At 35.1% G+C, this 64,345-nt stretch overlaps 1 protein-coding gene across 4 annotated transcripts; it reads left to right on the top strand.

The window, feature by feature from the left end:
- The first annotated feature begins 14,753 nt into the window (after nt 1-14,753).
- LOC113073654 (UPF0606 protein KIAA1549L-like) lies at nt 14,754-46,158 on the top strand. 4 transcript variants are annotated; one of them, XM_026246479.1, is made up of 22 exons: nt 14,754-15,099; nt 16,514-17,104; nt 18,023-18,138; nt 20,593-20,815; nt 21,046-21,179; nt 21,284-21,452; nt 22,615-22,674; nt 23,102-23,253; nt 23,713-23,884; nt 27,391-27,551; nt 29,144-29,179; nt 32,495-32,682; nt 37,086-37,228; nt 38,009-38,133; nt 38,365-38,603; nt 39,348-39,477; nt 40,599-40,970; nt 41,110-41,207; nt 42,679-42,818; nt 42,927-43,084; nt 43,295-43,369; nt 44,307-46,158. In XM_026246479.1, the coding sequence occupies exons 2-21, from the start codon at nt 16,576-16,578 to the stop codon at nt 43,322-43,324; spliced, it is 3,375 nt and encodes a 1,124-aa protein (XP_026102264.1). In that variant the 5' UTR covers nt 14,754-15,099; nt 16,514-16,575; the 3' UTR covers nt 43,325-43,369; nt 44,307-46,158. The 4 variants fall into 4 exon arrangements, with proteins under 4 accessions (XP_026102264.1, XP_026102261.1, XP_026102262.1 ...); XM_026246476.1 differs by having other exon boundaries at nt 14,995-15,099; nt 37,089-37,228; XM_026246477.1 differs by having other exon boundaries at nt 14,995-15,099; nt 42,927-43,078.
- The last annotated feature ends 18,187 nt before the right edge of the window (nt 46,159-64,345 follow it).

The following is a 64,345-nucleotide window of genomic DNA, read 5'->3' as shown; positions in this document are numbered from 1 at the left end:
CATGTTCTGTTCAAATGACTGAGAAAACAAAAGGAGAGCTCTTTACATTGTTAATGCTGCCATTAAATGATTTGCAACATAAAAGACTTTAGGTATAAAAAAAAATGACATTGCCGTGAAATATTGATATGCTTTAAGACAAGATTGGCACAATATTATTGTGTATTAACTAGGCCTGTCAATCCATTATCAGATTAATTACATGACATAATTATTTTAAAGGTCAACCTATTTTTCAGAAATATATTGTATGTGTATTTATATATACTTAATAAATATACACAGATAAATATACACATGCATATATAATGTAAACAAATCGCGATTAATCTTTTGACAGCACTAATTAATAATAATGAAAATAATATTTTAAATAATTATTATTAATAATATAAACCACTATAATAAGCAAATAATATAAATAATATTAATTGAAATAATGTAAAACATAAATAAATAATAATTCATATTCTAAACACACAGCATTTTTCGATGGCTAAGGCTGTAAATATCGACAGAATTATGGAAAGTGTAATTGAAGCTGTTTGGGATTTAATTAATTGTAGATGTTTAATACAATGAATAATAATGAATAAAAAATGTTAACAACAGTTAAAGAAATACTGAAAATAATAATCATATTCTTTTTATTAATATAGATTTTTAGTAATTAATAAATAATATAATAATAATTCATTTTTGAAAACACCTCCAACCAGACTGTTGAAGGAATATCGATAGAGTGCTGCCTTTCCATTATTTCTCAGTGTCTTCTTAAATTTTCAGTGTGTCCACACAGATGTCAAATAGTCAGTGAGTGGTATCAGTGAAGGTGAAAAACCTTAATAAAGAGCATGATTTTATTACTCTAAGCCTTTTGGCTTGTGCTTTAACCATCCATTTTGGTTGTCTTTGCACACTCCATAGAATTACATTAGAGCCGGAATAAGCTTTGTTAGCACCAGGATTCTTTCCAGAGGGTCAGCGTCTGCCAGGAAAAAGATGCTGCACACCACAACTAAGTGTTGAAACGCTAAAATATCGCATTTTCACAGCTAGACGTGTGACGCCTCAAACTGAAGCTCAATTACAGTTTCCAGCAGGACAGAAGTCGGTCTTTTAATACGTGTTTCTCTCAGTTTAATTACTGCCCACTAGAGTCCTGAACCAGTTCATTATCTGCTGATGTCAGCTATGACCAAAGCAGCGGATCTGCTTCTCTGACTGACCGTCTTCACAGCCTGACATGTTCTCATTTCCGACGATTCCATGCTTCATTAGCGAAACAGTCCGTGTGAAAGTTGATTATGTCGAGTCTGATGCGCTCGCTCTGTTTCCATATATATAAAATGTTATTTTTTTCCTGCTTCTTTCTTATTTGGCTAAATTCTTTCTATTGTGCTAAAATCCATACCCCTAATCGTATCGACGTTCCTCTGTCGTTGTAACAAATATATGGTGATTATGCTCTTCTATAACAATATATACTCAAAGGTGCATGCCTGGGACAATTGCTATAATAACAGTCGCAGTTATGAGTTCAGTAGCGACGACAGTGACTGTGTGATGATGGATGATCAGCACAGATCTTTGACAAGCCGTTAGCAATCAGCCCATCTCTAGAGACGAATGACTTCAATCAGGTTACCCACCACCTCTTCCGTTTTATGATTCAACCTGTGGATTCAGGATGTTTGGAGCAAAAATGGTTTCCTTGGCAGTTTATTAGGTAATTCTTCATAATATGAAAAATGGAGTATCCCAGATCGCTTGATAATGCGGTCTGTACTTACATTTTTTTGTTAGTGTGACTCAGACTGAAGTGTAGGCCTAGACTAGCGTAGATAGTCTAGTATACTTTAGTTTGAATTCTCATTGATGATAGCTTGGTACAGTATAAACTACTGTAGGTATGAATAATGGGATCTGACAGTATTTATTCCATTACTTTGATATGATTTGCATTTGCTTTGCCAGTTTTTTGGGGTTATTTGTTTGTAACAGTGTAATATAAAGGTATAATATGATATTGTGACATTTGGAATTGGATTTGGAATGTTGCAAGCCAGATTCAAACTTGCAATATTTGATCTGACGTACAGTATATTGTATGACGTTATTATTTTCTGTTGGATGATATATGGGTTCCATATTATCTGATAGCATTTTAGTGCCACTAAATGGCGTCAAAAATAAATAATACTGAAAATGAATAAATGTGGGTTTTACCAGAATCATTGTGAGATTGAAGTATTTTGAGAATGGATTCAAAAGTCTCAAAATATTACTTGATTCTCAAAACATTATGATTTTATCTTGTCTTGTTACTGTCCATTATAATGCTATGCTGCTTAACCCTTTAACTATCACACCGTTCCGTATATGGGATGCCTACATTAACTTCACTATATTACAATGAAATCGAATCTAATCTTGACAAACTATATATCGTTGGAAAGGTCTAAGATTCCCAAATATATATTTTACCAATGTTTTTGTAAAAAAAATTTGTAGGAAAAGTAATAGATTAATTTATAACAAGAGTGCACCCTCAAAATCTAAATTATAACAAGAGTTTTGACCTTTGTTTAAAAAAAAAAAAAGACATTTTTTCGTTGCCTTTTTCTCTATCACATTTTAGAAATCATCAGAAATTATTTATCAACTAAAAAACCTAAAATCTCAAAATTCATCCTTTAAAACCCATTTTAAAATCAGACATTGCATTACCATGTAAATGCTACATCAAAATCATGTTACAAAATGTTTTCAGTCATGAATTTATAAAAATGAAAGTGTGGAACGTGCACTATAAAGTCTATGTTCAAAACTGTGAGTGACAGTTATTAAATTCACTTGTTTTCCATTTAAACAAAATGGTAGAATTTAATTTATAACATATATTTGCAGTAATCATTTTAGTGTTTTATTTTATATTTACTTTAATATCGTTTGGCATGCATAACATGAAAAATAATTATCGGCAAGAAAAATATTGATCCCTAATGTTTTGTATTAATGATAGCTTCCTGCTTTATTACAGCTCTCTTGTTTGTCACTTGCCTATGAGGCCATCTGCTATAACACAAGCCAGTCATTTTCAGGTCACGTGCATCGAGCTAATACTTAGATCCAGCCATCTGATGCCAACCATCTCCCTAAAAGTGTTCCTTTGCCAGGAGCGATGACAAACAAATATGTTTTATTTAATCTGTTTTGTTAATGAATGAACAGATTATGATGTCCGTTATCCATGCCATAAACCAAAGAGTTATCGTTTCGCTCCCTTTTACTCCATCACTTTTATCAGTTTTGCTTAGATCAAGGGATTGATGCTGGACCCCTGCCAATTAATACACAATTCGGAGAGTCAGTAATGAAATTGTGTGCCAGCTCACACCTGAAAATCTCCTCAGGCTTATGAAACAAGGTTTATGGTGGGGAGGGGCTAATCTGGTTTGTGGGCAAGAAAAAGGGGCATTATGGGGTCAGTAGATGCATAAACTGACACATCTCATGTTTATGGTGCTTTTTGTATAGCAGCACATGGTGGTAATAGAATTATTGTTTTGTAGCTTTTATAGCGCACTGATTTTTTTTTTTTTTTAGTACTTCAAAGCTCCAGACAGGCTCAGCTGTTCACGTTTCGGTGTCTGATGTCTGTCTGTCTTTTGGGCCTGATCAAAAGCTGCGTCCTCGTTTTACTCTGCTGTTCATTCACACGGAACTCATAACTGTGGCCCCGTTTGACTCTAGAGGTGTTTGAAAGCTTGTCAAATGTCGTTCCAGAAAACATATGGGAAAACCGGAGCAAACATCCGAACTAATTAGGCATGTGCATTCGCATAATTCTCTCTATGCTTGTCGAATCGCTTGCATAATTACATCAGACGGCCACTCAGTGGTTCTTGTTGATAGAATCGCCACATTCTATTTCATTCCTACCCTTAGATATATTTAATTGCTAAACTGTTGCCTTCGCAGCTTGAAAGAAGAAAGCAAGTCCTGCGTTTTATGTTCACACCTGAAATTTCACACATGACAGTGCTCATTAGATGAGTAAAAGGAGAAGGGCGCTTTATGCATAATGGGCTCTGTCCTTGTCGGACCTCCGACGTCATCGGCTTTACCCTAATAAAAATCCCTTGGGGGAAAATGATGCCATGTAAAAGGAATGGGATTATCTATTTTTGCCTTCAGAGAAGGCTGATGTTATGTGGCCATGTCATGTTTATTATGTTAAAGCCATAATATTCAGTGGAATTTGTGTGCAGAATGTATATTTCGAGGACTCTCACTTGCTCTGCTCCGTTCCCTCGGGGTCAGATTGGCTTGAACATAAGAGATGGTCTGGAAAACTGGGAAAGAGACTGAGGGGCCAATTCACTAAACAGCTGCGCTACTTTTCTGTGCTGCATTACAGCACTAAAACCTGCGTCTATATTCACTTAGCAGCCACAGTGTAGTTTAACTAGGTGCTAAATGCACTGAAATAACACTTTGTTGTGAGTGTTTATATTAAAGTATTCGTTCTCTCCAGAATTAAAATTCAAGATGTTCGTGTCTTTCTTTCTTCAGTCAAAAAAAAAAATACATAGGTTTTTGAAGAAAACATTCCAGGATTTTTCTCCATACAGTGGACTTCAATAGGGATCAGCAGGTTGAAGGTCCACATTGCAACTTCAACGCAACTTCATTGGCCTCTACACGATTCCAGCCGAGAAATAAGAGGCTTATCTAGCAAAAAGATTGGTCATTTAAAAAAAACAAAAAAACAATTATATACTTTTTAACCACAAATGCTCATCTTGCACTGGCTCTGCGCTGCGACCCTAGTGTTTACAAAGTCAACATGCAAAGAAAGACAAATGCCCTTTAACAAAAAAAAAAAAGGGAAAAGGACAACATCGCACAGTTGTGAAGTTGGAGGAGAAAATGAAATGGAGTTTTTTGCCTTACCCTACCTTTACCCTACCTTTACACAGTACACAGACTAAGAACCAATCACGCGTGACCTTTCCAACGTGATTACGTAAAGCGTGAAGTTGTAGACACTAGTAGAGCATGACGAGCATTTTTTTTTTTTTTTTAAATGAGTGATCGTTTCACTAGACTCTTTTTTTTAATTTTGTAGATGAAAATAATATGATTGATAAGAGAAATAGTTTATTTTCCATGTTTTAGTGTACTGTTACGGAAATAGCATATTCACAACGTGACTTACACTTTCTAACTAGCACATAACTTTAATAGTTCAAGTTCATCTGTATTTTGTGGAGAGGAGAAGTTATAATTATATTACTTCAAAAACAGTTAGAAATGAAAATTACGTAGAAATTTCTTTGGTTTATTAAACAACATAAATTGCATGGTTTCATACTTAAATTTAAAAGTGCATTTTGAAACTACTTCTTTTTTTTATTTTTTACAACATAAGTTGCTACATAAAGATTAAAACGGATGATTGTTTTTTTACTGGATAGTTCACCCTAAAATGAAAATCCTGTCTTCATTTACTGAAGTTTATTTCTTCTGTTATAAAGAAGATATTTTGAGAGAAAATTTTTTTCATAGTCACTGGGGACCATCGCCTGTTTGGTTACTCATTTTTTACAAAATATCTTCTTTTGCGTACAACGGATAAAAGAAACTCAAATAACTTGGAATAACTTGAGGGTGAGTAAATGATGACAGAATTTTCACTTTTGGGTAAATTAACCCTTTAAGCAAATAAACTCACGTATTGTAGTAGTAGTAGTGGTTATTTATAGTAACTTATTTAACAATTAGCATTAAAAAAAAACACTGGCTCTAAAATAACAAACCATGTGCGAAATAATGCTTTTGGTAGCTGCTACTTATTCTTAGCTAAAGCAAGACACTCATTCAGTTTTAATGGGGTTTGCAATAACCTCCCTTGCTCTTGAGACTCTGGAGTCAAGTGCATCAAAGGTGTCCTGCACGAGCTCCTGAATATTCCAACACATTCCAGAAGGGAATATAGAATCTTTTCCACTATGTGTAAAATTTTTATATCACTTCCAGTCAATGCCAGAGCTGAAACTAACCAATTCTGACAGTTGTGTAATGCAGTGAGAGGCTGGGAAAAGTAAAACAAACATGGAAAAGCATCAGTTAAGCCTGCAGGTTTGCGCAGGAGGCTGAAGAGACGCATGCCGTTACGAGGATTGATGGGAAAGTAGCGTGAGGGCTCGCAGTATTTCACTTTTGCTGTGCTGGCATGTCGGCGCTAATTTCATCTCGAGTCAAAATAAATCAGTCATTGTATGCGTATTGTTTAGGTTTATGTTGTTCTTGCAATCCATTATATGTTTAAATTTTTAAATAGTAGATGATGGAATATTTCCGACTACATTATCAGTCTTTTTCAACCCTCCAGCGGAGAATATGATTAGTGTAAGTCAGTACCCCCCCCCCCCCCTCACAGACTCGACGGGGAATAGATGACCTACCCAGAGCTCTGCAAGGAAGTCACATGACCAGCTTCATCCAATCAGCAGCTGCTCGGTGATGCTTACACAGATGTGTGAGATGGGGTTTGCCTCATCAGTTAGAGAGGCTGGAAGGGTACGGGCTGTTATTTTAATCAGATCTGTGTTTGTATCTTCATCAATAATTCATGTCATCATCCTTTCAGCTAAACAGAGCCACAGCTTTTATGATAACAGCAGCTCAATAGCTCACTTTTCAGGATTGTGATGTAAACGGGGGAGAAACCGGTGACATTATTTTAAGCACATTTCCTGCCCAGTTTACATTCTCATTACTGTGCCAGAAAAAAACAAACTATGATATATGGTTACATTTATGCTGGTTTAAGTTTAAAAATCATTCTATTTCAGTCATTTTTACTGTAATATAGCGGTGGAATGCGAATGTAGGTAATGTCACATTTCAATTGGTAGTTTTTATTAGGGATGCACAGATCATGATTTTTCATGGCCAATTCCAATACCGATTTTTTTACAAGCAAACTAGCTGATTCCTGCTGATTTTTTTTTAATCAACAAACAAGAAAAAAAGGAAAGTATGCATAAACAAGATGTTTATTTGGTAAAACTACATAAAACTGGCCTTTACAAGTGAGACTAATTAAGTAAAAAATAAATAACTATTGGCTCAAGTTAATTAAAAAAATACAGATGTGAATCATTACCCTAAATTTTTTTAATTGGATGTATGTAACACTTTTTTCAGTGTGCTACAGCAGGTGATTTTAAATCAAATTAAGTCTATGTAATTTTAAGGTCAAATTAAAAAATAATCATCCTATACAGAACCGACGTTTACTTCTGTCTTTTCAAATGTGTATGAAAGTTCTTTTTGTCACAGGTATAGTACGCTTGCGCAACTTCAGTAAATGCAGGAAAGGGGCTCTTATTTTTGTACAAGTACACCAACGGCTGTTTGCTTCCTGCTATCTGTGACTTAGATGTGTTGCTCTGCACTTCCAGGGCTGTACGGATGCCCGTGTCCTGCGCACAGATTTCGAAATACTTCCAGACACAAATGACATGATAGCGAATGATTACAGTAGGCGCGTCCGATGTTAAATGTCGTACAGTGATCATTCTGTGCAGCGCTGCTTCAAGTTGAATGAACCTAATGTAGTCATTGCACGAGGCTGCACATCCGTTAAAATCGGCCGGAAAAAAGACCATAAACCTAATTTATTTGTTTATTAGATGGATAATATTAATTTATTTGTGGCCACATAACTTAAAAATAAATAATTGAGGATTGATGGTGGGAATGGATGGAAGGTTCCTGCTCAAATGAAAGAGGATTTAATCTGGATTATTTGATTGCCATCTAATTTCTTTCTAATAGAATATACTGATGAGTATATAATATTATCTCTGTTTTGGCCTTCTTGCTACTTTTTCAACATGACTGCGGAAAAAAGACAGGATATGATGGCGAAATCATGAAAGAAGATACTGTCAATCATAAAATATCACGAGACAAACTCAATCTTCAACAGCTTTAATTTAGTGCCTTTGATTTACTGTTATAGATTTTGGAAAATATTCAGATATTTTTTTGCACATGGATTTGAAATGACATAGGGCAAATAATTTATGTTTTTAATGTAATGTTTTTTTTTGGTTGGAGGGCGGTGGTTAACTACTGTATGCATATAAATGGAAAAAATGATTAGTGTTATTTAGTGATGTTTAACATGGACCTTGATGCAGTGTTCGGCCATGTCAGGTTGCTTTCAGATGCAGGGCCAGATGCTTAGCCATTGAATTATTCAAAGATGGGCTGTGCTCTGCAGCACTTACCCATCCCTGTGTTCTCAGCAGGTGTGCCGCTGTATATCTACTCTAAAAACACATATAGCCATCAGCAGAAGGATAAACTTTAATACAGCTCAAATCTCAAATCTGCTTGCCACTGCTGTTACCTCGGCTCCCGCCAAGAGCACACTGTTCCCTGTCTCTCAGATTTATCCCCTGCCTCATCTAAAAACAGTGATGGTGTTGGTGTGTGTGGGATGTGCGTGTCCGCCATGCCCCTAATTTCCATGCTCACAGCATTTTAAAATACACTGAAGGATGTGGGTTGTTGCTTAGTTTAAGAAAGGCCCTAAGGTGATGTATTTGCACCAGCTGTTCATATATTATGATGCATCTTTTGCCTTTGCTTTAAGAAAAAAGGAAGCCAGAACTGGCATTTTATGCTTGAAAAGGATAGTTCAAATGAAAACGAAAAGTTGTGTCATTGTTACTGAACCTCAAACCCGTTGTCAGGTGTCTAAAACAAGAACTTTCAGGAATAGAATCTGAATGTAAACAAAAACACCCAAAGCAAATGTGCTGTGTTGTCTTAATTTAGTCTGGCCTTATCCAGCCCTGCCCTGCTGAGAGCAGTTTGTTGAAATGGGAGTCAATTGTTTCTTTTTTTATTTTCTTGCTGGCAGCTCTTCGTGATTTAGTCCCCACAAGCCATTCTCATTATAGCCAGATTTTAAGGTACAGTATGTGCTATGCCCTGTACACAATTCATTTACATTAACATTTATGAATTTAACAGACGCTTTTATCCAAAGCGACTTACAGTGCATTCAGGCTATTTCTTTTTCTTTTTTTTTGTACAAATATTTGGTATTTACCATTATTTACCAATTACTTTGTGGCATAATTGGTGTTTTGAACATTGTGATTAATAAACATGGTGCTAAAAAATTAGAACATACTGTATGTTCATCTCGACTGAAAAAGTACCATGGTACCCTAATGGTACCACAGTGTTTTTAAGCATATACCCTGGTATCCTTTGACGTATCTTGGAAGGCTATCATTCAGTACCATGGTTTTACCACATGACACCATCATTGGCAATCCATGGTATATACACGTTGAAAGTTGAAAAACAGAAACCAGGTGTTTTTGAAGAATAAGAGAAAACCTTGCTTGCAAATTTGGTGCATCTTTCTCCACTTAAATGTTTAATGTGAAAATGAAATGTCTGATGTCTGGCACTAAAAGGTCAATGTTGTATCGCATTTGAAAATAATGTACAGTACCACTCACATTAAACCCTACTCTAAACCTAACCAATAGTGAGTACAAAGGCAAAAGTATAATAAAGTATTTGCTGTAACAATCATGCAATAATAATAACAGTAATGGCTAAGTATTTCCACGACTGAAACGTTATTACATTATCTGCGGTCAGTGTGTAATAATTTTGATATGCAATGCTCAAAGTGCTTTCTCTCCTGAGGGTTGATGGGTGTCCGTTTAGATGACATCCCACTCCATGTCAAAGCATTTAATCTGCATCATTGCACAAAGACGCCCTAATCTGCTTTGCTGTGAAATGTCATGATGTTGAAAATATGAAATATACTACAGGTTTAGTGAAACGTGATTTTAACAAAATCCTCTTTGCAAGTTATATTTATTTTTTAGTACTATCAAGTGACTGTTTAGATTTATGGTGTCTGTCATCATTTACTCAATCATCATTACTCAAACAATGTCATCATTGCTTTCATGCAATAACAGTGATTGGGGACTGGAGATTTCAGGCTTAAAAAAGACACAAACGTATAAAAGTATTATAATAACATTAGAAATGTAGTCAGTGTGATTCATGTGTCATATTCCAAGTATTCTGAGGCCATAGAAAGATTTTGAACAGACCTCAAGAACCCTATCTGTCTGATTTGTTAACGAATCAATCATCAGTTTTGTGAATTGGTTGAAACGGTTCATTGAAAATATCTGACTTAAAATAACAATTAATTTACAAACTAGACATCACTGATTTGTTCACAAATTGGACATTGTTATCACTTTTCAGTGAAAATCAACTTATCTGACAGTCTGTTTTTTCACAGAAACTTCACAAGACTTAGAATATAGTACTTGAGTCATACAGTATGTTTGCTTTTATGATATTTTGTGGTTCTTTTTTTGTCATTTCTGAGCATGACAGCCTTAGTTATCATTCCTTTGGTTGTTTTGGAAAACAAATGGCCAGGATGTTCGAAAAAAGCATCTGTTATATTCATATTGGCTTGAAATGACATTTTTGCATTAAATATCCCTTTAAATATTTACTTTGTGATAAACAGATGTAATGCTGTTGCCTTCGCGATGCAACAACAAGATGCAACAAAAGCAGATGGGAACTATGAATAGAGTACGGACGCGGATCTGTCCTGCTGGAATGGCGTGGCTCCATGCTTCGGTTCCCCATATACTCCCTCATGGCCTTCAATGGCTTTGGCCTGTTACCCATCAGCCCCCTCACCACCTGTCCTCATAATGGAGAAGGTCCATGTCTTTCTAGCTCACTGATCTCCAGTTACATTAAAGCAGAACAACGGCTTGGACAACATGGCCTTCATTTTTAACACTTGACGTCACTGAATAGAAAGCTCCCATATATAGAACAATATGCAGTGGCAGTGGGACCCGTTTGAGACCAGGCCACACACTTGGGGACTGTGATGGATGAAGCCATCTTGGCATGTATCGTCCTGTCTTCCAATCAACTCGCTCTGTTCTGCCTGGCACTAGAGTTTGATTGGATCACATGACACATTATGGGGTACTTAAATCTTTTCAAGCCGGCAACAAGCGTACTTAAGTGTCTAGAGCTTTCAGAGTTCATTGCTATCCCGTTCACAGGAAGTGCAGTCATTAGGACGATGGGTTGGATGTACAGCCAGAGCCCCCTTCACACGACATCTCATTTTCTCTCTTGCTGCCTGTTAATCAGGACCATCCCATATGTTCTAACTGTCAGAGCAGGTGGCTATCTGTTGGAGAATAGGAATTCAACGTGACCGCTTACAGTATCTGCATACACACACACACATTCTGCAGAAAATCAGAGTTAATTAGTATGTCTTGTTTTCTTAGTATAAGATCATATTAACACCCAGTCAAAAGTTCTCGATTTTGCTTTTGCAATATAGTGTGGAATCTAACCATCCATCCATCTTTATTATAGACATTTTGCGTAATTATGGGTAGATCACCAGATTACATTTAAATATTAGATATAATACTGATAGTATAGAAAAGTATAGTAGATATATCTATCTGTCTATCTATCTATCTATCTATCTATCTATCTATCTATCTATCTATCTATCTATCTATCTATCCATCCATCCATCCATCCATCCATCTAATAATTCTACACTATCCATCCATCCAAATAATTCTACACTATCCATCCTTCTAAATAAGTCTACACTATCCATCCATCCAAATAATTCTACACTATCTATCCATCTAAATAATTATACACTATCCATCCATATAAATAATACTACACTTTCTATCTATCCATCCATCTAAATAATTCTACACTATCAATCCATCTAAATCTACACTATCCATCCATCCAAATAATTCTTCACTATCTATACATCCATCTAAATAATTCTACACTATCCATCCATCGAAATAATTCTACACTATCCATCCATCGAAATAATTCTACACTATCCATCTATCCATCTAAATAATTCTACGCTATCATCCATATAAATAATTCTACACTTTCTATCTATCCATCCATCTAAATAATTTTACACTATCCATCCATATAAATAATTCTACACTATCCATCCATCTAAATAATTCTACACTATCCATCCATCGAAATAATTCTACACTATCCATCCATCCATCTAAATAATTCTACGCTATCATCCATATAAATAATTCTACACTTTCTATCTATCATCCATCTAAATAATTTTACACTATCCATCCATATAAATAATTCTACACTATCCATCCATCTAAATAATTCTACACTATCCATCCATCAAAATAATTCTACACTATCCATCCATCCATCTAAATAATTCTACGCTATCATCCATATAAATAATTCTACACTTTCTATCTATCCATCCATCTAAATAATTTTACACTATCCATCCATATAAATAATTCTACACTATCCATCCATCTAAATAATTCTACGCTATCCACCAATCCATCTAAATAAATCTACGCCATCTATCCATCTATTCATCTAAATAATTCTACACCATCCATCCATCTAAATAATTCTACATTATCTGTCTATCCATCCATCTATATAATTCTACGCTATCTATCCATCAATCCATCTAAATAATTCTATGCTATCTATTCGTCTAAATAATTCTACACCATCCATCCATCTAAATAATTCTACACCATCCATCTAAATAATTCTACACCATCCATCCATCTAAATAATTCTACACCATCTATCCATCTAAATAATTCTACACTATCTATCCAACCATCCATCTATCCATCGAAATAATTCTACACTATCCATACATCCCAGGTTAAAAAAGTACTTTTCCATAATGTACTTAAAGTGCTCTATTTTCACACACTAATTTTGTACTTAATATACTAAAATATAAAAACTAATATACTTCTCAAAATAAACTTCAGATTAACTAAGTTTACTCAACTGTGATATTTTGGGACATCGTGAATAGAAACTAAAATGCACTTTTAACATGGTATCTCTGTATTAAAAAAAATGTTTTTAGTGACCACTTGTAGTACACTTTTACCCATCTTTCATACACTAGCGCACTCAAGTATACTACAAGTGGTGATTAAATACATTTGTGTATATATATATATATATATATATATATATATATATATATATATATATATATATACACACACAATCTCTGTTGCAATATTATGTTGAAGTTGTTTGTGACTAATCTCATATAGGGTGTTTGGGTGAGTTAATTAATCTGTTACTGAAGCACTGAAGCTTTAGGCTGCTCACTAGGAGCACAGTAAGAGAGTGAGAAAGAGACCAAGAGAGCTCGCAGCACCCAAGAAACCCTGCATATTTCTAATCTGGTCCTCCGGCTAAAGGATTTATGATTAATGTCCTCAAGTCACTATATTGTATGACTCCGGCCACGTTATGTTCCCCAAGATAAAAATAAAGTAAAGAGCTGTAAAGGTCGATTAATCATGTTATTAATCCTCTCAAATTGACTCGCCAACAGTTGTGGATGGCAATCGAGAGAAGGGCTGCTGTGATTTTCTTTTCTGAAATGTTAAGTGAGCTAAATAATTAAAAGCTACCCAAGAGAGTAATGTTAATGTAGAGGGACTCTACATTAAGTGTATTCTAAAAAACTTAACTTGCCTTCACTATACATGCACTGAATTTAAACATTATACTGTAAAACTTGTTTCCATGGATTATATTTCAAATTAAGTAGTTTCCTTTATAGCATAAAACTAAATCAGTTTTGTTTTACATTTACAATTTCTGTTTTATAATTATAACTACTGAAAATACATTTCTTATAAATGTACATCTCAGAAAACAAGTAAGGAACATCAGTTTACGAGTTTACAAAAAATAGCCTGATTAAATATTAAATAAGAGATCAGTTCATCCAAAATGGCTGTTAGCAAAATTTTGATTGCTATACAGTATGTTATATACATTTTTAGATGTTTTTTTTTTACACAAGATGCATGTATCTTTTATAGAGATAATAATACTTGTTTTGTATTTTAAATATTCTTAAATTAAGTTAAAATTAATTTTATTACCTCATTGACAAAGTTTTTTTTTTTTTACATACTATAACAAAATTTTGTGAGATTTGTGTTTTAAATAAGAAAATTACCAGAATTTTAAATACATTTTCTGAGAACAAGTTTTAATTTCTCACTTAATTGTATAGGTTTTCAGTAAATGTATCTTGTATTAAACATTTACATTGTAAAAAAAGAAAAGGACAAAAGTGTTGATTAAGAAAATTTATGTTATTCTTAATATAAGTGTTTTTAGCTTTTAATTCATCAAGATGCTAACGACAAACTCGATTAAAATGGTGAATCGAGTTTTTGGTGCAAAAAAAGTGTTTCAGAATTGGTCACTTAAAATATTCCATGACACGAGAAGAAAGCTTCTTAGAAGAAAGCTTATGCAGGCAGCGAGGCAGCCTGCTAGGTTTGTTTCCCCATCATGTTTCTCTGTCTCAAATACCTTGAGAGCAATTTAATACAGCGCATTATCATTAATGCTGATTAAATAACAGTGCGTGTCATTAGGTTTGCAAGCTTAATGCAGCTGCCTCTAATGCCGTCAAGTATGAAAACATACATATTTTTTTTTTATTTCCTCTAGTGCATTTCCTCCTATAAGACAAAGAGGATAAATGTTTATGATTTTGCACCATAACATCTCCTTTTTCATTACCAGACGAAGCAAGACTAGAGGCATCAGGACAACCCCTCAGTCCTTCCCAGGTCCCAACCGGAGCGCCAAACATCACAGTCCCTTCGTCGCTGCTGGAGAACGAAGACTTCGCCTCGCAGTTCCACTCCCCACCAGCGAGGGCAGAAAGCACAAGGGAGCAGCCTGTGTTTGCCTCGGTGCAGACCCTGCAGGTTGCAGAGACACAGCCTCAGGCGCTGGTGCATTCTCTGCCCTCCCCACCCGGCAACAGTGACAATCGCACCAATCAAAAGTCCCCCGGGGAGCTGGCCGTCAGAGTGCCAAATCCACCATCCCCGGCACATAAAATCAACAGTGTCTTGACCACTAGCTCAGGTACTGCTCGATTGTGAGCTTCTGAATCGATGCTGTGTACAGAAATCAAGACGTGGTGTATTTAAAGGAGTCTCTTTTCAGGGACTTTGCTGATTTGATGTTGTCGTCATCCTTTCTTCACCATTCGTTCATCACCTTCATCATCATTTTCAAGGTCATTGTGTTTGTTGTTATCGTAATCAACACCATCACCATTTTTTACAATAATATTGCATTCACATCACATTTTATTTGCGCAACGTGGCATATTTCTGAGTGAAAATTTAAAAATTGTAGGACTTCATCAGGATTTCAAAAAGAAATTCATACTTTTATTCAGCAAGGATGATTAAATAGTTTAAAAACATCACAGTAAAAATATTCTTTATTCTTTTTTAACATATTCTAAATATGTCAAAAAAGGTTTCTATTTATTTTATTTAAAGAATCCCAAACAAAAAATATATGTCACTGTTTCCACAAAGTTATGAAGCAGCACAGCTGTTTTCAACACTGATAATAATGATAAAAAATGAATAAAATGAATAAAAAATGTCTCTTGAGCAGCAAATCAGCATATTCAAATGATTTCTGAAGGATCATGTGACACTGAAGACTGTAGTAATGGCTGCTGAAAAATCAGCTTTTTATCACAGAGATAAATTATATATTTAAAATATATTAAAATAGAAAATGCGTGTCTTTAAATTGTAATAATATTTCACAGTTTCACACCTTTTTACCATATTTTTGATCAAATAAAGACAAACATGGTCAGGATTACTAGCCTTTATGGTCCCTTTTTGAACAGTGGTGTTATTTTAGTATCATTGAAATACTATTGTAGTTTTTATTAATACTTTGAATAAGTTTTTCTTTTTATATTTGTAAAAATATATATTTTCTGTTTTTATTTTAGCTTGTGTTTAAATTTTTAGTAATTTTGACGTGCTTTGGCAATTTAAGTAGTTCTTTTTTTATTTCTGTATAGTTAAATTTTTATCGCAGTTTAATTATTTTAGTATGTCAAGTTTAAATATTTAAATTAAACTAAATGAGACATGCTGCCTTAGCAACCAGCTAAAATGAATTCGTTTTTATTATTATTATTATTATTATTATCCTGATTAAGTCAACTCTGATTTCATGTTGACATTAAAACTGAAGTATGTAATTTTTGCACATTAACTCTCACTGAATTTGTTCATCTGATCAATGGATAATTTACAGTTATCTTCATTTATATTCGGTTTGATGACACTAGTGGTGCAAAAATTACACACTTCGACAAGTCATGCTACTGCATAATCCCCAAGAGCTACATCCGTCCCACATGTGCTATGTGTCATTCTTCACCATCAGCGAGCATTCATGTGTGCCCTCGATCTCACTTCCTGTTCCTGAGGTGACTCACTCAAACGTTCTCTGCTTTCAGACGACACTCTTAGTGAATTCCCCAGGAACCCTGATCTTCCCACCGCCCCAGGATCCTCTTTCATGATTGTGGCAGAGATAGATGACAATGTGACAACTTCGGTCTCAATTTCCGCTTTTAACGGCACCGCTCCTGAAAGAGCTGAAAACGCTTCATCCGACGCTTCAGTGCTCAGCAACTCCCACACTGTGACCAGCGACAGTCTGCAGCTCACCACAGTGACCACCACGACTGTCACGCCCTTGACTGTGACATCAACGGCTGTGACTCCGCCCACTGCCGTTGTTGTGGCGAAAGAGGTCACGACCACCGTGCCGACCACGACAGCCAGCCAGACCACAATAACTGAGACAGAACCACCGACGGCAGCCACCACTACCACTACGACAACAACTACCACCACCACCACAAAAGTAGCACCAACAACCACAAAAACACCCTCAACCACTTTAGCAACCACGACAACGACAACCCCTCGTCAAACCACCGCTATATCTACCTCTGGAAGTACCACGACTAAACCAAGCAGCCCTCCAACTGACAGTTCACCTTTGACCTGTAATGTGACCGAAAGATTATGGTTGAAAACAGGTGAGTTTTCTGCGCTGTTTTAACGTTTATTCGCTAAGGAAATTAGGCAGTTATTTTAGTTAATTTATTTACAATTGCACCACTATGAACGCAAATTGCATTCCATTACAGCAAATTTATGAAGTTGTTGAGCTGAATTGTTCATAGATTGCGTTGAAATAATGTTGTCGAACCGATAGTATTAACAAAATGTAATATCTGGACCTAAACAGTGTTTGTGGGGAAAATATTTTTTAGATTATAAGCAAAACCCAATCAGGACATCTATTTTTCCAAGTTACCCCAATTTTGCTTTGCGTGTAAATGTTTTTGAGGTTGGTTGCGTTTGTTTGCTTAGCCTAAAATATTTCAGTCTTTTCAATTAGATTTTAATTGTAATTTAAAAAATAATGATGTATAAACATTAATTCATACATACATTAAAATTAAATAACAAAGCAACATTTCAATTATGCTGAGCTCATATAGTACACACACACACACACACACACACACACACACACATATATATATATATATATATATATATATATATATATATATATATATATATATATATATATATATATATTTGTTAACATCTATGAAATGATAAATACACGTTCAAGTAACAAGTCTATTTTGACATTTAAATTATGCTCAGCTCATTACAACAGAGCCATAAGACAAAACCAATGTACAGTACAAATGCACATATCTACTTAATCTTGTGAAAGGCTTTATTATGCAAATAATATTACATTATGCAGTCATTTTACTCCACCTTTCCTACATTCTGCAGTGACGGCATATGCACTGTAGTGAAGCCAACATATGTTTACTGTAAACCGACATGTTTATAGGCCTGGCTGTCCCTCTTGGGATCTGAGATGCTTAGAAAATCATGACTTTCATATGTGTTGTATTTTTTTCACCCAGTGTTATCCATTCAGATGCGACGAAATCGCCTAGAGGCTGGAATGAGACAGGACCTGTCTAAAGGTATCACGCAGGCACTACAGCGAGCGTTCAACGACAGCAACATCCGTGTTCAGGTTGGTGGGTTTGCATGTGTTTTGAGCCAAAAGCCACTACGCAGTTATAAAACTTCAAAGGTTTGGGGTCAGTAAGATTTTTCAATGTTTTTGAAAGAATTCAGAAGGATTAAATGCATAATTTAAAAATAATTAGCATACTAGTATGCACAGTGTACAGACTATACACTGCAGCAATAATAAAAATGGTTGTATGCTTATGCAAACCCTTCTCTCTCTTCCATTGCATTAAATAAGAAATGCTAAATAAATAATGAAAAGAACTAATCGGAATAGTTGGTTGCCATTGGAAACAGTAAAATAGGACTTAAACAGTAGAATCAAGATAAGCACAGTGCTTTGACCACAGTCCTCTGGGACCTTATCACTGTTGCATCATGGGAATTGTAGTTTAGCAGAGGACAGTGTGGTGGGAGGCTGCGTGGGAGGTGTTTCCTGTTTATATTCAGTGTGCAGCTCATTGAATGTGATTGTGTAGAACATCTCCCTGTTTTCAAGCGCTGAGAACGGACCCTCTTATGAAAAACTTAGTTTAAAACCTAAGGAGCATTCGCATGTCTGTCCGTCAGAAAGGCACGTCTAAAAATAACGCAGCGCTGGAACCTCATATGCTGCAAATAAAAAATCAATATCATGGTAAGAGCAGAGGCAGTGTACTGAGGGGAGCACAGTTGTCTAAATAGAGAGTTAAAGGAACAGTTCGCCAAAATTGTTTAATTCTTTCATCATTTAATCACATCATATCAGTCCAAACATGTATGACTTTCTTCATTTTAAGTTGTTAGTCATACAAGTCATATGGGTTTAAGCCTAAGTAAATGATGACTGAATTTTATTTTTTGGGTGTACTGTCTCTTTAATTGTGAATGACTACTGAAAAGGTTGTTATTAGCATTTGAAGAGCGACCGTCTGTGTCTATTAAGCTCTGTACCGAACGACTCAATCTGTTTCTATATTCGTCCATTTCGCTCACTGTGTAATTTTTTTTCCCTCCAATTTCTCCTCCTTCTCGTCAACTGTCCATCAGATCAGAGGTTCTGTATCATTACAGACCCTGGAGGTGATCAGCAGGAGACCACACGATCACTATCTACACATGAACACAGAGAGAGAGAGAGAGAGAGAGAGTTTGTGTTGGAGTAAAAAGAGAGAGATGGTCAGTCAGCTTGGCTCAATATGATGAAATTTATTCATGTGGGATTTGTATTAGCATTTGCCTCAAGCGCTTAACAATAAACAAAGCCAGTAAGAGCATTTGTGCAAATATAGCTCTATAAATAAAAACAGCATATGATTTCAGTAAGGCATATTTGAACATCTAAAAACTCATTAAAATATTGATAATCTGTAGACTTTTTAATTTTAATTTATCCAGGCATCATGGGAGATTTTTGTGTTTTTTCCACTGTGTGTCATTTCCTTCACGTCTCAGTTGCTGTATTGTGTTTCATAGCATTCTGTGATGGAAATGATATTTTTTGAGTAAAATGACTGATTTCTTTGTCTTGCTAAGACTAATTTAGCTAGCATTAAGTGTGTCCTTAATACACACAATTCAATAATATTTGTTAAAATGACAGTTTGACTTGAAAGGGCACAATAGAAATAATATTTATTCTTTTTTTTAATCATTTTGGAAAATGGGATTATTCACTCAAAGTAAATATCAAAATTAATTATGTCATTTGTTTAAATTACTGTAGTTTAAAATGTAATAATTAGTTATTTTTTATGACGGATTTTCATATTTTAAGTCTTTGTGAGAACAAAACAAAATATACAAATTGAAATTATCACCAATTTATTTAATATTTATTAAAATTTATAATTTTAATTATCAATAAAATTATGAATACATTATTAATAATTCATTTATTTAATTAATTTGTCATTTTTTATTTGTTTACATATTATACATGTAATTTCTGTTTTATATTTTTGAATAAAGTCTCTTATGCTCACCCCGCCTGCATATATTTGATCAATAATACAATATAAACTGACTTTTTTTAAAATATTATTACAATTATTATTGCATATTATAACTATTATTTTTCTTATAAATTTTTAAATGTAATTTATTCCTGTAATGGAAAAGCCACCATTACTTCATCACAATCCTTCAGAAATCATTCTAATATGCCTAGTATTTTTGTGGAAACTGTAAAAGGATTGATTTACACTAGAAATCTTTTGCAACATTATAAATGGCTTGATTTTAGATTGATTAAATGTATTCATGCTGAATATTCTTGCTGAATTTTTTAAAGAAATCTTGCTGACCCCAGACTTTTGAATGGTAGTGTTCTAGTTAAAATATAATCGGTCACACCACAGGACCATTTAAAAAGAACTAGCCAAAGAGCTGATTAAGATTGGTGAAAACATAGATTGTGTCAGATGTCCATTACCATATATCCACGTCACTTCACATGATCTGTGTTCTTTTTTAGTTGGAAAGAGATATCTGCATGCCTTCTAATGTGACTGTGGGCTACTACGTCTTGAGAGGGAAGTCTGTGTTGGTGGCCTCTGTTGTGATGGACACATTAGTTTCCTATGGCTTTGACAAGCTATTGAATGACATCAGAGAGTATGTTCCCGTGGTGTTGGCCATCCCTTATCCTGTGACCCCGTGGTTGCCCAGCCTGGGCATCCACCTGCAACTCAAAACGGGTATGATTCTTTTCCAACTGAATTTTTTTTGTGTGGAAAATCTGACTGGAAGTGATCTATCTGACAAGTTTTATGCTTGAGCACCTTTGTTGACCCTTTTTTGCATTACATACCCAACCACTCTTAAGCCCACAGCCATTTATTGTTAATGAAACGCATTTTACACAGTTGAAACTTGGTAACTTGGGATCTGTTTTTGTTTAACAGTTTATTGTTTTTCCTACATATAGTTCTCAGGTTTGTTGGGCCAATGGACAACATCAAGTCTTGCGGCTTCATCCAAATGATGGAGCAACGCTTGGAAAATGTGTTTGCTGAGGCGCAGGAGAAAGTGGAGGACTCTTATGGGACTCTTTCTGTTGAGGTAGTTTTTCAATTGAACTTGAAAACAAAGTTTGATAAATCTTCAGAGGTCTGATAACACCGTTCTTCTGATGACTCGTCTTTTGGATTTGTGTTTTCGAACAGATTCTGAACACGTATCAAACTGGGAATTCGTTGGCAGTCACTCTGGTGTATGTGGTGTGGAACGGTAGCACTCCGTTGAACGGTACTGTGTCCAGCGGTCTCCTTAACCAGCTCACTGCCGAGCTGGTGGGCTACTTTCTCTTCTTCCCCCCTCTGATCATCGCTGAGCGTAAGTTTCAGCTTGTGTTTACCGCTTGATGTTACATTAATTTTCTGCACAGCTGGTGTTTACATGTTAGTGCACATTGAAATGGTAGTTCATGTTTATTTCTGTTTGACTCCATGAGTTTGTTTTCCTTGAGGCAGAGATCTTCAGTTTTGGTTGATCCAAAAGACATTTTACAAGGACGCATAACATTGTCCTTTTTTGGATGAGTAGTTTGGGAAGTTAACTTGTTCTGCTGTTTAACTTGCTATACTACATTTAAAATTATTTTAAAGGGGTAGTTCACCCAAAAATTCTGGCATTAATTACTCACCCTCATGTCATTCCAAACCAGTAAGGACTCTGTTCATCTGTGGAACACAAATTAAGATATTCTTGATGAAATCCGAGAGCCTTCTGACCCTCCATAGACGGCAAGGGTACTACTACGGTCAAGGCCCAAAAAATAGTCCATTTAATGACAGAATTTTCATTTTTGGGTGAATTATCCCTTTAAACAGCAACTTTCTCCTGTTTTTTAATGATTAATAATATAATTATATAATAATAATTATTTGATATCAGTACTGTGATGATAAAAATCTTGCCTTAAAAGTCCATATGTGCTCCAAATGAAATCATGTAGGTGTACATGAAATATCATGGAGATTCACATTAATATATTAATATTAATTATAATTATAATAAATACAATTATTAATATAATAATTTATATAGTTAATATTTTGTATTCAGTTTTGTTGTAATATATAATAATCAATTATTAATTTGTAATATATAATAAAAAATATCATATAAAAACAATATATTATATAAGTAATGCAATATATTTTTATTGCATTAAAACAAATATTTATGTATTTAATGGATATCATGTTCATATTCAATATTCACTTTTTTATTTAAGGTTTTTTATTATTTAAGTAAAATATAATTTTAACAAATGAAATGTAGAAATAAAATGCCTGTGTGCCATGGATAAGAATTTTTGATCAGAAATATTGATCAGCTTATTTTATGCACAAGTCTGTTAACAATAACTAAGGATAACAATAAAAATTCACATTTATCCACACTAATCTATGAGTAACTGATGACAGACTTCAGTTTTTCCCAGAATGGTCTTCTAATAAGCATCTGTCGGTCTTTCTTTCTCTTTTCACAGCTCTAGAGTACCACAACCTTAACACTTCAGTAGCAACCCGAGATTACTGGGTAATCACAGGTAATTACCTCAGTTCAGCTGCTAACCAGCACCCAGACAGCTATTTGCCAGCATGTGTTACGTGATTAAATCTAGCTAATGGTTTATCCCGCTTCTTTTAAACACAGAGTCTTCTTTCTTGTGGAGAGCTATTGATGTATTATTTAGCTTCCTTCATCAACTGATTTGAGATCACATCGGATCATAATATCGAGTGTGAAATAGCTTTTTCTAGCTTTAAGTTCTTGGACTCAATGTTCTCTCCGTTGCCTTAGCTAGCTCTACCTCCCCCTTCTTTCCCTCGTTCATCCTTTTTTATCCCTGTCAGGAGAATGAATCATTTTATATCAATTCTATAGTAATTGCAGTTTTTTAGTTTTTTAGAAAGGTATGTTCTCCTTGTCACCTTGCTTCATCCCTCTCTGTCGTTCTCTCTCTCTCTCCGCAGTAATTCAGGACGTTGATAGCTCTTCTCTTGAGGGGAGTTATCAGAGCTTTGCTAGTCTAATGGAGCAGCGGCTGGCGGAGCTCTTTCTGGTTGCCAGTCGACGCGGCCTCCGCTTCAGGAGAGCCACGACTGTGGGCGATTACACCGTCCAGGTGTGCCATCAGTTTGTTCTTTGCTCGTTTTTCTTGTCCTGAGAAAATGGACTACATATTTTGATGACTCATCCTGGACTACACAGATTTTTTTGTCCAGTCAAATGCTCTAGAATGAGAAAGCCCCGCCCTCAATAGAATGTGCAACAAATTAGCAAGTGGTAAAATGTGTTCATGGCTGCATCATACTGTAGAAAAAAGAGCATATTTATTATTTAAAACAGTGGATGGGGACTATGTTACTCACTTTGAATGCAAAGAAGTTAGCCAATCATAAAATAGGTCATTTGCATATAAACATCTGTTTTGGCGCAAGAAAATTCTACATGGAATTCAAGTGAAGAAATGTGACAAATGTGTAGAGTATGGCCCATTTAAAACTGAAAATTGAAGGTTTTGAGTTTTTAAAGTTTATGGTGAAAATATCAAACATGAACTTGAGGTGTTTTCCTCGTACAGATGGTCAGCATTCGGCGTCTGTCTGGTCCTAAGAACCCAGCTGAAATGACCTACTACATACAAGTAGATGGCTCTCCCATAACTGGCACTGCTGCAGCTAAGACCCTCAACACGGTGGACTCTCAGACCATGGCTCTCACTCTGGGCTACTTCGTCCAAGTTCAAGCAGAGCGTATGTATATAATTCACTCTTCTAGCCCTGTTTCTTTACGAACCATCATTTAGTTTCTTTTATATGCAGGAAAACTTATAGTTCTGTGAGTGTTTACTATATATCTTATTTAGAACTACTGTTAATGTTTATGGTGTCAAAAGTGCTTTATAATTTATGTTTGCAGTGTTTGCTAATGCTCATTCCTACGGTTCATGTTTTGACCCCTAATCAGAACTATTAAATTCGATTTGCAAGTCAGTCACACACTTTTTATGCTACTGACACCAGTCATATCTCTCAATGTATGACTCAGATTAGAATAATTTTTGCGAAAACATACAGCTTTAATCAGCTGGATATGAAAGCATGTTTCCACTATAGAAAAAAAAATAAAATGGTAATTGAAACTTTTATCTCACGATTCTGTAGGGCTGGTTTGAATACCATTTTTTGATCTTCGAAGCTTCGGTAGTAATCAACACTGAATATTCAAAGCTTCGGAGCGAGGGGGCTGAACACATTCTTCCTCTCTAATAAAGGCAGGAATATCTGTGTGTCTGTTTGCATTAATATTATGTCAGGGACCGTTCATCCAAACACATGGAAGGTGTGTTGCTGCGGACCCAAGGAGTGCATTGTTGCGTTTTGGTGAAATATGGTAACGTGACACGTTACGAATTAATCAACTTTTTATAAACTACAAAACCGCGTGGGCCGGATTTTGCGCGACTCATGCAGGCAAGGCTTGCTCCGAGAATAAACACTGCACTAGTGATATGAAACACAGGTCTGTTACGAACAATACTTTTAATATTGACAAATTATTATTAGGCTGGGCTACTGTCCGTTTTTTATTTTTTATGGCTGCTGTATTCACAAGTATTTTCCAAGCAAATTAAGTGCACATTTTTATCATGTGTAAAATTACTGATTAAAATGAGGATAAAAGCAGCTCGTTTTTTATACCAACAATATTCTATAGGGGTACTACTTATAGAAATCAGGTGATTATTCAAACTCGATGTGCTGTTGTGGTAAGCCAGTTTCAAATTGCATATCTGGCAGCTGCCTTTGTCTTGTCTTCATTCAGTTTAAAGTGCTCCCACACAGCTGAGGTCTTTGGCATTTTTGTCTTCTCTTCCAGATAAACTGAAACATGATGTTCACTCATGGGCGATTCATAAGCCGCTTTTCCACAATCGGGCCAAACCCGTTCCATTCCGTGCCAATCCAGGCCAGTCAGCACGGATACTGTTTCACTTTCCACTGTGGTGCTTATAACGGAGCTCTTTGGAATGCAATACAAATGCGTCAGTCAGTGTAATATAAACAGCGATATGGATGATGATCAGATATTTCTGTTTTTGGGACTCCTTTTTAACTGATATTTACAGTACTTCGTTCAATAACAGGAAAAAAGACAATACTTGACGTGAGAAAATAAAAAGAAGGCAACGACGTGTATAATATCAATAAGCAAAAATGTTTCCTCCATAGACCAAACTGTCTCAGGCCTATATATATAAAATTATTATTTATTTTTTTTAAAGTAGCATAGCACTCTTAACAGCTCAACTTAGCAGGGTTGTCTAACCAGACAGAGAACGGTTTGTAATCGTGCTGCGCCGTATCAGGCTCACGTGGAAATACAACTTTAACCGTACCTGACAGTCCTTACAACCGTTCGGCCCAATAGTAAAAAACAATCCCAGCTATATTCAAGCGCGAATGAGTACTGTTTCAAGGGAAATGGCTGGTTTTAAAAAAAGGGGGGTATTTGAATCTCAAAATGTTAAATCGAATGTCAACACACCGAACGAATATTCGAGTAATCGAGTAATCAGCCTTACAATTCTGACTTTTTCACACAGTTCTGAGTTTGACCAACAGTTTGGACTTTTTCTCACACTTATGAGAAAAAAAGTCAGATTTGCGTCATATAAACTCAGAACTGCAAGTTTATGTCTGACTATTCTCACTTTTTCTTGCAATTCCTAGTTTATATCTCTAATTCTCTTTTTTTTTCCTCACAATTCCACGTTTATATATTGCAATTCTGACTTTTTCCTCTGAATTCTCAATGTACATCTCACAATTCATTTTTTTTCTCCACAGAATAAAAAACATAAAACGGGTAACTGTGACTTTTTATCATGAAAAAAGTTATAATTTTTTTTATTATATTTACTTTTTATTTTTGTTATTCTGTGGCGGAAACAAGTTTCCATATCTGGACCATAAAAATAAACAGAAAAGAATTCTAGACTTAAACCCAAATTATACTTTATATTTTAATGCACGCAAAGTACGCAAGTTATTGCAGGGTCACAAAAAATTATCACAATAATTTTTTTCAAATAAGTCAATTTCGATAATTGTCACAATAAATGTCAGATCTTTATTTATTTAAAGTTTGCAGTGAGCTCGGACTGCACTCGTTTAAACTTTGATCCAAGTGATTAATGGTCTGTGTGGCAACGTTAGCTCTGTTAGTTCCACTTTTGGTGCATAAACATTATCGAAAAATTATTTCTAACTCTTCATATTGTTTTAAAATTATATCGCGATAATTATTGCTATTGATGTATTGCCCAGTCCTAATATAAGTATAGTGCGCATGTATCCTAGTTTACACGTAAAAATTTAACTATACAACAACAAATTACTGAAAAGGAAGGGAATTAAGAGATACCCACAACTCTAATTTAAACAAATACAGTGACAATTTTATCGGTCATAACTTCTGGAAAAAACAGTGCAGACACTGAACAAGGATGGAATTTTTTGGAGTGCACGTGTTGACCACCTATATTTGGGCATGTTATTGAATAAAATATACAGCACTACGTTCGGCTGCACGCATTCTCTAAATGCTCATGTCAAAATTTGGACGCCATTTTTGGAGACCAAAATCTCAGGCTTGTCAAGTAAGTATCTAGCTAGCAACCTTGCCTTGCCATTAGCCTAGCATCAAATTCTGCGCAGATTGCTTTTATAGTAGAAAATCTGAAAATCTTTATTAATGCAAGAATAGAAAACTGAAATATTTTATCAGTGAAACTTTGTGGAACTGAACCGAAAATTCTACTTTGACTTAATAATGAATCAAAGAAAGTGAGCATGATAATGCTGGCTTATTTTTCCAAATGAGGTCTATAGCTATCTCACACCACGCTAGAGAAACCGCAGGGGATTTGGGTGTAGAGAGTTAACACAAGTTTACTGAGCTCTCAACTGGGGCGTCGAGCCCAGTTTGTCTGCCGGAGACGAGCAAAGCCCCAGTTTTGTATGAATAATACACAATCAGACCCAGCAGTGGGGGTTTAATCTCCCAGATAAGAGCTACAGCCGAAAGACAGATACAGCTCATTAGGAGCTAACCACAGACAGTAGGAGACAGAGGGGAGTTGGATTACTGTAAGAGAGTGTGTTGAAGACACAAGTGGCGGAAATCATGTGCTGACATTTTGAATTAGTCTATTGATTTCCAATCTATGTTTGTGATTGTGTTTGTGTGTAAACAGCGGTGGTGAAGAGTCTTCCTAGTAACCTCTGGATACTGGCAGTCCTGATTCCTGTATCGCTGGTGATGGTTGTGGTGTTTATTGCGGTCGCTATCATATGCAGGAGAAACCGAACCGTATTCAAGACCGGCGCGTTTCGGAATTTTCATCCCCGCACCAAGGTAGGCTCTTCCAAACAACGGCTTTTCAAATAAACACATCACTGCCTTGTCCAAACAGAGACCGCTATGTCAGCATCATATTAATAAATCCATTTAACATAACTTTATAAGAAAGTCCAGTGGCAATTGGTCTCATTCACTAATAACTGGAATAGAGATATACCAATATTAATATTCTGACTGACAAAGATAAAATGATAGTTATTTACATATATTATTTCCTCTGAAAAAAAAATAGAAATAAAAAAAGCTTAGAACCATATAAATAAAACATGTTTGAATTATTTTAATATAATTTTATATATTAATTTAATAAACAATTTAGAAGAATTTTCATGATTTTTAAAAATTATTATTTTAGTTTCCAATAATTTCTAGTTAGATTTCATTATTTGAATTCATATCAATTAATAATTATAACCTGAAATATTTATTATTTCATGTTATAATTATTATTTAACATTAATTATATTTATTAAATCTTTGTTTGTGTGTATATATATATATATATATTTTTTTTTTTTTTACGGTGTAATGGTATGTGTATTCTTACCGGACCATTTCGGTACAGGGCTTTCGGTACGGTGCACGTGTGTACCGAATGACTGAATGCAATATTTTGTGTGCGGAACATAGGTACTTTTTCGTATTTCCACACGAACATATTAAGTGGCGGAAGTCTCCGCGTTCAGCGCAAATCACGCCCTGCAGCTGATTCTATAGTTTTCAAAAGGCATCACGCAAGTGTGAACATCACTACAATTAGGGGGAAAAAACGATCGTAATTCAAATGCAGCTTCCGTTGGCATTTAAACAGACCTTTGCTCTTAATTCCGATCGGGCCAACGCTATAACGAAATCTGAGCAGGTCTAAAAATTGAAACTGTTGTTGCTGCACTTTACACTTTGGAAAAGTTATATATATATATATAAATATGATATATAAATATGAGCAGGCCTACAAGCTGGGATTGGTAATGCTGCACTGTAATCATAGTTATTTATTTATATTTTTCATTATATTTTATTATGTGATATTGGTTTGAGACTGAGAGTATTTTATTGAGTGTTGAACTTATTACATTAATAAATGCAAAATTAATGTTATATAAATCCATGTTTACAAATATAAAATTATAACTGTATTGTATTGAAATTAATAACTCTAATAAGAACCGTAAGTTGTTATAAACAATAAAATTCATGAGAACAAAAAGAAAATGTTACCATACAAAATTTCTGTTTGATTCATATGTGGATTTGTTTTTTTCTTCTTTGCATTATTAATGAATCAGGATTATTTTAAAAGAGGGAATGAGACCCATTGTTGTGTCATACTGGTGATGTTATCTCATTTTAACTAACAAAATATCCTGCTTTCCTTTTATACTATCTACAAAATCATTTTATTACTTTATTTTACATCTGAATATGTTGCTGGACATAGGCTTTTGGAATGGTGGCTTGTTCCTAAAACATTCAGTGTTGTCACGACACATGAGATGTGCTGTTTAAACCTTGGAATGACACATTTCACTTTAACGCCACCAAAATATCCCTCCAATTGTGTCTTCACTACTTTTCCTGTCCAGACCTCATATCGAAGAGATGGGAGTTATCACCACCAGGTATTTCTGGCTTGTGCATGGTGCTTGGCTGCATGTTTGTGGTCCACAAATCCTTCTTGTTGACTGTGCTTGTGGGAAATCTGTCCTCAGGGGGAAGGGGAAACAGAAGGTTATATATCCTCCATGTAATCGATGAGCTGTTCAGTAAGATCTAGTGCACTGAGAATATCTTTGATCTGCACAGCACAAATATCTCCCTTCTTGTCCCTCCATCTAAGATTGCAGGACGTTGACTAATAATAGATTGGGAATGATTTTTAAGTATTGTCATATTATTACTGCAATTATGATTTCTTTGTCATGATTATGAGGCTTTCTAATAAATCCAGACCAAATGCAGGTTAAGAAATTAGGCCACCCCAAGCTGAGCGATATGCCAAGGTTACATATATGCATAATTAGGTGAAGTTTAAATAGATTGCAAGGACTTTTAATCTAAAACGGGATACCCAACAGGAAGGAGCTATAGGATATTCTATATGTGCTCATGTGTAGAGGGCAGTTTTCATAGCAAATCATAAGAGTTTCAGTCCATTAAGAAATTGGATGCCCTAAATTGATCAAAACTGACAGTACAGTCATTTACAGCTACAAATATTAACTGTACTTTCTATTTCTCAAAGAATCCTGATTGATTGTATAAGAATTTCCACTAAAAATATTAAACTGCACGTCTGTTTTCAACATTGATGATAAGAAACATTTACTGATCCGCAAATCAGCATATGAGAATGATTTCTAAACGATCGTGTGACATTGAAGACTGGAGTAATTTAATAATTGATAACTGGAGTAACCACAGGAACACATTTAATTTCAAATTATATAAAAATAGAAAACAGCAACTTAATATTTTAGTCATTTTCACAATTTCACTTTTTTACTTTATTAATGAAATCAGCCTTGGTGAGCAAAAGAGACTTTCTTTGTTGTGTAGAACTCAGATATTTAGCAGAATGTCTAAGCTACTCTTTCTGTATAATAAAAGTGAATGGTGACCAAAGCTATCAAGCAAACTATTCAATGAATAACAGCTTGAATTCAGTCTGTGCCTCACGCAAAGTTATCAAATGGCTTCATAAGACTTGATATGTGAGGCACAGTTTATATAAACTGCTTTTATTATGTTTTTATAGGGCTTTTTGTCTTTTAGGAGCTCAACCACCATCCAGTTTAATTGTATGCAAAAGAGCAGCTTTGACATTCTGCTAAACTTCTGTTTTTGTGGTCCACTGAAGAAAGTAAGTTCAATCGTTATGGAACATGAGGGTACGGCCTTTTTTGAGTGAGCAATCCCTGGAGTAAAACTGTATTGTTTTTAGTAATGAAGTAAAACAATATGCAAATCAGTTGTAATTATGATAATCGTCTCTTTGATCGTACACCCTCTTAGCCATGTTCTCTGATCTGAAAACATTCCCTACTCCGTCCAATTAAGACGTCCTTTCAGGAACATGATTTTGCCCATGCATGGTAATTTGCGGATCAGTGTATAAAGCGATCCAGTTTCACACAAGAGCTTCTTCCCATGTTAGCATAAGGGTGTTGCAGGAGGTGTGTGAACGTTCACTGGATGATTGGAATAAGAATAAAGTCATATAAGGATTTCAGATGCTGACATTGATGATTCGTCAGGCTCAGACGTGATCAATTCTGTGTGCGCTTGCATGCTTTTTGCTTCAACCTGTCAATGTGTTTGAACAGTCCTTATGTGTTCCCCCAGCTTGTTTGCACAGTTCACATCCAGTGCAAGACATACAACCTTGATTCTATGCTTAAATCAAATTGAACTTGGATTAAACTAAGATTTATATAAGGGGTTTGTGGACTGTCATGACCCACGTCAGCCAGTGAAAGACTCTGGCTTCTCTCAAATACAATCGGAGGGAGAGCGAGTGAATTATAGTTCATCTGAGCATGTGAATTATATTTGAGTGGGATTTGACCTTATTCAAGGTCAGCGTCAGCGTCAGGAAGATAATACTAAAATGAAAATGCTGCTTTTCACAGAAGTTTATACTTTTACTGTTTTTTTTTTTGGTGTAACATTTTTGCTAGTAATGCTTGATAAATCAGTACCTACCGATATTAAAATGTATTGAAATTGTATTTATTAAAATTATTTAATTTATATATATATATGTGTGTGTGTGTGTGTGTGTCTGAAATAAAAATTTAAGTAAATAAATGCATTATTTCATTTGTAAACTTGTTAAAAAAATTATATATATATATATATATATATATATATATATATATATAATTATCAAAAAATTGTATATGTGTGTGTGTGTGTGTGTGTGTGTGTGTTTGTGTGTGTGTGAAAATTTAAGTAACAAAAAATAAGTCATAAATGTATGGTTTCATTTTTAAATCTTTAAACATTTTTGTATATATAATTTGTAAATATATAATTGTATATATAAAAAATGTAAACTTTTATTCATCAATTACTTTGCTTTTAAATATACTTATATATATATATATATATATATATATATATATATATATATATATATATATATATATATATATATATATATATATATAAAATACATGTTAATATATTAAATAGTTTAATTATTCCATATTAAGTTGTGTGTGTGTGTGTGTGTGTGTGTGTATATATATATATATATATATTTTTTTTTTTTTTTTTAAGTGAATAAATGTTAATTAAATTAATTTAGCATTTAGAATGAGTGATTAATTTTTATTTTTTATTTTCTTCAAAATTGTAAAGATTTTTAATATTGTTTATGTATCATTTATCAGCCATAACATGAAAATAATTATCAGCTTGTTGCACTGGCCTGAGTTTTTATATTATACTTTCATCATAATTATTTTTGCGATTCTGCTTGATGACACAAGGTGTAGAAATTATACACCTCCCTAATAGATTTTGTAAATGTGACAACAGCATGTGCAAAGCGCAAAGCGCAACCTATCATGAATTATTAATCGAATTAATCACACATTTTCCCCATTTACATGATAACAGCGATGCCCTGTGACACTTTTTTAAGATCCAACAGGCACCCTGCCTCCGTGCGCCCAGTTCTGCTGGAGATTGATCCATAATTCATTAAAACGAGAGCTTTATAGCTCTTCCATTTTAAATATCCCATGGCAACTTGATGCATCATATGCGGGCTCCATGAAATATAGTTAGACTCAAAGCACCTTCAGCCTATGAATAAATTAGGATGGCCGGCATTCCTTTGCTGATTGAAATAAAATGCCTGATGCTGCACTGTGTAACGCTTACTTTCTTCGTCCCCATTCAATCCCGGCGCATCATTTCCTGTCCAGCCTGTGCAGGGTTTCGACTACGCCAAGCAGCACATGGGCCGGCCAGGTGAGGAGGCTCTCACTGTCACCAAGGAAACACTTGTCCTGTCCCTCCCGGTACGGGATGCTCCTCTTACACAAGACAGGGTGGCGGCGTTACAAGATGGCACGGTCTCAAAAAGACCCCAGTCGACAGAGATGCATCTCAGGTGAGTGCTTTTATTACAGAACAAAGGAAGTATGTGCATATTATAGGCGTACCAAATGGAATAAGCTAGTATGATAGTATATCGCTCAACTCTCTATAGAACACTAAAGCCTGAATATCATACATTTTTAATGGCCATCCAACCCGATATGACCACACAGTTCTATTTCAGTTGCATTTCTTATCTTCTTCCACTGAAAAATCACGTACACCTCAAGTATGACGTATAATTACCACTGAGCGGATTGAGCTCTTGACTCTAAGATGCAGCAGGGAAAATGAGAACAGAGTACTCTGTGTGACATATTTTTTGAATCAAAATCAAGAAATACAGACACTGTATCATTTTGGTCATGATTTCGCCGTCTGATTAATTTATTTATTTTTTTGCATATTTGCATACATCTGTAATGACCTTTTCCGTTATTTAATGCTCAAAGTCAAACTTTAAAAATGCTAATCATTTACAGGTAATAATAATGTAAATCTTTAGGGAGTCTTCAGCAAATCTGATTTTTTTTTTTATTTTTTTTTTTCAAAAGTAGTCTCTATGCACACCAAAGCTGAATTTATTTGCTCTAATATACCGTGAAAACAGTAATATTGTTAAATATTATTTACAATTTAAAATACGTTTTTGATTTCACTATATAAAAAAATAGAATTTACTCTGATGGCAAAGTTGAATTTTCAGCATCATTGCACATAATCCTTCATAAATCATTCTAATATTCTGATTTGGAATTTTTTGGTGAATATAAAGTTATAAACAAAAGCATTTATGTAAACGGAAATCTTTTTTAACATTATAAATGTCTTTACTGTCAGTTTTGATCAAGTTAATGTATCCTTGCTGAATAAAAGTATGAATTTCTTTTAAAATAATTGTACAGACCTTTTTGAATGGCAATATAGAATTTATGTAGAATTTAAAACTATTTATTTTTTAATGTATTTATTTTTATATATTTGGACAAAATATTGTAGATTTTTAATTGATGCATCCTTGAAATGTATAATAATTGCCTTGATGTTATGATCAAAATGACCTGAAAAATTAGCAGTTGGCAAATGCATATTTTTACCCCATTATATATATATATATATATATATATATATATATATATATATATAATATATATATATATATATATATATATACAGACAAGTATCAAAGTATCACTGAAAATTTGCATAATGACGTGCTTGGGTTTCGGGTCATATTTAAATTTTGCATGTCAAAAAAATGGTGTTACGTAACCATTTTTATGTAATGTTTATTTGGGACCAAAGTCATAACTCATATGTATACATTATATATTCATACTATCAAGTGTCTCATCGGGGTTGTATCAAACAAGCAAAACAAAGTGTTCATTCGATTTAGAGCACCAGATTCTTTAGATTAATTTGTTAGTGTTTTATTCTTTGTTCCCATTGCTTCAGAGAAATTTCTCTGTGAAACCTCCCAAGGTCCTTTTCTGATCCTGCGTAAAAATGCAAATGAAAGATGGTAGGAAATTTATCAGTGTTCAGCATGACGCTCTCGTCACAAAAGCAGCCTTTCAAGGTCATTAAAACTCACCACCCCACATTTACTGGTTTCTTAACCGCTCTCTGCGGGCTGTGGGATCGTAAATATGCCTTTGCGTCGTACGTGGGACAATGCCACATAGCATAAAGCACTGATCCTTGAAATGGTTGCAGTGTGGCTTCGCGTTCCTCTCCCTCTCATTGTTTCTCCTTCTTTCGCTCTTTCTCTATTAACATCCGCGCTTATTAGTTGGAATACAAATGTATTCTGCCGTTTGTTATCTCTCCTGAGTGGCTCGATTAAAAGGAAATGATCCTGCAGAGAGCAGAGCTGGGGAAATAATTATTTGGAAAAGCAAATGCGGTAAATACACGAGCATTTAAACCTGGCAGAGACAGTCTGAAATGCATGCAGAGAAGCTAAGTACACTCACAGCTACAGAATCATGTATGATTCAGTGTGCCCATAGGCAGCTTGGGCAATGTTCGACCTAGAAGATGTGTGCGTGTGTTGGTGCGGCCGTGGCAGTTGCGAGTCCAGCGGGGCTGGGTGTTATGTGCATGGCAGATTGTTGGCACACATGCCTGAGAGATTAGCAGATTTAATGTAATATTCATATTTTGTTGACTGTGGCTGATTACCTTCTTCTTAGAGAGAGAATGGGTTATGACTGAAGCTTTTATTTTGATGTGAAAATGAAATAGTCCTTGTTTCTGTAATTATAGGTAATTGCTTTTATGGTTCCTTGAGCTTTATGGATGTTATAATCTACAATTAAAGTATAAAATCAATATAGTACCACATTTTGAGCTCACTTTATTTCTGTTTTTCTGAGTAAAACAGATTTACTGTGAATTTCATACATGAATACTGTACATATATGAATATACATTTATTATGTTATTGTGAACAACTCTCTCTCTCTATATATATATATATATATAGAGAGAGAGAGAGAGAGAGAGAGAGAGAGCTTTATCTAAGCTTTTGGAGAAATTTAAATATTTTCTGGGAAATAAAAATATTCTTTCTCCTTTTCAGTGTGGATTTAGAAAGCAGCATTGTACTGTCACTGCTGCTTGGAAAGTGATTAGTGACATAATTGATGCCTTAGATTGCAAAAAAAAATTGTTCAGCTCTTTTTCTTGACTTATCAAAGGTTTTTGCACAGTTGATCATGGCATATTTCTAAATAGACTCTCCATTGTTGGTATCTCTGGAAATGCCATTACATGGTTTGCCAGCTATCTTTCAGGGTGAACACAGTGTGTGCTTTTAAAAGACTGTACTTCATCTATTTTGTCACTTTCCAAAGGTATCCCTCAGGGGTCTGTTCTGGGACCTATTTTATTTTCCTTGTCTGTAAATAATTTATGCAATAACATTCCAAATCTGAAGTTCCATCTGTATGCAGATGACACTGCTATTTACTGGAGTCTTCCATCAGCTTCACAAGCACTTCACTATTTACAGTCAGTGTTTGATATTGTTCAGTTCCGTCCATGTCAGCTTAAGCTGGTTTTAAACACAGATAAAACTAGTTTAATGATTTTCTTTTTCAAATTCTAAAGTTGTACCAAGTAATCGTCCTGACATTTTATCCTTCCAGGGAACAAAAACAATTTGTAAGTTATAAGTACCTGGGCATCCTATTTGACAGTTAACTTTTAAGCTACATATTGATAAATACATTTCAAAACTTAAGCTCAAATTGCAGTTTTATTACCAACATAGATCTATATTTTCTTTTATAGCAAGGAAATATTTGGTATCTGCTACCTTGTTAGCACGTTTGGATTATTGTGATCTGGTGTATATGTATGCCCCAGGATATTATCTAAAAAAAACTTGATCTATTGATCTGTTTAGTTTCTTGTGCACACCAAAGGCAAATTTAGTTATTCCCACGAGTAGATTACAAAGTCAATGTAAAGATGTTTCGCACCATTGCATTTGCCATAAAGGCACAATATTCTCCTCAATCCCTTCTTCCATGCAAGGTGAAAAATTTCAACTCAAGCAGAAATTTCTCATGACACATTGTTGCACAAGCCAATCAGAAAAAATCTTATTGACATGTCCAGGTTGTATCAGAGAAAATTGTTATTGATTTTACTGTATTTTTTTATTTGCGCGAATGAAATAAAAAAAAAAAAAAAACATCCTGTGAGTAATCTAGAGTGAGTAATGGTGTGTGCTTCACATTTTTTTTCAACATCACTGAATAAAAACAAAAAATATATATATAAAAAAAAAAAAATCTAATACAACTAGACGTGTCAATAAGCTTTTCTCTGATTGACTTGTGAGACAACAAGGCAAGCAAAGTTTCCATTAGAGTTGAAATGTTTTTTCTTGCGTGGAAGACACGATTGAGGTCAATATCATGGAAAACGCATCACCTGGTGCAAATTCGCATCTTTGCGAATATTTGTGAGTAGATGTAATCTATTTACGCAAATAATTAGATTTGCTTTTGGTGTACACACCATTAAATGTCATAAACAAACGGTCTGTAGATTTCCTTTGTCCTACCAAGTCAGTGTTAATGTGATATGCTTGCCAACAATCTTTCCAGCAGTGATGTGTTAGAACTCTCGCTGGCACATGATGTGCATTCTGATATGTGGTCCACGGCTCATTGTGGCTGTTGTTTCAAAGCAGGATTCGTCCTGTTGTTGAACATTTGTTTAAATGGCACAAAACATGATGAGTGGATGCTCACCCTATGGTGATGTCTGCTAAATGACACCACTGCAATTTAATCCAGGTTAACAGAGGCCAGAGGGCCCTGCAAGGCAACTGTTAACCCTGCATCATACTGCATGCAGCAAACTAACCATTGCCTCTGTTGCCATGGCTACCCGCAGCAGGTTGCCAAGCGAGAACGGCTCTGTTTCGAGCAATGAATCTGGGAAGCTGAACACGGGCAGAAGCTCCACTGCTCGGAGATCAACGGCACAGAAAGCACCTAAAGAAGAGCAGCACACGAGAAATGGTGAGAAAGACAGAGGTAAAAGGAACAACACAGTTCACATTCCTCAAGATTCATAACCCATCTATGAAGCCCATTATTTACAATCAGGAACGCTGGATCTAGTTAATCGATTTTTTACTTAAATACATCTTAAAATTTCTGAAATCAGTATTTTTGTCTTGTTTTACAATGTGTGTGTGTATGTGTGTGTGTGTGTATATATATATATATATATATATATATATATATATATATATATACATATATATATATATATACATGCATATATATATATATATATATATATATATATATATATATATATATATTTGAAACACTAGAATAATAAAATGTGACCCTGGACCACAAAACCAGTCATTATATTATTATTAATATAATATATTAGATTATATTATAATACAATTTTTATTATTATTATTATTGAAAGCTGAATAATATTAACAATAAGCTTTCCATTTATGTATGGTTTGTTAGGATAGGACAATATTTGGCCGAGGTACAACTATTTGAGAATCTGGAATCTGAGAACATTTTTGAAAATCACCTTTAAAGCTGTACAAATGAAGTTCTTAACAATACATAATATTACCAATCAAAAATAAAGTTTTTAGATATGTATGGTAGGAAATGTACAAAATATCTTCATGGAACATGATCTTTGTTGATGATTGCTCGGTATAATGTGTGCTAGTATCAGACTCTGTTTTGAATATTTACAGCTGCTTTCTTTGCTGATCCCCTTTTTACCCTCCTGCTGTAATTTTGTGACTGGATGTGTCTCCTGTGTGTTTGCAGACCATTATGACTCTCTAACTGGCTCTCTACGCCTCATCACTATCAAGCCTATGGCTGCCCCACTCAACTATTCCTATCCTGACTCCTCCAATCACAGCCAAGACTCTGTCATCCTGAATGGAGAGGTGAGCTCGCTGTCACTGTGGAGATGGGCCACCTCATTAAGAGGCTTTTATTGGTGATTTATTTTTACCTGTTTTGAGTCCTTGTCAGTTTACAGGGCAAACCCACAGAGAATCTGTTCCACACATTTTCCCTCTAGATCAGCAAAAAAGGATTCTATTTAGACTCACTTACGGTCAGCCGAGCAGCACAAAGTTGGGAGTTAATAAATAACATCAGATTTTCACCTGCAGGTCAACATGGGGCTGAAGCAGAAGTCGGACATCGAGCATTACCGGAATAAGCTGAGGTTAAAAGCTAAAAGGAAAGGTTACAGTGACGGGCCGGTCACTAGCAGCAGCGGCAGCGGGAGCAGCCACATGTACAGCCATCGAGACCGGCTGAGGCGAGAGAACGCTTCCCTGGACCTGGAAGAACTGAGGGGGCTGAAGGAGGACAGGAAACCCTCCACTTACGTAAAGTACCGCAGGAGGTGGGCGGAGATTAAACCCATGCTCTTAGTCATCCCAAAATATTTTGAGGAAATGAAGCCAGTATCTTACAAGATACTGAATAAAGATAGAAAATGAAAAGTGGAATCAGTTATGAATTTATGAATAACTTATTAATTAATATATATTTATGTTTGTGAAGGAAGTTTCTTATGTCTAGAAAGGCTGCATTTGTTTGATCAAAAATATAGTAAAAATACCAAAACTGTGAACTTTCAATTAATTTACAGTTTACAATAACTTATTTCTATTTGAAAATATTTGTAAAAAAAATTCTGGATTTTTGAGAAACAGAAAGTTCAAAAAATATATTTTAATTAAATAGTACACTTTTATAACATTATATATGTTTTTACTGTAAGTTTTGATCAATTTAATACAGCACATCATTGCAGACTAAAAAATGTAATTTCTTTAAACGAATCAGACCAACTCACATATACATATATGTTTTTCCTCAATGTTTGTGTCTTTGCATAATTCGTTTTATTGAATTGTGTGGTAAAATAACAGTTCATGAAAATAAACAACACCATTCATTCTTAGTAAACACTCCCTATGGCATGAATAAAGAGCTCTTTAATATGCTCTTCTCCAGTGTTTCGAAATCAATATTTCATTGTGCATTAGACTAAAAATAAACCACAATGTAAAATTAACAATGACTATAATAACCATGTTGATTCGTAAGACGATACTGAACTTTTTACCCATTCTCTCAACAGTGACTCTCACAGGGAACCTGCATACTGGAGCAGGCAGTCTCTGAACACCCCGAGTCCAGTAGAGACAGAGATGGACATGCTGGTCATGAGGGAGAGATCTAGGAGAGGCATCCGCAACAGCGGCTACGATGTAAGCGCTGCTAGCCTCTTGCATCATGGGACCCCAAATCCCTGATATAAAGTCTTGTGCTGTAGTCTTTCCACACGCCGCATGACATTCACAGATCAGGGAGCCGGCAGAGATTCATTTTGCTTAAGTAATGACTCTCAGCTCAAGTTTTCTTTGAGACTTAAATGAAGGCGATTACCTTTAGCTTTAACTTTAAACCCAGTTTATGACGGTAAAGAGCTTGAGATGATGGTAGCCGGTGCTCTAACCCTGAATTTTACCTACGTCATCATGAAACAGAGCAGAATATTATTGAATGTAACATAAAAAAAAAACATATCAGAAATCATAAATAAGGCAACTGAATAATTGATTAATCAATAGAAAATCATTATAAACCAATAATAAAAAATCTTTTTAGCATGTAGATAGATTAAGAACCGTATCTTGTAATGAGAAATTCAAAATATAATTTTCATTGTTTTTAGTTTTATCACTATAATTCCTGTAGTTGTAATTAATAAAACATTTAGCTTTTATTTGCAATTTATCTAATTTTTTCAGAAAAAAATATGTTAAACATTTGTAACAGATAGCAAATACTTTATTGACATTTTAATATTATTTATTTATAAATGTATTTATATTTTTTCAATTAGTATATTGATTTATTTTATATATATATATATATATATATATATATATATAGAGAGAGAGAGAGAGAGAGAGAGAGAGAACATTTTCTCAATTGTAACATTATTGATGATCAGATTGCCAAAAGGGGTAGGTAAGATAGAAATACATTTTCAATTGATGTTTAAGGGTACAGACATTAGAGGGAAACTAAAAAATTACATTTTTCTATATTAGTAATTAATATAATATTTAATTGCATAGATTTAGATTGGAAATGTGATACTGGGTAATAGCCGTGATTGTGCTAAGCTTTTAAAAGTGTATTTGCAATGCAGTTGACCTAGAAAAGTATCCAGAAGTCTGAGTCTTGTGATTGGGATTTAAAATCTGGAAATGAATGGAAAGTTTCAGCACCTTAAAACATCTCAACCTGAACTGTTTAAGCAAAAAATGAGTAGATTATTAACTAGTTGTTTGATGACGTCTCGTCACTGATCCCACCTCAGGGTGAGCCCGAGCCATTTGAAGAGACAGATGTGGACCGCCTTCTGAGTTCCTTGGGTTTTGGTGGTGGTCACCAGGTCAAAGGCCACTCCGACTCGTCCACCCTGAGCTCGCAGCCCTCGATCGATGAAGTGAGGCAGCAGATGCACCTCCTCTTGGACAACGCTTTCGGTTTGGCCTCTGCTGAGCCAGCCCCGAGCAACCACCACCACCACCATCACCACCACCCTCACAGTCCGTACAACCCCAGCCACGGTAGCCCCTACCTGGATGGAGTTACCAGCGCACCTGGGACTATGAACCACCCCAGTGGAGCTCTACAGCGCGGCTCCTCCTTTGGGCCGGATATGCACCAGTGTAGCCTCCCCAAACCAGTGAGCGCCAGTCTTCAATGCCACTCATGTTTGCAGTTCATTTGATTGTTTATATTTTGGGCATATAGGGTGATATGTTGCTATATGTCACCATATGAGTATTTAGAAAGTTCACTGGTGATTGTGCTTGGCTCTGCAGGGGTTCAGGTTTACACAGCTGCCTGATATGGGTTTGGGTTCCCCACCACCCCTCATCCCTCCAAGAGGTGGAGCCCCACCTGGAACTTCACTAAGATGGTGAGAGAAACCTCAAAATACACATGTATACTCATATTTGGGTCTTGTGTTATATTTTATTATATAATATTATATTATATTGATACCATTGTTTAAATTCATGCTACAAAGTCAAGCATAAAATTCATTAAAAAAAAAAAAACTAAATTTAAATATAAAAAAAAACATTCTGTGTTTTGTCATATTATGTTGATAGCATTAAGCACATGCTACAAAATCAAGCAAAAAATATATTTAAATATATATAACTAAACTTAAATATGTGTGTTTTAATTTTTTTATATTATTGTTATATTATATTCATATATTGATAGCATTTTTTAAGTGCATGGTACAAAATCAAGCATAACATTTATAAAAAACTACTAAAATATTAAATTTTTGTTTTATATTTAAAATTTTATAGCACTTGCACACACTGCTGCAAAATAATGTTTTGTACTATATTATATATCTTAAATTGATATCATTTTCACACTTTTTTTATTTTTAATTATATATATATATATATATATATATATATATATATACATTTAAAGTCTTTTTTTTTTTTTTTTTTAGTGTGGTTTTGTATCATATCTACCTAAAAGGTACATAATATATGTATATTCTTTTATGGCAGGCCAAATGTGTCAGTGATCATTTGCAGAAAAAAAAATGATAGATCAAATTTAGAAAAGAACTAATCAATCAGGAAATGAGCATTTAGGATGTAGATAAATTAAGAATCAACGATCCTCAATTTGAACAAATTAAAAATGCATTCATTAGTCCTTTTGAAACGAGAAATTTACAGAATTATTTTTATTATTTTCTATTTTTATTCAGCAATATTTTTAAATGAGTAATTAGTAAAATATTTTGTTTGCTTGTTTATCTGAAAAAAAAAAAAAAAAAAAAAATATATATATATATATATATATATATATATATATATATATATATATATATATATATATATATATATATAAATCAAATAGCAAATACTTATCCACATGAGAATAATGATGATATATTGATTGACTTTTTATTTTTATTATTATATCCATTTACTTGTTTATATAATTTTTGCTTTATTAGTTTGTCTGATGATCACTGACTGTCACTTTGCTCTTTAGAGTTAGATTTGGTAGAAATACATTTCCAGCTAATGTTTATGAACATCTTAGGCTACTGTCCCAAAGACAAGGTTTTTTTTCACATTTTCCCCCCCTGCTGACAGTGTCACAGCACATAGCATTACAGCATCACATTGCCAGCGTTATTGAGACGAGCATGTATATTGAAATAAGCTTCTTTCCTCTGAGATGCTGTGGCTGGCATGCATTAAAGGTGCTTGGCATGGTTGCCAGTGCTGCTGACTGCATTGAGATGTTTTGTTTTTTAATGCGGTTCTGAGGCGATGCCGGCCAGCGTTGCCCCCTGGTGGTTTGATCACATTATAACAAGCCTGCTTCATCTCTTCTTGTAGCTCCACACCAGACACCAGTCTGAAGCCTCATGTCTCTGAGGCCTCAGAGATGAGTCAGCACAATGGCACCCCCTACCTGCCAATCAACCGAGCTCCTTTCCCTGCTGTCACTGTCGACGAGTCTATGACCAGCTACTCAGGTCAGTGTGTTTTAGTAAACGGTGTTATAAAACAACATTTTGAATCAATTTGAAGATTTTTGGTTTCCAAAGATGCCGGAAAACATTTGTATCTTCCGATGTTTACAGGAAACCCAATGACAGCAGTATATGCCATATCTGCCAACCGGCCCGGCTACTCGGACTACTTCGTCCTGTCCCCCCCGTCCTCCTACCGAAGCCCGTCTTGGATGTCCTACCCTCCAGAGCCAGAGGACCTTCCACATCAGTGGAATGACACGGTAAAGGCAAGCTCTGTTTCTGTATACAGTTCCTCCGGCGTGACTAACCGTACCCGATGACTCCTAACACATCTCTGGTATTGTGACCTCATTACATTCACATCTTGTTACCGACCTCAAAGAATCAACAACCAACCTTTATTCATCTGGATTGTCTCTGTGGTGTTATCTTAAAAGTAAATGTCATTTTCTTCCTTTTGAAAATATGTCTTACAGAACCAGTGTCATCTGGAGACCATCTGCTGAATTGGAGACCTTTCTGATGTTGAGCAGACACAGACATTTACCAGGGTACTTTGGAGTTTTAAATTAGTAGCCATTTACACAGCCACATGAGCGGATTATAAATAAAAAAAATATTTCAATTTTTTTGAAAAATTAAAAAAAAAAAAAATGTATTTTTTATATATATATATATATATATACATTTTTCAAAAGTAGTCTAGACAGCATTTTTTAAGTCACTAATTACGTTCAAAATATAATAATTTAAAATAAATAATTTTCAGCAGCCATTGCTCTAGTCTCCAGTGTCTGGATCTTTTAGAAATTATTAAACTATGCTAATTTGGTGCTCAGTTAAAGGACTATTGTTGGTGCTCAATTAATAATGGTTCTTATTATTATAAAAACTGCTGGAAACTATTTTTGCTGCTTCATAGTTTTGTGTAATCCCTGATACAGGATTTTTTTACAAATAGAAATTTTTAAAAACCCTCATTCATTTGAACAACATATAATCACTTTTAATTTTTTTTTATTTTCTTTTAATTTAATTGTTAATTTAATGCTTCCTTGCCCGAATAAAAGTGTTTTTTTCTTTTTAATCTTACCTGAATTTTAAATAGGGAGTGCATTACAGTTTCCACAGATGTATTAAGCAGCTAAAAAACGTTTTCAATATTGATAATTATAATAAATGTTTATTGAGCACCAACTCAGGATATTAGAATGACACTGAAGACTGGAGTAATGATGCTGAAAAATCAGCTTAATAATTTTTTTTCTTATTTAATCATTTTATTATTAATTCTTAATTATGAAATACATTTATATTTATTTTGACCTTTTTAAAAATTATATAATCAAATACTTGTCCATACAATGTTGTTGTTATTGTTTTGTTTTTACCCTCATATTGTTTCAAACCTGTATTTTGGAATAGGTTTGGGATGACATGAGGATGCACTGTTCCTTTAAGAAGCTGCTATGTGCTTGTAACTTTCAGGGTTTGAACCATCAAAAAGAATCGGCACCTACTCTGAAATTTCGGATCCAGCGGCCCCAACCGACCACGACGCTCAGCCGAACGGCCAACCAGACCCACAAACCACAAACTCACCTGCCAGCCTAAGCGAGATGCAGCACCCGTTATTAATCAACGTCTACAGTGAGGGTAAATCACCACAACTACCAACAGGTCGCCTCACTGGCCAAAACTGTGTTTTCTTAAAGCTTTTTCAAACTAAGAAGTGTTGTATCTAATGCAGGTGGTTTTATGTGTGTTTTAAACACCCAAGTTACTAATAACAAAAAACAAAAAAAAACAAAATCCATCTTGGGCTTTCATCGACGCCTGTCTGTGTCTTTTGCTCTCATTCATGCATTTTTTTAAAGAAACGGATATTATTGCAGGCGATTCTTTTCGTGCACTCCATACAGCTTACGTAAAAAAAAAAACTACGATGACGATGAATGATATTAAAGAAATCAAACATTTGGAGGGATGCGACATCCTGTACTGTATTTACTGTAGTCACAATGCAAAAAAAAAATATTATAATAATAGTATAAGCTTTTTCTTTTTTTCAAAAAAAAAAAATGCCAGTTTATGCTGTAATTAAGTGTTTCACGATGCACAACTGTTCATGAAAGGCATGAAATGTTTAGGTATGATGTGGGAAGAGAGCCATAAAGGTTTAGTGGACAGAGAGATTGATAAATGATGAATAGATGAAGGGATTCATATTTTTACTATCCTTTTTGTAACTACTGAAAGAGTAACTATAACTACGTATTTTATTGCCTTATAAAAGGTACCAAAACATATATATAAATATATATCAAATATGCAGCATACACCAAAATTGACTTGAAATTTGATTTAGAATATATTGATAATATAAAATCTAATTAAAACTCTAACATACTATCTTAATAAGACATGAATTTGCTATAACTAAGCAAGTACAGTGTTACAGAAGTAAGATTGGCATGTGCTCTTTTAAGAGAATGAGTCTAATGCATGTAGTCTGGACATATGATTCATAAGGGCTTTGTATGTCATGTAAGTCCCATATTTTCTTTGGGCAGTTATAGGATGGAAATCTATTGTAAAAAGGTTAATCACAGCAGAAGTATCCCATTGAATAGACGCTACCTTTCCATGTACTTTACAAACCTCTCGTTGTTTTGGTTGAGGCCCATTTCAGAATGAATCAAGGGACATAATCGGATTTTGAAGCTGACATAATGTGTTGTGTAAATTATTAAAAATGCCACTACTGTTTGATTTGTGTTTAAATAAACGTTGTCCTTTCCGTTTCACTTCAGTGGTACAGGGGATGTGCAAATATCTATCATGTAATTGTCCTTTTTAAAGCATTTTCTTTTCATATTTTTATATTAATTGAGTCACCCTTTTCGGCCAACAATGGAGGACATTATGCTAAAAACTGTAAGATATTGTGCTTCAAATGTAAAAAAAAAAAAAGAACAAAGAACAAAAAAAATGCCTCGTTGTGAACCTATGTGAGAAAATTGTGTAATATTCACTATGTGTACATCATCATAACAAATAAGATGTTGACTTCTTTTCCTACTTATACAACACTAAACAACTCCATATTTGCCAGATGTACTGTATATTTTCCTTCGTTACTGTAAAGAGAAAAAAAATATTCGATTTAACCGTGCTACTTGTTATTTTCTTTTCTTCCTGATTGTTTCATTTAGCATAACATGTAAGATAACCATCATTATTATAATGGTTTAACGCTTTGAAGGACTCATTTTTTGTGAGTTACACACTGAATCAACTCTAATAAAAACTAAGAAACATTTGATCATTTAAAAAAAAATGGTAAAATGGCTTAATATCGTGTGTAGAGTGTTATTTTTTTTGCCTGTATGACCTTGCTAGCCTAGCTTTGCTTAGCGTTTCATATCCTGTCCACTAGAGGACGCACTTCCACTTAATTTTAGTTCTCCACTGCAACCAAAGCTTCCTCACAGCTACACAATTATTCCTGGCATTGATGGAGCGGCTTTTATTCACTTTGTAAAATCCATTATGTTCCCTAACTCTCGTTTAAGCACATTTCGAGCAGTATTTCCAGCTTTGGATATTAAGGTGCCGTCCCTTGTTTCTATCCTCTTCCCTTGAGGGGATCCGTTCACTCACATCTCCACCTGCCAAAGTGTCTCATTCATCGGCCGGACTGGTGGACTGTCCGGGAGGGCAGGCTGTCAGACCGGCTGAGGTGAGTTTCTCTAATGACAAAAGAGGCCTGTCCACTTCGATCTCATCTGTGGCCCTTTATCTGTGACAGCAAAGCCATCCAGAGCCACATGAGTCACATCAATCACTGCAGGGACGAGGCTCGTCTCTATCACGTCTGGCAGAATTTAAACCGCTAATCACTGTTCTCTTTATATTGCAGGTAAAGCTGTATAGAGTAAATGCATTTTTGGTCATAATTTACTCCAAACGGCTTAGATTATGACTATAGGCTGGCAGTCATTTTGTTTAAAGGTGACCAAAGAACACAAAACAACTCAACAAAACTACTAATTAGAAGCTATTGTGGACAATTGAATAAAACATTGTCAATTCTGCAAGTGTAAAAAAATATTAACATTAATTATAGACTATGTTGTCTTCCATTTCAAAGTGATTAAGATATATATATGAATGTGTGTGTTTGTGTGTGTGTGTATTCATAAATTAAACTATTATTTATTTTTAGAAACTATTTTGAAAATAGTGATTATGATGTGTACACTTACATAACACTTTTTATTTGATGGTTACACCACATGAAATTTGAGTCATTATTTGTAAATACTCCTTGAAAATGGTATAAATATAATATTTTCCGAAACTTTATTAAACCAACATAAATTTACATATAAAATATTTGTCTTTACTCATGTTTATTTGTAATATATTTTGATAAAATGTTTCAAAATATATTGATATAATCCCTATATATATATATATATATATATATATATATATAAAAGCATTTTTGTATATTTTTGAATTTATATTTTAAACATTTGAATCGTGTATATTATTTTTTAAATTATTTATATATATTTGCCCACCATACATTTCAGTCGAAGAAAATACATTCCCTTCACATTTGCAAAAAAAAAAAAAAAGTTTGTTGTCTGTAACATGTAAACACATTTTATTAAAAATAAATAATGAATAAAACCTAAATGTAGACTACTGTATGATTGGAGTTTTTTTTTTTTTTTTTTTGCCCCAAAAATATATTTTGGTATATGACAATTAATTTTCCATTTCAAAATGCTATATTTAATTAAGCTTAACCATTAAGATTATATATTTAGCATATATTTAACAATAAAATATTGTTTTGCATTATGGGTATTATGGACAGACTTGTATGTCATTGCCCATTAAGCAGTTTACTGTGATTGTCACTTTGTCTTTTTCTCACTGATTTTTTGGCTCGTCAGAGATGTTTGGCCTTAGAGCCAGAGCAGCAGCTTTACCTTAGGCTTGGGCTACTTGCACTGTTGTGAAGGATGTAAATAAGCGTTTGGAGCCCTTTCAAGCTCTGCTGGCTCAGCTCGTGTGGACTGCCTAGGAGGCCTGGTGTAATAAGAGATGTTTAATCGCCTCTTTCAGTAATTAATGTGCAATCACTGAAAGGCAAACAAATGGGAATTGCACAGCACTCAGCAAATGATCAGAGTGGAGGGTATCAGCCACTCGGAGGATTTACATTTCCACCGAGAGAGAGAGAAAACACAGCTTAAGTGAACTAAATATGGTTAAAGCTAAAGTGATTCTCATTTAAGAAAGCCATAAAGTAACAATGTGAATGCAAGCATGCATTTTTAACAAGTTTGGGAAAGTAAAAAAATGATAAAAATGTGGGTCCCCGAGGCATCACAGGGCTCTTGGATTACAGAGAGAATGTTGGTAGGCCAAGCACTGATATTATTAAACGAAGATGTTTACATTTTAAATACGCCAGGAGGATATTTGCATATTTATCTCAAGCGGCTTAATTTTGCACTGTCCGTGTATTTCCTGCATCGCAGCTCTTTACACTGGTTAAATCATAACAGCAAATATTCATTTTGTGTTATGGTCCCTGTGGTTTATTACAGCTCTTTTGAATATTTAATAAGCATAGCACTATTTTGGATGCATGTCATCTATTCACTTTAGAATCTAGAATTTGCTAAAGTCAAAGACTTATTCATCTAAAATTTTAACTCCTATGAGCCACTATGGGATATGCAAATGTAAATATTCAAGATTTAAATTAATTTTGGATTTTTCATATAGAGTATGACTTGAACTGAGTAAGGTAACCTTAAAAGAACATTGCCACATTCCAAATGAAGAACTTTAAAACTGATCATTATATATTTACATAATATATAATGTGTGTGTGTGTTTAACAAACTGAAGGACTCATGGAAGATGTGGTACAATCCAGCAGTGATACTAATGCTGCACAGCTCTGGTGAAAGTGGCAGCGGCGTGTGATAAGGAGCTTACTGGATGACTGCCTGAGTAATTAATAGTTGGAGGGGTGAATGTTTCAGCTGCCCCACGCCGGCTCTTTGTAGACTAAGAACAATGACCCTCACCACCCAAACGCCTTCTCAGTAAGACTGCTGCAGCACCCTCAAAGTCCTTTGTATCCTTTGCAACACTGAACTGTGTGCTTGACAACCATCCTATAAATATACTGAATGCAGCATTGTTACCATTAGCCACAGACCAAAGATGAGCAAACTTATTATAAATTTATTTATTTAATAACTGTTTTAGTGTTTAATATTTATTAAAATAAAAGCCCCTCTTGAACACATCAGCCAAGCAGAAAAACTTATCGGTCAGTGCCGATATTTGAAAAATGCCAAATATCGGCAACATATCGGCCTTGGCGATATATCGGTCGACCATTAGTCAGGATACTTCGAGTTATAGTTCATTAATTACTTACCCTCATGCAATTCCAAACCCCTTAGACCCCTTTGTTCATCTTCGGAACACAAATTAAGATATTTCTGATGAAATCCAAGAGCTTTCTGAACCTGACTGTAACACAACTGACACATTCAAGGCCCAGAAAGGTAGTAAGGACATCATTAAAATAGTCCATGTGATATCAATGGTTCAACCTTTATTTTATAAAGCTACATGAATAGTTTTTGTGTGCAAAGATAATAAAGATAAAGACTTTGTTCAACCTTTTTTTCCGTGTCTGTCTCCGCCTCCGTTCACTAGAGTCTTCAAGAACGACTTCACGAGTGCAGTTCCATTTGTTGCCAGTAGTGCTGCACAAATTAAACACTTCTTGTTTCAGGTAAGCACACATTTCGTTGACGTTCAAAATACACTTCCTCAAAAATAAGTATTCAACGAAGTAAAAGGTATGTCAAGAACCATAAATATTATGTGCTATTTAAGTGTTACAAGCAGTGGCGGCTCCAGACAATTTTGATTGGGGGGGCAATGGGGGGTCCTGGTCTTTTCAAGGGGGGTCTCATGAAAACCAACAAAAAATACAGTGGACATGGCTAATAACTGCATATTTCTGCTACTAAACAACAAAAACACCTTTGCACTGTAAACAAATGACAGGCTACATTTGTTATTCATATCCTTCACACTGCACTTTCATGTCAGGTATATTATGCATTTTTATTGACATTGATATTTTTACATTTATTTCCAGATAGATATTATTGAGTTTACAGGCTAAAGTGGTCTTGCTGTTGTAAACACTGTTGCTATTGTAGAAAAAATATTTGCATCACATTTAAAATATAATTATATTTTAATTCATTTCTGAATTGTTTTTATTTTTATAATGATAATTCAGAGAATGAGAAAATCTGAATAAGCCTTACCAGTGTTGTGATAATTATTTTTACGTGTTAAGTACTGTAATATAATAAAAGTTTATTCAAATAACATAAAAAAGACCAGACCCCTCGATGCCTGTGAAACTTTTCTCCCTCAAACAGCACGCTAACGTTACTCTACACTACAGGCTACACACAGCAATATAAACAACGTATCTGCATGTTCTCACATCACATCGTTCTTGTAAAATAATAATAAGTAAATAAACACCAAAATCACTTCGCTGAGAATGAAACACCACTTACCAGCTGCCACGGTGTTGAATATATCCTCTAGCAATTAAAAAATGCGCGTGCAGCATGAGGAATCTTCCCGGTTGGATGAGGTCGTAGTCAGGTGAACGGTCATCATGTTGGTCATTTTATTTACGGCTAAATTATTATTAATAAATTGTACTAATATTATGATTGGGCGGCGTGGGCAGGCATTCACAAAAGTTTGTTATTACAAAAAAAATTTGAGGACATTTTGCTTTGACAAAAGGGCACTTAAGGGGCAAAGGAGCAGGTGCTCAAGTGAACCGGTTCTTTCGGACAATTCGATCAAATAAACCAGCTGAAAAAAAAATGGTTCACCGGTTCTTTTGCGCTCGATGTAATGCCGTCATTGGCGATGATTGCCCTTCATTCAAGCCTTTGGTTTACCCGCGCTTATAACATTAGCAAAGAATCAGTTCAGAATCAATCACCAAAAGAATCAGTTCGGTTCAGATGCGCTCTGTGTCAGTCTGCTTCGCGCTGAATCACGCATGCGCAGTTATCATTAGCTCATCGGTTCTCGAATCCCGACAGAAACGGTTCTCGGTTCAGTGTATGAATAAATGTCGAAATAATTATTATTTATTATTGTTCTGCGTAGTTTGAAGAGAAATTTTTTTGGATCTTTATCCCGAATATGTATATTTTTTAATCAGGAAGAGGCTGGGGGGTCAAATGGGGGGTCAAGGCATTTTTTGGCAGGGTCTTGAGACCCCCCAAGACCCCCCCTGGCGCCGCCGGTGGTTACAAGTGAGGTAAACACTGCTCTCGATAGACGCCGTTTCTTTCACGTGGGTGGTTTGGGTGAGTCAATTTCTAGCACTTGGCTCGACTAGAAATATCAAGATGTCAGCTGAGTCGATGAACATTCTGATGCAATGGTTAAGAAAAGAACTTGGGTTTTAAGCAGAATGTTTATGAGTCAAACTTAATGGAGCAATATTTGGGCTCTGAACGCCGAGGATGCTGAGTAAGTGCTTGGTTGAGTCAGGGTGCGAAATTTTCTCATTAGTTGGACAGAAATGGAACAAATCTTGAATTAATGAACTTGTTGGTCTTCTGCAATATCTGTCTGAACTCCATTCGGCATCTCCATCGCAATCATCACGTTTTTACACGAGCGATACGAGCGCTAAGCTCATATAGATGCCTTGTTTGGCCAGAAGCAATTCCATTTGGACCCTCTCCGAGGGCTCATTATCAAAGTCTCATCTACTAATAAGAAAGCAAGGCTATAATTATAGCTCAATATACCTGGCAGAGCTACGGCTCTGATTAAATTGTTGAAGGGCAAAATGAGAGCATGAAAGAGGGAATGAGGTAGAGGCATTGAGGGAGGCAAAGAGATGATAAAAAGGTTTTCAAATGATGAAATTGTGCATAGACTGTTCTCTAAGTTGAATTTTCTTATTCTGATTGACAACCGTTTCATGAATTAGGAATCGTTTTGTGTCCTGCGGGGAGCAATGTTTACTTTGCATTTGATAAGATGTGTATTTTTGTTTGCTCTTAGAGGACGGTTATCATAGCCGATTTGGACTAGTTCGTGCCTTTCTCTGGGATCAACTAAATCACTCAATCTTAGAAATGCAGTTTTATCCGCGGCGGAACATTCGATTATTTGCGCCTCCGCTTTCTGTAATTTACATAAATATTTGCTCGTGTGCGGAAATTATTTATTTTTCTGACGAAGCAAAATACTCTATCCCTATGCTCGTGTTTCAAGGCGATGACTCCATTCATTTGCATACCCGTTACTGATTGGCCGCGTCTGCCTTATGCAAATGAGCGCTGGTGAAGTGGGCTGCAGCGTGCCGTAGCGTTCAGACACAAGTGCAGCATCAGCAGTCTGACAGACGCTCCGTCTGCTGTTTTCTCTTATCTGTCCGCTCACACTGTCCTGAACACCCTAGAAGCAATTCAGGTACACATTCAAACACAATTACTCTACACGTATGGGAGACACAGCAGCCCACACAGAGTACCTTTGTTTTGTGTGGCATGCAGATAGCTGTTCTATGCTGACAGGACAGCATTGTATTAAGTTGAAAGGATTATTTAAGGGTTATTTTAGGGGAGTGGGAGTAACTGTGAAAAGGGTACCCTTAACCTTTGAGATTTTGCTTCTGAGGCATTCTATCAGTAATTACCTGTGTTAATTAAATGTATTATTTAGTAGAGTCGGGTACAGTTACTTAAGAAACTAGAAATACTCCTAGGCTCATGTTAATATGCGCTAAAATATGTATAATGGTGGTAGATGACCCTCTTTTCCACTGATGTAGTTGCTTTTTAATGCAGAATTGAAATATATATATAGAATTTTTTTTTAATAAATATTGCTACTAAATAAGGGTAGGTTTCTGTATCTCTGCAGACATGATATAATCATTAATGATAATTAGAATACATTTTTTAAAAGCCTTGACCACTTTCTGTAAACCTTTTTTTGTAGTTGTTGTTTTTGGAATAAGTTTAGAATAGCATAAATGCTGCATCAGTGTTTTCATTTGAGTTAAAGTTTTAGCACTTTTATTATGTGCTTTTTTTTCACTTTTATTAGGTTTTTGTTTGTTTGTTATTCAGTTAGTTGTCTATGCGACAATTTCATTTTATTTCAGATTTGATTCAGTTGGCAAAGTTAGATTTTTTTTTTTTTTTGGTCTTCATGTAATCCCAGATCACCTAACACTTTCCCAGAATGTAAAGTGTATCCCACAATGCAATGCACACTGACTTTCAACTGTTTTCTTTACTCATTATTTAGTTGCACACCATTTAAGACATTTTGGTCCAAAATTAGATCAAGGTGCAAAATCATAATGCTCCTATTAAAAAAATACTAATCATGATTCAGCATATACTAAACAGTATGCTAGCATTCTTGCATAGCTCTTGATTGTATGACACATCTGAAATTACATCTCATTCCCAATAGGGGACGCTGTGTGTCATTTCATCTTTGGAGAGACGGCTTTTCAAGATGTAATAGTTTAGAAAGACTCCCAGAACCACTTTTCCCTCCCATGATGCATCATGGTACAAAATATCCTTTTCTTCCCAACTGAATGATACAGCATGACAACCATTTTTGCCTTATCTGGCTGATTGTCAAGTGTGAATCGATTTCCAGCGGAGGCTATTTTCTGTGACTGTAATTCTGTCACATTTTCCATTTTCTGCGCGTCTTCTCTTCTTTGAGGAGTTAAATAAAAGCGCTGTGTCTCTTTTGCCGCTGTCTCTCTTTTAATACTATTGTGAAATGGAGGGTTTTCACAATGAGCCTGATAGCTGAATGTATTGTGTCTTCAGGGCTGGTGAATGTCGTTTCACAGCCTCTCTCCCGACCTCTTATTCTGTCTTCCATTCTCTCTGCCTTTCTCTCTTACTCTCTCTCTCTCTCACCTTTAGGAAACAATAGATTCACTGCATGTCCCTGTGGCTGACTGTCCCCGGCCCACACACATTTTCTCTCCATCTGTCACTAAATTTTCCTACCTCTTCATCTATCTCTCGGTCCATCTATCGACTGTGACTGCCAGTGGGATAGTGTGTGAGTGTGTGTGTGTTTTAGGCTCACCACCTCATGACCAGTTGCAACCTGCTCTACTGTCAAGCTTTTCTGAGTCTGAATGTTTTGTGCTATTCTTGTCCTTATATCTCTTATCTTGCACATATTTTGTGCCCCAACACTGAGCTTTTCACCAGGCAACCAAAAACTTTTCCCTGGCTGACTTTTAGATGTCCACTTACTTGGATGTTATCAGGGCTTTATTGGTAGGTGCCATGGAGACCCTGTATTGTTGAATGTCGTTCACTGACAGAAATTGTTTGCGAACAAACTAAACGAATGTTCCAAGTTTTTTTTTATATAATAGATAAATATAGTCCGGCTCTTGGTTTTATAAATCGGTTGTTGACTGGATGGTCTAAATGGTTTGTCAACATTTTTAAACCAATATTTAATTTAGACTTGTCCTTACTTCCATTCTTTGCCATTCATTCTCAACAGCTGACTTGCTCCCTCCCCCTACATCAATTCCACCTTCTCAAAGACATCATGGTCCCATGACTAACATTATTGTAAACTGGCTTTTCATCCAGCCATACCAGTCAAGGGGCGTTGGCGATTCCAGACATGTTTCTCATTAGTTCTCAGTCTGGAGTCATGTGACAGGGCAATCTAGCCTCCGTCATAGCTGTCCACTGGGATCTGGACACATACTGGATCTCTATGACCTCCATGGCCCACCGCTCTTTTGTAGTACAACCACTGTACCCCATCCCCCCTGATCTCAAGTCACATTAAACTCAGTGTGGCCGGGCAGGGAGCTGAGTGAACGTTTTCTTGACATGGTGCTAATAACAATTACTGGACAAAAAACTGCTTACGCTAGATGTAACCACAGGGAAAGCGGTAACGGGAACAACCTCAATTGGGCAATGGAGAATTAAAAAAAGAGTAAATGATGCCCTACAATGAGGTCTTAAAACTTTATTACTCTCTCTTTCATTTTCTCTTTCAGTATGTTGCAACAAAGTGAAGTGAATGGTTCTTGTTATGCAAAAAAATATTATTAACCCATTGAAGTCTGCAGGCAACTGTGCCTCGACCACTCTTTTTCAACTTTTTTATGGGTGACTAGATGTTTTAAAAACAACTGCCATACAAAAAGACAACTGGAAATTGACAACTTCTTGTGTCTTTTCTGGGGGATTGCTCTGAAGAAAACTTAGCAACTGGGCAAAACCCTTGCTATCACCACCCCTTTCATGGGATTTCTCAGTTTGCATCAAACGTAGAGTCTGAAAGCAAGCTCTTTAGTTTCTTTATCACTGAACTTGATCTTTAGGAGAAAAGTTCATTGGGGACTTGCTGTTATAGTATTTTATTTGTAACTCCTTTTCAAGCAGATTTTCCAAACTGTTATACAGTATAAAATGCAGTAGACTAAACCGCAGTGTTATTTTAGTATGCTTTTTTATTTTAATTTGAGTATTTTGTTACATTTTTTCATTTTTATTCATTTTATTTTATTTCAATTTTGCTTTTAGTCTGATTTTTAGCTTTAGTACTTCAATATTTATATTTTTTCATAACAACATAGCATGTCGTTTCTTTACATTTGACCAACATACTATTTCACGTGAGTTCCAGAGTTGAATCTATGTGAGAAAATTCATACTTGGTTAACAGTTTAGCGCAGTCTGACAAAAGCAAAATAGAGCTGCGTTGTGCTAGGTATGTGTCCTTCTGCAAGCGTAGAGGGATCACGGTAACATATATCCAGTTTCAGGGTTGAATAAAAACATCCTTCTTTTCTATCTCCAGAAATTGTTCAGAAATGTTGCGACGATAAACTGATTTCATGGAAGGACTAAAAATCACATTGCCTGATTATCACAATATCAACCAGTGCTTTCCAATTAAATCCTGAATACGCTGGACACCAGATCCACAGCAGGACTTATCCAATACGTGAGAAAGTTTATTTTGGCAGATGCGTGTAAGAATAAAACGCAGCATCTTACTCATCTCTCGTGTTTAGTTAAAATCAGTTAGGGGGGAAAAGGACTGCGGACTGTAATCCAATGTTTATAGAAACGCTAAGAGTTGTTTGTCGCTTTAGCTCCCTTGTGCACTTTCGAAATTTTCCGTACAAAAACAACCCACCGAACCTCATTAAAGCAGCAGACGAGAACTGATGCAACTGGCAGGTCTTTTGTGGTGTTGCATTCAAATGTCAGCAAGGTTCTGCATCATGGGACAAATGCATCGAACCTTTTAGTAAAACACAGAAGTAATCAAAAGTGAAGCTACAGCTTAGCATAAAAGGGGATACGGTATGTAATTATATATTCAGATTCTAGATGTGATCATCATTAACACTTGCGTTGTATTTAATGTAGCCTATATGTTTTTTTGTTTGTTTTCAATTTGTGATTGCAGATCATGGGTGATTCGCTCGGATGCTATATAACCAGGATTGCAGTCCATGCTCTGGAGCTACAATTCAGTAGCATAATTAGCAAATGAAGAGAAAGCATGACAGTCTAATAGCACAAAATTGCCCATATTTTCTGACAATCTCAGTGTAATTTAAGTAAAGAATACCAAGCAGCCAAATTATTGTTGTTTCAGCTGAGCGAGGGCTAGTGATGATCCACGGCTCTCGTTTCAAAACTGCAACATGTACCTGGGACAAAACAGCCCTAAGTGATGATCACTACAAATCACCATGTTATGACATCTCTGTGCTCTGGAGGCCGAGGTTTGTGTGCTTTTAAGGCTACATGTTTGGATTTCCTTGTGGACTCATGTCTGGTCCAAAATCCATTTTTGAGGCTTCTAAATGTGTGTGTTCTTGTATTCTGAACTTGCAGGTATAGACCACTTAAATTATTATGTTCCATTTATTCAGTTAAATGAATTTATTTTATTAAGTTATTCAATTATTTTATACATTTTTATTTGATGTATTTTATTGTGTTCATCATTTATTTACTTTTATTAATTATTTAATCATTATATTAGTATTTAAATTGATGTCCCCTATCCTGTTTTGGCAGGAACTGGCTTTGTACTTGTGGCAAAGTTTGTGTGTGAGTAACATCTTGTGATTCTGAGTCAAAACCAAACACTTTTACATCCTCCTGCACCCCCTTGCTCTGTGTCAGGGCTAAAGCGCTAAAATGGAGAAAATGCACCTTGCCCTCATATTGAACACATAAATCATCAGAGCATGGAGGCCTTGACTGCTGTTTCCTTTCCCTCTAATGGATCCCTCGTTCCACACCTCTTCTCCTTCAGTTGAGGATCAGTAAAGATTCAGTCAGCTTGGTGTGAAAAACACCCGGAGAGATGATCATTATCTAGATCATCCTAGTTCCCAGATGCTCTGAGTAAATTGGTATATTCTGTGTTTTTAGCTCATACATTTTCATGCTGTCCTTAGGATGGTGCAAAATATATGCTAGTTTTTCTAGGGAGGAAAGTATTTTTGGGAAACACACAAGTACAATGCAGATTTCATATGAATACGTATATGAAACAGTCAAACTCTATGTATATATATGTATATGAGAGAGAGAGAGAGAGAGAGTTGGGAACACATGAGTTTGTTGTGTCTTAGTTTGCCCGCTTTAAATTAAAACTAGTATTACAATTAGTTGAGTAAAAGCTTTTCCCCCATAATTTGAATTGTGACTCAGTTTGAAGATAAATTAGCCCAGTCTTTGAGTTTATAATGTGTCAATCAAATGTCTTTTGAATGATAGCTTAATCTTACAGCCGTCTATCCTCCAGTCATTTTCAAAGCATTGTTTACAGCATGACGGATGCATTGTTGCCTAAACGGTGAAATACCAGATATTCAGCCTTGCAGAAATAATATAGCAACTCACGCATTGATTATGTTACCTGTGATCTTGTGATTTGATAAGAAACACACCGGGAACAATTAGATCCAGTGGAAATAGGAAAATGGACAAGTTTGGTTTCCGAATGTCTCATGAATGTTGATGTTTTCATGCTTTCAGCAGCCAGTAATTTGCAAGGCATTGCAGCACAGTTGTGGCACAGCCTGTTGTTGCATGTGAAGCCATATTTCATGTAGTCTTGGTTCATATCCATTTTTTTTTTTTTTTTGGTAGTAGTAGTAGTATTATTCATGGTTTGGAGGATGATTATGTCATACAGCCTGTGCTAGCATGACAATCATTTAGTTTTTACCAATGGCTGAATTTTCTCAAAAAAAAAAAATTCTCTTTTTTTATTCATTGTTAAACGGTATAGTTTACCCAAAAATTATAATTCTGTCATTAATTACTCACCCTCATGTCGGTCCAAACCTGTAAGACCTTTGTTCATTTTAGGAACACACATTAGGACATTTTTGATGAAATCTAAGAGCTTTCTTCCCCTCCATAGACACCAATGTAACTAACTCATTCAAGGCCCAGAAAGGTAGTAAGGACATCATTAAAACAGTCCATGTGACATCAGTGGTCGAACTATAATTGTATGAAGCTACAAGATTACTTTTTGGTTCTCTCGTGAACACACGTTGAAGACTGACACGGAAGAGAAGAAATTGTAGAATAAAGTTGTTAATTTTGTTTTCTCATAGTATTCTTGTAGCTTCCTGAACTTGAACATGGTAGTTGTGTTGCTGTCTATTGAGGGTCAGAAAGCTTTCAAATTCATCCAAAATATCTTTATTTGTGTTCTGAAGAAGAACAAAGGTCTGCGGGTTTGGAACGACATAAGGGTGAGTAATTAATGACAGAATAAAATGTTAGTTAATGTTATGGCATTGGACTAAAACCTACTGATTTTGCTCATACAGGGTATAGCAACTTCCCCAAATGATCACTTGTCAAATTTTTTGATAATTTTTTGTACTCCCCCAATTTGTTAAATGTGTGATGTTCCTGGTGAAGAATGACTGGCCTACCAAATAATTGCTTATAAAAAAATTTGTTATGCTATATTGTAACTAAATGTTGGATTTTTATTTTCTTATCAACCTGTTTTCTTTCAATTCGCAATAGTTTTGTATTTCATTTTTGGAACGGATTGATCATAGGCCTACTTGATCTTAGCTAATGCACATCAGTTTTGAGGTAATATTGCCAAAAATATCCACATAAGTTTTTTTTTTTTTTTTACTCAAAAACTGAAGTGCATTATTTCATATTAGATCAGTCATTTCCAAACAGATGTACAAAACATGCAAATTGAAAAAAATAAATAAATAAGCTGGCAAAATATTGAATCCACACTATTGACAGTCTAGCATAATTTAAATGTTTTTCATTTTTAGAAATTTGCAAGGAAATCTGAAAAGGCTAGTCATTTTTGGACCAGGAACACCAACATAAGTATGGATGATTGTATATAGTTATTATTTGGATTCGTCATTGTTTTCCCCTATTAGTCCTGTGCCCCATTTTTGGGTTAGGAACCCATAGCTGAGTGCTGGTGAGAAAGTATAACCACATATTTCTGCTTCTGTGCAAAACAACACTCAAACATCTCACTTCGGCTAATGATCAGCATATAAAGAGACACGAAGCCTTGCAGGGAATGACAGGTCAGCCTTACACCTGAAGTCCCTGCCAGAGCCTTTGACGGGGACATTGTGCAATCAGAAAAGCCCTGAACTTAACACCGACATATACTGGTGCGAATTGGCTGACACCGCACCATCCAACGGTTTCAGATGCTGCAGATCATTAAAATGATGATGGATATCACAGTGAAGGGCATATTACAGCACCGCAATCCAAGCTCAGTAATTTATACGCAATGGTTGAGTAAACACACTTTCAATCTGCTGTCACACTGAAGTTGAATCACCTAATGTGAAATTGAAAAGAAGCACACTGAATATATCAGAGTTGGCAGCGAATGACATTACTATGAAACAGGAAATAAAATAATTGGCAAACAAGTGAATTTCAAACCCGAAAAACTCAAAGCTTCATAAGAAATATTCAATTTAGCCCACCACATCCTGTCTTAACATCAGTAGGCGATAACATTTTCCCATTCTGTGATCGTTTTATTCCATATCTTGAACTAAATTGGATTTTTGCCGGGAATGTATTGGAAGGTTATGAGGAGCAATCTGAAATCTCTTCAAGGCTGCTTTGTTTTTTCTTGGTGTTTTTCTTTCTTTTTAAATCTTACTCGCTCCAATATTCCTTCTACAAGGTGATGCACTTGAGATATCAGTAAAAGAGACTGCTACGCCCTGGGTATCTCCAAGGTGCAGTTCAATTAAAGTTTCATTTTTGTGTTTCATTTTGTAAGGAGCCAAGGGCTACGCAGAACATCAGCTTGACGGCAGCAGAATCTCTTGGTGTGAAACACAGTTACAAAAATAAGGAAAGAAGTGACTCATAACATTGTGGCAAAATTATATTTCACAGCAGTGTTGCAAAACTCATATCCCATGCCAGATGTTGCTAGCCTGCTAGTTTGGTCTTCCGGAAAAGTCTTGTTGGTAGATTTTGGAGATCTGTAGGGCACCTAAGCGTGAGGTTTCAGCTTGTAAGCTATAAGCTACAGACAAAATTACCCTGCATTTCATCATCAATGATAGAAGACGTTCAACATAAATCAGGCAAATAGCTTCCAAGCTCAGATTCATCAAAAACAAAGCTTTGTAAGGTGCTTGTAAGGTTTTTCAATTATTTGATGATGAATATGTTTAAAATGAAGACCTTGGAAGTGTAATGTTGTTTGTGAATTAACCTAAAGGCACAATGACGGGTGAAATGAAATGCCCTAAAGCTAAAACCCCTTCGGTGGAAATGGGGAAGCATTGCAAATGAAATAAACCTGATTTTTGCTTAATTCTTCTCCATTAGCTTGAAGCTAGTCTATGTCTTTGTGTTGAAACAAATTGTCTTTCATTGTCACGCAAAATAAATGGGTGTAAGGCAAAAGAGGCTGTATAAAGTAAATAGCTTTATGTGGAGATAAGTTTTTTGTTTTGTCTGATAGATTACCATTATGAGTTTGTTTGAAGTGTAATAAATTTAAAATAATAATAATAATACACTAGAGAAAATATGGGATTTGAAGAAAATGATTCATTACATTTTAGACATTACATTTCAAAACTATTTTCTGTTTATTTTAATTTACTAAAATACATAAAAAAGTGAAACGTAATATAAATTTAAACAATTGATCATGTATAGTACTCAAAGGTTCTTTCCTCAGCTGAACATTTATTTTCAAAATAACGTCAAGATGCTCTTTAGATCATTCTCAAATCATGCTGGAATTTTTTTTATATAATTAAAAATTCTAAATGGAACCACCTTTATAGTGATCTCAGTGTCTGTTGTATTAAGATGCAGAATAAAATTCTCTGTTGATTCTTATCATATGAGAAGTAATGTCAAATTTAGACTCTGTCAAAAACAGCTGTGTCAGAACTTCGGCTGTTTCTTTAAAAACAAGTTCTTTCTCAAAACAATGTAGGGAAGTGTTTTGTCTGGTTTGCGTCTGTCAGACGCAACTTTACAGGATACAGGCATGTTAAGCAGATCTAAGGTATGTAAACAAATGTTCAGCTTGTGGGACTTCAGATCAGCTCGTATCTTCACAGACTTACAACTGTTGTGTTCAGTTACTGTTCATGTGTAATACTTTATGTGTGCATTTGTACATGTATTGGCATTGCCAAGAAGCCAAAAAAGTTATCTTTATTTTAATGCCTTTTATAGTTTTGGTGTCCCATTGATCTACATATTTTTAGAAACTGAAGTATAAATTAGTAGTTTTGCTCAGTATTGTATATTTGGTTATACATTGATAAAGCTCCTCTCACCTGCTTCGATCCAAACAGAAAGACCGAAATCTCACAGTATGACTCATATCTCCAGAGAAACTGTTCACAAAAGAGTCTTCTTGGACACAGAAGTCTAACAGAGGTGTATAGAAAGTGATAACATTTAAATTCTCTCTGTGACTTGTCAAAAATAATTATCTCTGAAGGTTTGGAAAGGTCAGTGGTGAAAGAAAACCGACTATGTGGATTCAAACAGAGATAAAAGATGAATACACAATCTTCTTTCCGTCTGTGGTAAGGAACTGAGATCTAGTTTATTAAGCTTTGGATGAGGCATAATGTCTTTTGACTTAAAGTGCCATGAGTTTTGAGTTTACGGTAATAGTCTTTATAAAAACTAATGAGGCTAAAAGAAAACTATTATAAACGGTCTGATTATTTTCTCAGTTGGTTAAATGTGGTTCTCTGTAATCAAACTGTACATAAGAATAAGGATCCAAGTTGAGTCCGGTGCCTACAACCATTTGCAAATCGGCTTTATTCAATGCTAGATCTTGTGCAAATGGAATCAAGCTTCATTTGATTGTGCAAAACTTATACAGCGAATGTTGTTGCGCTTCAAGTGACATTTATGCAATTGTAAAGCCATTTGTCAAGACGTCACAACTCCAGCAAGTCAGTAATGTGAATGTAATAGTGATTTAAGCAGCCGTACCCAAGTCTTTCAAAGTGAGATGCACGCTAATGCAGATTTATGAAGGGCGCAGGTCCGTTCTGCGATTAGGGATATAATGATTTCATACAGCCAAGCCAGGACGCCTGTCACGACAAGAAACTGGGTACCAATTATTCATAATTAAATCCTCACAGTGTACTATTGGAAATCATTGTGGCTTTCTGTTATTGTTTTCTTTCAGTCAACCTGAAGTTGAGTTAAATTGACATTGCAACCCTTAAAAGAATATTCTTTTTGGGGATTTAACGAAGCAAGTTTGTTTCGCTCAAGTAGACACTCTCATACTTCAGAACAGACGGAGAACATTACATATATTATGCTTTACTTGAAAGAAGATACCACAGAGGAGGATTTGTATAGATGGTGCAGAGATATTTTTGGTTAAAAACTGTCTTCCTCAGCAAATACTTCTGTTATGAATGTGTCTGCTGGACAGTGGGATTAAAAAACGGAATTAGATAAAAAGCCAATAGTCTTATGATTTCCAGGGATAATACAAATCAAGCATGTGCCTAAATTTTCAAATTCACTGGCCTTAAAAGGATTGATCACTTGTAAATGGGAATTCTGTAATCATTTACTCTCCCTTGTGTCATTCCCAATGAATATATGACCTTCTTTTAGCAAAGCAAGTAAGTATACGGGGCCAAACTCTATTAAAATTCAGAAAAATAACATAAAACTGTACATGGGATTAAATCGCTGTTTAGGCAAATGTATAATCAGTCTGTCATTTCCGCAAAATAATCCCAGACCGAACCCATGGAGATTTTATTAAACCATAATATTGAAGATGTAATGTTTTGATTTTAAATTATAAAATTTTACATTTTTTATTTTTTTACTTATGAGGACATAACCCATGTCCCCATTTTTCAAAACTCTAATAAATCATACAGATTGAGTTTTTTTGGAGAAGTAAAAATGCACAAAGTTTACTGTCAGGGTTAGGGTTAGGTGTAGGGTTGGTGAAGGGCATAGAATACAGTTTGTACAGTATAAAAACCATTACGACTATGGGAAGTCCCTTTTCACAAAAACAAGTGTGTGTGTGTGTGTGTGTGTGTGTGAGGAGGAGAGAAAAGCAGTTATTAGCAGTGTGATTAAAAAAGGCGTGTAAGAAAAGCTGGTTTCTTATTAAGAAATGCAAATCTTATTAACAGCTTGGTTCCCCATGTATTTTTCACATATAGAGATAATAAGTCTGAATTGAATCTAGGCTGTAATGTGATTGGTTATGAAGACTGTTACACTCCAATTTTAAAACCATGAACCTTGATATTTCCCACTAATTAGATAATCTCTAATAATTCCCTCCCTTTTTCACCCTATTGTTAAATTAAGTTCAAATAATGTAGTCTTTGGTCCAAAACACACTCCACGATTTTTGGCTGTCCCAGACATGTGAAATAATCATGGCAATTTCTGTGATCGTGGCTCCTAAATGGTGGTTCTGTGACATACAGTGAGAGAGGTTCAAAGACGGCTGTTGTCACGGTCTTGTGACAAAGAAAACCTACGATATTTTTCGGACAATGTCGGAAATCCAGCATGATCATCGCACAGTTTGCTTACTGCTACGATCCACTTTACTAAAAAATTAGACATGAAATCAATGCGACGTGGTGCTAAAACATAAAACTTCACACATAAAAACTCTTTGTTTACCACTAGCGCATGTTGATGATTTTATTTGTCTATAGTAACGTGTGTCGTAGGATATTAGTCAATAGTTGTCATTATCGTACAGTCTACACACATATCCTAGCTATTTGATTAGATCCATGTCACCATAGTGTGACATGCAGTGATCTTATAGGG

Source organism: Carassius auratus, unplaced genomic scaffold (assembly GCF_003368295.1).
Source record: "Carassius auratus strain Wakin unplaced genomic scaffold, ASM336829v1 scaf_tig00012710, whole genome shotgun sequence".
NCBI classification, from domain to species: Eukaryota; Metazoa; Chordata; class Actinopteri; order Cypriniformes; family Cyprinidae; genus Carassius; species Carassius auratus.
This window is presented reverse-complemented; position numbering and strand designations above follow the sequence as displayed.

Bases quoted from the DNA above. Each gene is read 5' to 3' on its own strand.
- LOC113073654 (XM_026246479.1), top strand. From the start codon at position 16,576: ATGATTGTGGCAGAGATAGATGACAATGTGACAACTTCGGTCTCAATT. The intron at 17,105-18,022 runs GTGAGTTTTCTG...TTTTTCACCCAG, and splicing joins AAGATTATGGTTGAAAACAG to TGTTATCCATTCAGATGCGA. The intron at 21,453-22,614 runs GTAAGTTTCAGC...CTCTTTTCACAG, and splicing joins CCCTCTGATCATCGCTGAGC to CTCTAGAGTACCACAACCTT.